Source organism: Cheilinus undulatus, linkage group 2, assembly GCF_018320785.1.
Source record: "Cheilinus undulatus linkage group 2, ASM1832078v1, whole genome shotgun sequence".
Taxonomy (NCBI): domain Eukaryota; kingdom Metazoa; phylum Chordata; class Actinopteri; order Labriformes; family Labridae; genus Cheilinus; species Cheilinus undulatus.
Window position 1 is genome coordinate 49,505,832 of NC_054866.1, and position 72,089 is coordinate 49,577,920.

At 37.9% G+C, this 72,089-nt stretch overlaps 3 protein-coding genes across 5 annotated transcripts in view; 2 read left to right on the forward strand and 1 right to left on the reverse strand.

Moving 5' to 3' along the window:
* The window catches only part of LOC121523993 (NLR family CARD domain-containing protein 3-like), a 26,845-nt gene extending 15,347 nt beyond the window's left edge, over window positions 1-11,498 (forward strand). The window contains exon 10 of the mRNA XM_041809137.1: window positions 10,264-11,498. Within this exon, the coding sequence (XP_041665071.1) occupies window positions 10,264-10,832 (569 nt within the window). The 3' untranslated portion in view covers window positions 10,833-11,498. The remainder of the gene's footprint in view (window positions 1-10,263) is intronic.
* Window positions 11,499-22,431: 10,933 nt separating this feature from the next.
* Window positions 22,432-38,461, forward strand: ercc2 (excision repair cross-complementation group 2). Its single transcript, XM_041796144.1, has 23 exons — window positions 22,432-22,566; window positions 22,945-23,044; window positions 25,357-25,434; window positions 25,544-25,606; window positions 25,743-25,856; window positions 26,050-26,166; window positions 26,735-26,851; window positions 27,423-27,546; window positions 27,715-27,811; window positions 29,881-30,014; window positions 30,151-30,319; window positions 30,490-30,608; window positions 31,454-31,523; window positions 32,330-32,399; window positions 33,021-33,122; window positions 33,264-33,327; window positions 33,442-33,563; window positions 33,743-33,835; window positions 33,996-34,068; window positions 34,313-34,383; window positions 36,740-36,883; window positions 37,069-37,212; window positions 37,612-38,461. The coding sequence occupies exons 1-23, from the start codon at window positions 22,562-22,564 to the stop codon at window positions 37,702-37,704; spliced, it is 2,283 nt and encodes a 760-aa protein (XP_041652078.1). The 5' UTR covers window positions 22,432-22,561; the 3' UTR covers window positions 37,705-38,461.
* A 2,375-nt stretch (window positions 38,462-40,836) lies between these two features.
* klc3 (kinesin light chain 3) lies at window positions 40,837-56,507 on the reverse strand. Of its 3 annotated transcripts, none has more exons than XM_041812690.1 (14): window positions 56,463-56,507; window positions 52,501-52,749; window positions 51,552-51,617; window positions 50,897-51,061; window positions 50,439-50,514; window positions 49,493-49,638; window positions 49,081-49,163; window positions 47,470-47,557; window positions 47,025-47,126; window positions 45,966-46,139; window positions 45,101-45,200; window positions 44,524-44,704; window positions 44,196-44,262; window positions 40,837-43,235 (listed from the first exon to the last, which is right to left on the reverse strand). In XM_041812690.1, the coding sequence occupies exons 2-14, from the start codon at window positions 52,708-52,710 to the stop codon at window positions 43,152-43,154; spliced, it is 1,542 nt and encodes a 513-aa protein (XP_041668624.1). In that variant the 5' UTR covers window positions 52,711-52,749; window positions 56,463-56,507; the 3' UTR covers window positions 40,837-43,151. The 3 variants fall into 3 exon arrangements, with proteins under 3 accessions (XP_041668624.1, XP_041668615.1, XP_041668634.1); XM_041812681.1 differs by lacking the exon at window positions 56,463-56,507 and adding an exon at window positions 56,269-56,456; XM_041812700.1 differs by lacking the exon at window positions 56,463-56,507 and adding an exon at window positions 56,140-56,212.
* Window positions 56,508-72,089: the final 15,582 nt, after the last annotated feature.

Consider the following 72,089-nt stretch of genomic DNA (forward strand, 5'->3'; position numbering starts at 1 on the left):
TGGTCACACACTGCTGTGGGAAGACATTCCATTCTTCAACCAGCATTTGTCGCAAGTCAGCCAACGTGGTTGTGTTGGTCACTCTGGCACCAACAGCACACCCAAGCTGATCCCACAAGTGTTCAATGGGGTTAAGGTCAGGACTTCTGGCAGCCCATTCCATCCTCTCCACTCCCAAACTCTGGAGGTAGTCTCTGATAAACCCCGCTCTGTGGGGGCGAGTGTTGTCATCTTGGAGGATAGAGTTCTTGCTGACAGGGTGAAAAAACAGTATTCTTGGGGTGTTGTCTTCTTGGGACACCCACTTCGCGGCCTGTCTCTGACATTCCCTGTTATATGGAACTTGGCCTTCAGTTTGGAGATGGTACTAGGGTTCACTCCAAACAATGCCGCAACATGGTTTTGCGGAACACCAGCATGAAGTTGCCCAACTGACGGGCCCTATCAAGATCAGTCAAGCGTGGCATGATGATTCTTGAAGCAGACATCTACTGACCACTGAAGCAGGGCCCATGCTCACAGATGCTGCCAACCTGGGGGTACCAGAAGCTCAAAACAAGAGTCAATAGCAACAGCAAAATAAGCTGTTTGGCATTGGCAGAGAAGATTTGGCACATTTTTCATGGGCACAACCCACATACTCAGCTCTGCTGCTCATCCCACAAATGCATGATCCTTACAAATGTGGCACCACATAAAAGGGTAATAAACAGGCTTTCCAACGGTATAAGGCTTATTACCAAGAAGCATTGTTACAACAAAGAAAAAATGTACCAAACACAAATTTACTTACTTTTTGTTTTAAGTTTATTCATATTTAAAGCAAATGTTGAAAAAAATATTCAATTAACCTAAGATCCCTCTTCTCTTTGTGGAGGGGGTGGGGGGTGGGGGGGTGGCACCCCAGCACCCCCTATTGACCAGCTGCCACTGTCATTAAATAATACCAGGAGTCCCTGATCTGACCACTTGGTTAATCCTCTGGTGTCTGAGAGAAGTGCTGTGTGGACTGTAGTGTCATTATATCAGGAGCTTCCAGCCAATAAACACATCAGTATTGTGAGTCAAATTAAACTGAAATGCTGCAGCTTCACCTCGCAGTTTGATTCATAATCTCTGTTATCTTCTCTGAAAGTCTTCTTCTTCTACTGCTGTTCAGTTGTCCACTTCTAAAGCTTTTAAGAAAGCCAAATCTGAGTTTTATCTTTCTGAAACCTCCAAAAATCCAAATGACCCCTGTGATGGGAAAGCATGTGTACCCTGGTTTCCTGGAAGGCAAACAACTTGTGTGTGTCATAAAATTATGTCAAGTCAGGAGTTCCCTCTTGGGGAGGTTTCGGGGCAATCAAGTGTGGCATAGCAAAATGGTCTTCTTGTTTATGATGGCACCATCTGTGTTTTGGACAGGAAATTGTAAATTACCTTTGACCTGAGGGGTTAAGCATGCACATTTATGTTTGTTCAGGCGGGGTTAAGCTAAGGACAGATTTTTTACTACCTTTTTTATAATCTGTGTGTAACTGTAGGCAAGCAAATGAGTGTTGTAAACTTGTGTATAAAAGAGCACTGGGCGGAAGGTTCGGGGCACATTCAGCCATTGACATCCTTGATGGTGTGGTTAGTGTGTCTACTTGCACAAGTGTGAATAAATCCAGAGAGTTTCTCTCATGCTGACTTGATTGGTCTTTTTCCTTCTTGTCTCTTAGATTTGCCATTACAACCCCAAGAAAATTTGGAATGTTGTGACCACTGGCACATTTTCTGGGAATTCCCAGGGATAAAATCATTTTGGTTAGAGTTTCATAAAGCATTAAAATCCATTATTGAAACAAACATACTTCTACAGTTTGCCACTTTGTTTTTAGGAAATGTAGATTTTCAAATCAGGAGTAGTGATAAATGCCTTTTGGCATATTGACCTCTGCCAGTAAAAAAGCTATTTATAGATGGTGGTTGCTTCCTGAACCCCCCACAGTACAGGAGTGGATAAATGATATTTATGCTATGGAAAGAATTACTTTTTGTTAACGTCTGCAAAAAGATGTTTTTGTTAAACTATGGACCAACTGGGTTAAATATGTCAAACCCATTCAGACAGATTTTGTGGAGGTGACTATCTAAGGAATTTGTGGTGCTATGCACTCTTAGCTAACTACAATGTTGTGGTTTTGTTTTACTTTTCCGGCTCTCAAGGCTATTTATGTTGTATTTTTAGTTGATCTTGTATGCACACTTTACCTCCCCCATGTTGCACTTAGTTCCTTATACTTAAATAAGAAAAAGAAAAAGGCTGAATTGCAGAGGAAACTCGGTAACTTTTTCATGTATATGTGTCCTGATGTCTGCCTTTCAGAACTGGAAAATAAAGGAAAAAAACACCTCTCCACTCTGTTTAACAGCGCTTGGTAATATACTTGAGAAAAACTGACATTTTCACAGGGGGGGCTAATAATTTTCTCCTCAACTGTGTGTGTGTCTACATACATATATTAGGGTTGTTCCGAAACCGATACCAGTATCAGAAATACGTCTGATCCTGCTTAAAATGCAGGTTTTGTATCAGCAAGTACACGTGTTTATGCACCGATCTGATACCATTACAGTTAACTTTATATTTTGTTTCCTTAAGCCATGCTAATGTTAACACTATAAACCGGAAATCAATTCTCTGTCGCTGCAGTAAACACTACACGCAAGAGCTGCCATTTTTATAGTGGCAAAGAAGTCACTGCAGCAGCAAAGAATAATTCCTTTGTATCTGCATAATATATAGCAAACTAAATGTTGGCAATTCGGACGTTTTTTTACCCTTGAAAGTCTGACGAGTAAAATGGCGACATGTACAGTATGTAAGGCTGTAATTTCGAGGGTAGGTACCACAGCGTCCAACTTCAACACGAGCAACATTATAAAGTATTTGAAGACCCATCACTCCAAGGAGTACGACGAGTTCGCTTCCAAAACTAGGCAGAAAAAAGTGAACAGCTGCAGCAGCAAAGTTTAGAGGCAGCATTCAGTTGACGCGAGAAATTTCCTAAAAACAGTACTAGACCAATTAGTATAACCGACAAAATTGTCGAGTTTATTGTTTTAGACAACCAGCCCCTCTCCGACGTTGAAAATGTTGGATTTCGCCGCTTAATGGAGCACATGGAGCCACGACATGTTATACCAAGATGCAAATTCATAACTGAAACTGCCCTTCCCAAACTGTTCGTCACTGTAAGTGAACATATTTCTTGTTTGCTCAAAGACATGGAGTCAATTAGTTTGACTACTGACATCCTTGCTGAGTGTAACAGCACACTGGGTGAACAAAGCCACATTTGCTCCCCAAAATGCAGTGCTGCATGCCCACAAATTGCAACATACTGGGACGTCGATTGCCTAGGCAATTGAGAGCATGTTGGAAAAATGGAACATTCTCAAGTCAAAAGTCCTTGTTGCTGGAAGTGATAATGCAAGCAACATAAAGAAAGCAATGGATGAGTTGGGTGTGTCCAGATTGGGATGCTTTGCTCACAGGCTTCAGCTGGTTGCACAAAAAGGGCTGCTGTCTCAGAGAAGTGTAAATGATGCCCAAGCAACTGGGAGGAAGATAGTGGGCCACTTCAGACACTCTCAGCTGGCTACAACATGCCTCTAGGACATCCAGAAAAAGCTGCAAATGCCCATCAAACATTTGCAACAAGATGTGCCAACGAGGTGGAACAGCTCATACTACATGATTGAGAGTTTACTGGAGCAGAAACACTCAATAGCAGCTTATGGAGCTGACCACAACCTGCCAGCCAGCCTGCCAGCCAACCAGTGGGCCTTACTGGAGCGAAGCATAACTGTTCTAGCACCATTTGAAGAACTGGCAAAGCAGATCGGTTCCTCTACCTCTATTGCAACTGAGGTTATCCCCTCAGTCACAGTGCTCAAATGACTACTTGCTCGTGAGACCCAGGAGGACACAGGCCTGAAAACTTTGAAAACCACTCTTCTAGAGGCTGTGAGTAGGAGATTCAAGGACATTGAAGATGAGCCCTTGTATGCTGTTTTGGATCCATGGTTCAAAGACAGGTATGTCGAATGCTAAACACTATTATTATTATTATTTGTTTTTTGTTTTTTGTTTTGTTTTTTTGTTTTGTTTTTTGTTTTGTTTTGTTTTGTTTGTTTTTTTTTTTTTGTTGTTGTTTTTTTTGCAAAATTTGACAGTCCAGAACAAAAATGTATAGGAGTACTAGAAAATTGCAGGTTGCATGAATGATTACTTCTTTTATTGTAGATTATTGAGGAGGTTGTTTATTTTACTAACTTTTTTTTTACATGTTTATTTCATTGTTTTAGATACTTCACCAGTGCAGAGAGCATCAAGCATGCAAAGGATGCTCTGACCCAAGGAGATGAAGAAAATGGAGAGGTCAATAAAGAGGACCACAGCTGAGTCAGAGGCAGCAGGTAGGGAGCCCCCTGAAAAAGAACTACGCAGTGAGGCACAGGCAAGCAGCAGCTTCAAGGGCCTGTTTGAAGAAATCCTGCAGGAACGCAATTAGGGACATGGGGCAAGCACCTCTAGTGTACAAGTTCGGATCCAAGCGTATCTGACAGAGCAAACTGTCCCACACTCAGACAACCCATTTCATTACTGGGGCATCATAAAGTCAGATTTCCCACCCTGGCTGCCACTACTGCAAAATTTCTCAGTGCTCATTCTACCAGTGTGGAGAGTGAAAGACTATTCAGTATATCCTCTGACATGTTGATTGGAGGAGGAACAGGCTTGGAGGAGAAGGAACAGAAATGCTCATCTTCTTGAGGAAGAACTTGCCATTGCTGTTGAAATCGTGAGCTTACAAAGTTGATGCTGTGATCAGTAGCTTACCATACCAGAACTTGATTTGATTGTTTCCCAATGTTTTTGTTTTTATGAATAAGATGTCACTACTTTGTTTTAAACCGTAAGTGTACCACTAGCTTTAAAAAAGATCATGACCTTTGCCAAGTAGCTGCTATTTTGTAGTGATTGTTCAGTTTTTAATGTTTAAAGAGGCTCAAAGGTTTTGCAAAAATTAGCTGGCACAGTTTATGGGTATTATTTTGTTTGTTTTCTACAGTTTTAAGGGAATTATTCCTTAGTTTGCTCATGTTCTTTTATTTAAAGTTATGATTGACTGTTAATATAATAAAAGAGTCTTCAATGACTAATTATTTTTTGTATGTGTTTTTTGGTAATGTACAAAGGGTTTAATCTGAGACAGGGCATACAATATTGGTAGCAATCATATCACATCCTTTCAGACTACACAGCTGTTTACATTTGATTGTAAATAATGCTGTCGTTAAATAAAAAATTGGAGCACTGTAGATTGTACAATGTGCAGATAACTCTATAAGGTTGCGTGCCTTGTATTCCAACAGATGGTGATATTTAAAGTGGAGATGTAGATTAATGTGAGTTATTGTAATATTTAGTAGTAAAACTCACAATATAGCTATAAAAAACAATTTAAAGTGTCACTGAGAGGTATTACATTACTATTCTATTTGTTAAGCCATGTTCTGAGTTCACTGTATGGCTAAAATAATGTGCCAGGTTTCCACAGCATAGTCAGTCTAGAAAATTTTTTACCGGTATTGGATTGTACTCAGTATTGGCCGATGCTCTGGTATTGGAATCGTATCAGGAAGGAAAAAATGGTATCGGAACATCCCTATATACAGTTGAAACCAAAAGTTTACATACACTATATAAAAAGGCACATAAACTTTTTTTTCTCACCATCTAACATTAAATCAGATTAAACTTTTCCTGTTTTTGGTCAATTAGGATTACCAAAATTATTTCTATTTGCGGAATGCCAGAATAATGAGAAAAAGATTTTTTTAGACAATTTTTATTACTTTCTTCAAAGTCAGAAGTTTACATACACTAAGATTACTATGCCTTTAAACAATTTGGGAAAGCCCAGATGATGATGTCATGTCTGTAGAGAACTTGCACAAGTCTGGTTCATCCTTGGGTGCAATTTCCAGATGCCTGAAGGTGCCACGTTCATCTGTTCAAACAATTATATGCAAGTATAAACACCATGGGAATGTCCAGCCATCATACCGCTCAGGAAGGAGACGGGTTCTGTGTCCCAGAGATGAACGTGCTTTGCTCCGAAAAGTGCATCTCAACCCAAGAACAAAAGCAAAAGTCCTTGTGAAGATGCTGGCTGAAGCTGGTAAGAGTGTGTCATTATCAACAGTCAAACGAGTCCTGTACCGACATGGGCTGAAAGGCCACTCTCCCAGGAAGAAGCCATTACTCCAAAAGAAACATCAAAAAGCCAGATTACAGTTTGCAAATGCACACAGGGACAAAGACCTTAATTTTTGGAGACATGTTCTGTGGTCTGACAAATCTAAAATTGAACTTTTTGGCCATAATGACCATCGTTACATTTGGAGAAAAAAAGGGGAAGCTTGCAAGCCTGAGAACACCATCCCAACTGTGAAACATGGGGGTGGCAGCATCATGTTGTGGGGTTGTTTTGCTGCAGGAGGGACTGGTGCACTTCACAAAATAGATGGCATCATGAGGAAAGAACATTATGTGGAAATACTGAAGCAACATCTCAAGACATCAGCCAGGAAGTTAAAGCTTGGGCGCAAATGGGTTTTCCAAATGGACAATGACCCTAAGCATACTGCCAAACTGGTTACAAAGTGGCTTAAGGATAACAAAGTCAATGTTTTGGAGTGGCCATCACAAAGCCCTGATCTCAATAGCATTGAAAATTTATGGGCAGAGCTGAAAAGGCATGTGCGAGCAAGGCGGCCTACAAACTTGGCTCAGTTACACCAGTTCTGCCAGGAGGAATGGGCCAAAATTCCTGCAAACTATTGTGAGAAGCTTGTGGAAGCATATCCAAAACGTTTGACCCAAGTCATACAGTTTAAAGGCAGTGATACCAAATACTAATGAAATGTATGTAAACTTCTGACTAACAAGAAAATAATAAAAATTGTCTAAAAAATGATCTCTCTCATTATTCTGGCATTTAGCAAATAGAAATAACTTTGGTAATCCTAATTGACCAGAAACAGGAAAAGTTTAATCTGATTTAATGTTAGACGGTGAGAAAAAAAAAGTGTATGTGCCTTTTTATATAGTGTATGTAAACTTCTGGTTTCAACTGTATATACAGTCATGGACGAAAATATTGGTACCCCTGGAATTTTTCCAGAAAATTCATCATTTCTCCCAGAAATTGTTGCAATCAACAAATGTTTTTGGTATACATGTTTTTATTTCCTTCATGTGGGTTGGAACAACACAAAAATCTGAAGAAAAAGAAAAAATTGACATAATTTTACACAAAACTCAAAAAATGGGCCGGACAAAATTATTGGCACCCTAATCTTAATATTTGGTTGCACAACCTCGGAAAAAAATAACTGAAACCAATCACTTCCTATAACCATCAACAAGCTTCTTTCACCTCTCAACTGGAATTTTGGACCACTCTTCTTTTGCAAACTGCTCCAGGTCTCTCAGATTTGAAGGGTGTCTTCTTGCAACAGCAGTTATGAGATCTCTCCATAGGTGTTCAATGGGATTTAGATCCGGACTCATTGCTGGCCACTTCAGAACTCTCCAGCAATTTGTCTCCAACCATTTCTTGGTGCTTTATGAGGTATGTTTGGGGTCATTGTCCTACTGGAACACCCATGACCTCTGATGCAGACCCAGCTTTCTAACACTAGGCCCTACATTGCGGCCCAAAATTTTTTGATAGTCTCAGATTTCATGATTCCTTGCACACAGTCAAGGCACCCAGTGCCAGAGGCAGCACAATAACCCCAAAACATCTTTGAACCTCCACCATGTTTGACTGTAGGTACTGTGTTCTTTTCTTTGTAGGCCTCATTCCATTTTCTGTAAACAGTAGAATGACCTGCTTTTCCATAAAGCTCTACCTTCGTCACATCTGTCCACAAAATGGACAGAGGGATTGAGGCTTACTCAGGTACATTTTTGTAAACTCCAGTCTGGCATTTTTATGTCTCTTTGTCAGCAGTGGGGTTCTCCTTGGTCTCCTGCCATAGCCCTTCATCTCATTCAGATTACGACGTATGGTCCGAGCTGACACCTTTGCAACCTGAGTCTGCAGGACAGCCTGAATTTGTGCGGAAGTTGACTGAGGATGTTTATCCACCATTCCAGCTATCCTGCGTTGCATTCATTTGTCAATTTTTCTCTTCCATCCACATGCAGGGAGATTAGCCACAGTTCCATGGGTTATAAACTTCTTGATTATATTAAGCACAGTAGACAAAAGAATTTCAAGATCTCTGGAGATGGTCTTGAAACCTTGAGATTGTTCATATTTTTCCACAATTTTGCTTCTTGAGTCCTCAGACAATTCTCGGCTCTTCTTTCTCTTCTCCATGCTTGGTGTGACACACAGACACACAGCACAAAGGTCGAGTCCACTTTTATACATTCTAACTGGCTTGAGGTATGATTTTTATATTGCCAGCACCTGTTACTGCCACAGGTGAGTTTAAATGAGCATCACATGCTTGAAATAAAATGATTTACCCACAGTTTAAAAAGGGTGCCAATCATTTTGTCCGGCCCATTTTTTGAGTTTTGTGTAAAATTGTGTCAATTTTGTCTTTTTTCTTCGGATTTTTTGTGTTATTCCAATGCACATGAAGGAAATAAACACATGTATACCAAAAACATTTGTAATTGCAACAATTTCTGGGAGAAATGGTGTATTTTCTGGAAAAATTCCAGGGGTGTCAATATTTTCATCCATGACTGTATTTGTATATATATATATACAGTGCTTAACAAATTTATTAGACCACCTGTCATATTTGTCTCAGAGACCATCCAGCATCATGAACTGCTTTAATGCGGACTCTTTCATTTTCAGTGAGCTCTCCACGTTTTACCATTTTGAACAGGAATGAGGAATTTCAAACTGAATTCACCCAAATTTGAGCTGGCTCACTGGGCTTCTCTGAGAAGTCAGAAATAAATCAAGCATAACATTCAACCACTAAACTCATTTTTCTGTTCAGGAATACAAGTAAATAACTATATTTTGACATATTAATCAAGAAATAATAATGTGCTTTACTATTTTTTCTTTTTTTTCTTGTAAATCAGTACATTTGAAAATTAATGGATAAAAATGATAATTATGTTTTAGCGGTAAAAATATAATTTTGGTTTATGAGCTTCTACATATTGGTGTATTAACCATTGCAGAAACATAAAAAAGATTTTGGTAATTACCAATGCTGTTAATTTACGGCAGCTGTGGCATAAACCTTACTTTGGTTAGGGTTAGGGTGGTCTGATGAATTTGTTAAGCACTGTAATATATATATGAATTTGATTTTTGAGACATGGTTATCCAGTAAAGTAGTCACTGTATGTTATTTTTAACCCAATCTTGGATTTTTGGAGCCAGAAGCTCCTCATTTTAGCTGTCTACAGTCTCTTCTACAAACTGGATGTTCCAAAGTGCAGTAAAATGTAAATAACTGCCATATATTAAAAGTTCTAAGTAATGTGGAAAAATGGGCAAAAGCACGTACTCACAGGACATTTTCTGGGCCTTTTATGGTTAAAATAAGATAAATAAGAAAGAGTCCAGAAACTCAGGTTTTAAAGGTTTAAAAAGGGTCGTGTATACATTAATTCACAGCGATGAATCAGGCTGTGATGAGCGGTGACGTAAACGTGTCACACTGGCATCTGCCTGCTGCTCACAATGAAGGAGAGAAGAGAAGGAGATGTGGGGTTAGGTGCAGCAGCTTAAATGTAGGTTAAAGAACTGCATGTAAATCAACTTAGAAGGTTGCGACTGTAAACTAGCTTTTCTTTTTTTGCTGTTGCATTGTGTGTTTTTTTAATTGTTTTGGTGTCTATTAAGAACTATGGAATGATGTTTATTATAATTATTATTATTATTATTATTACTGAAAATCATGCTTCTAACTATTTAAATCATCTCCATCATGAACTATTGATCTAAACGATACTGTCTTCCCCTATATCTCATCTGTAAATCCATGGATCTGTTTTAAAAACTGTATCTGTTGTCCAGCCTTAAACTGAATGATTAAATTTCAGTGCTGCCAAACAGGATTCAGTACTGAATAGTAAATGTAAGTTTGATTGACTCTCAGTAACTGTCAGTGAAGTTTGTTCTGAATGAACAGATGATAACCGTCAGCTGTGCTGTGTCTTGTTCTCTCCATCAGACGCCTGTGAGCTGAGAGTGGACACAAACACAGTGAGCAGAAACCTCAGACTGTCTGACAACAACAGGACGATGACATGGGTGAGGGAGTGTCAGTCATATCCTGATCATCCAGACAGATTTGATCACTGGCCTCAGCTGCTGTGTCGGACTGGTCAGACTGGTCTAACTGGTCTAACTTGTCGTGGTTACTGGGAGGTTGAGTGGAAAGGAGAAGTTTCTGTATCAGTGAGTTACAGAGGAATCAGAAGGAGCGGAGACTTTAATAAATGTGTGTTTGGATTTAATGAACAGTCCTGGAGTCTGATCTGCTCTGATGAAGGTTACTCTGTCCGTCACAATAAGAGAGTAACAAGAGTTTTCTCCTCCTCCTCCTTCTCCACCTCAGTCTCTGGCAGAGTAGCAGTGTATGTGGACTATGATGCTGGCTCTCTGTCCTTCTACAGATTCTCCTCTGACACACTGATCCACCTCCACACCTTCAACACTACATTCACTGAACCTCTCTATCCTGGGTTTAGGATCTGGTATCTTGGTTCCTCAGTGTCTCTATGTGGTGTGTCAATCTGAGAAACACCGCTGACTGGGAGGTTAATGGCAGGGCATGGGAACATGATGGCCTGAGACAACTTTGATTCGTTCACACCTAGAGGAGGAATCTTTCAGTATACCTGACTTGAATTTGTACGTTGATGTTGTAACAAAAGAAAGGATCCTGAAATGAAAAACTTTTCCACTGAACCGGGAGCGGCCAAAAGAAATTAAGCCTTTGAACTGAGAGCCTAACTAGCTCAAGCTAGCGGCAAGCTAACTGGCTCAGCAGACTTTTGCAGACTCTTTGAATTGACTCCAAGCACAGTAATATTGTTGAATCCTTTTAAGAAGTGCTCAGTCCTGCCAATTTGCCCTCTATAACATCAAGAGGATCAGACCCTACTTGACAGAACATGCAACACAGCTCCTGGTACAGGTTCTTGTAATAACACGCATTGACTACTGCAACTCATTACTGGCAGGCCTCCCTGCAAGCAGAGCTGAACCTCTGCAGATGATCCAGAACGCAGCAGCACGTCTGGTCTTCAACCAATCCAAGACAGCTCATGTAACTCTTCTTTTAATCTCTCTACACTGGCTTCCAGTTGCAGCTTGCATCAAATTCAAAACTCTGATCATTGCTTACAAAGCAGTGACTAAAACTGCTCCTGTTTACCTGGAATCCCTCATCCAGGTCTACACTTCTTCTTGCCCACTACGCTCAGCCAGCAAAAGGCGCCGGGTACTTCCAGCACATCAGGCTCCTAAGTCACTAGCTCGACTCTTCTCCTCTGTTGTCCCCAAATGGTGGAATGAATTGCTCAACTCCATTTGATCCGCAAAGTCCCGCTCTACTTTCAAGAGAAAGCTAAAGAGCCAGCTCTTTAGAGAACCCTGTGCACTTAGCTAGACTATTCTCCACTGTTGTCCCCAGTGGTTGAATGAGTCTCCCAACTGCAGTTGGCTTGCACTGTCCTGCTCTACTTCTGGGATTTTCATACCCAGCTCTTTTTGAGAGACCCAGCACTTGGTATTTGGTCATTATTTGTTGTGAAGACAATTTAATTGATGGAGATGATGAGAGGTCTCACACTGATTATTGGTTGTTTCATTGTTGTTTATTAAAAAAAAACCTTGTATACTTCATTTGTTTGTCTTTAAGGGCCGGCTCAGACTACATGAATTCAGCCAGATTTAAGCCCAACTGCAACGTTGCAGCTCATCATCGAAACTCAGGCCCGATTTAGAGTGTCAGGAATGACAAACGGTCTTGGAGTGTGACATAATTAACGATGCATCCAAGACGCCTCAAGACCCCAATTCAACAAGACTAGCATGTCAGAATTTTTCATACATCGTCGTCTAGTTTGACACCATGACCTGACGTTAACAATGTGAATCCTGACGTCTAACAACAGGAGAACATTTGCTCATTATTTTTGCATCATCATTTACTAGATTTACCACTTTATCCCCTTTGATTCCCTAAGACTAATGTGTACATTTTATTTTATTTTATTTACGTTATCACATGCATACCTTAAGTTCTAGCTGAAGGAGAGCCAGTCTATATTGTCCTCCTTTTGATTCATCCATAACTGTTATCCATAATCAAATCCATAGTTGTTTCTTATTTTACTTTTTTACGAACAAAAGACCGTTACAGTCACACAGACTGCTTCTGTTGTTGAGTGAATGACAGTCTTTGGCCCGCCCCCCGACAACCTGTGAACTTTCACTCAGTCACAGAGATGGTGGTGACGTCAGCATACGGTGAGCGGTCGGGATCACTGTTGCAGTGTGGCCAGTAGTAGTTGTAGTTTGGTCGCGTAGTCTGGCATGGCGCCATTGTGAATGACCAAAAAAATAGTGTAGTGTGAGCCGGCCTTAACACTGCATGGCAGCACCTGTGTCCAATTGGACTTGAAGCACGTTGTGACACTTCCTGACGTTGTTTCTTCTTGTCTCGATCTTTGCTTGTGTTGTTCTTGCTCTAGAATGCTGCCACTTTGGATGAGGTGCCTGCTAAATGACATTGTAACATTTTAATTGTGGTAAAATGTTTTGATAAAGACTCCAAAAGAATATGTGATGATAAAGTAGCTGTTGCTGAGATAAAAGGATGTATGTCTAAACTGAAAGAAAATAAGTCTCCTGGCAACAATGGGTTAACCAGTGAATTCCACAAAGAGTTTAAAGATGATAACTTGGATTTTCTTTCTCTTTGTAATCAGATCTAGAATTAAATGAACATTATTACTTACGTGCCTACTTTTCATAAAACCAGATTGACAATCACCAACAATCGTATTGAGGCATGGTTTAAGTCTCTGAGCAAAGACAAGCAAGAGCAATTTAACATCATTATTGATAAAGCCTCCAATTTTCAACAAGCAACATGTCCATATCCAGTTTGGGTATTAAGGTTAAAAGCCCTTGAGACATGGTAAACTGTCACCTAGCATGTTTGTATTTCTTTGATGTTTTGATGAATGATGTCATATTTTTGAATAAAGTATTTTTGATCTTTAAGGAGAAAATTTAATCATTTCTGTCCTAAGTTTCAACCACAGACTGTAGAAAATATTGGACCAAGCCTGAATGACCCATTACATTCATGATACAGTATATTTAGCTAAGCTAGCTGTTGTTTCCCACATTGAACATTTCTAACAACAAGCTAAGCTAGCTGTTATTTAACAATTTACGTTTCTTTAAGTTAAGCTAACTTAAGTAACAATCAATAATTATGAAAATAAGCTATGTAAGCTGTTAACACTTACAATGAACTAAACATTTTTAAAATAGAGCTTGGCTATCTGTGATAATTTACATTAAACCATTTATTAAATCAGCAAAGTTAGCTGTTGACACATAGATTTAATGTTTGGTCAAATTAATCAAGTTTGCTGTTATTACTCCTTTTAAACATTTCTAAAATGAGCTTTGTTAGTTGTCATTACATAAAAAAGTTCTTAAAATTAGCCAGGCTAGATGTTTTAACTCACATTGATTACTATCCAGTGACCATTTGTTCTATTTTGTGGGAAATAATTTTACATGGGCATCAGTTGAACAGAACAGCAACACCCCGTGATCGTGATGACCCATGGCTGACCAAAATTTACAATCATTTTAGTTTGAATAGGTTTCTTGTAAAAAAAAAAAAAATGACGTGATTTTAGACCCTTGCTGAGTAAAAAGACTGCTCTTTTAACTTTGTTATAGAAAAGCAAAGAATTCTGGCTTTTTCTTAGAATAAAAAAAACATCCTTTTTAATTCAGTGGCCCTAATTCTCTTCCATAGTTATGTACTGTACCAAACAGCACAGAGGAGAGTAAATCTGCTAAATGGTGAATAAATAGTTTATAGAACTACAAAATAGCAGCGTATAAATTGATTAAAATACTCTCCATATCACCCCGGGACCCTGGTAGTATTTATTTAAAGAGCAGTTGACTATATGGTTGGATCTATTTGCTCTTGGTTTTTGGTCTGAAATGAAAACAGAAATCAGATAGATTGTTGATTATTTTAACACTTAATTATAAGCCACAATAAAAAGTAATGACATTTCATCACATTGTTATTAAAGATAAGATAAACCTTTATTAATCCTCCACTGGGGTAAATTTGGTTATGACAACGGCTCAAAGTAGAGGGAACCATAACCAGCAAATATTTAACAAAAACAAAATGTTAACTAGGAATGTTTGTAACACTTGCACTCTTTAATAAAGAATGCAAGTGAATGGTACTGATTTAAATGAGGAAAAAAATATCCAGGTAACATTACACATATTAAACTAACATTATTATCAATAATGTAACATGTTGAGGAGCAAAGACTTTTGGATAGCTGGCTGTAACATCTGTGGGACAGTGTTCACATACATATTTGTACGAACAGACATAAAAGCATAATCACATCTATGTCAGCTCTTATATATACTTTACATGAGTTAAAATAGAAGAGAACTTGTAGAAAATTTCTAGTGTCAACAAATATGAAGAAAACATGAGATCATCAGGCAAGAAGTAAATCCACCTGCACAACACCATGCACAGTTTAGAAAAATATGCAACAGAAATATTTAAATAGAATCTTGTAAAACTGGATTACTAGTGCATGTGTTGTTCTTTGTGGGACATCAATGAAGGGAACCAACTGTATTTGCTTCAGTAAAACCCCTTTAAAGAAGCATTAACAGATGCATTTGTGGGAAAAGGAGACGCAAGTAAAAGACACTTTGGCAAAAAAAAAAAAAAAAAAAAAAAAAAAAAAAACTGATCATGCCATTTAAGAAGAAGCTGAAAACCTATTTTATTTTATGTTAACTCATTAAGATTTTCTATTTGCATTCGAACTTTCAAAACCTAAATGCTGGTTCATTAAATTTGATGAAGTATATTTGTAAGTAGGGCTGTGAAATGATCAACATTTTTAATTGGGATTAGCCTAATCTCAGAATCCCTGCAGTTAATTGCAATTAATCACATCATGTCTAGTCACATTAATTACACTTTAAATTCTAGGTGAAGGCAAACGTTTGATAACATAAGGTACAGATGACTTTTGACTTGTCCACTGAGCTGAGTTTTTAAAAGGGAAGTAAAAAAAATAAGGATCAGTGATCAACTTATTTTTCATAACTGTGGCTGTAGGGAGAAGTTGAAGCAGCTGAACCAAAGTGTGTTGAAAGAGACAAGAGATTACTCTGGATTAAAATAATAATGCACTACTTATGCATCAAATTAAATGCAAGAAATCTCAAAAGCCCTGGTTATAAGTTATTACAACAGTCCTATCTGACAATTTAAAACAACACTGCCCTCAGGAGGGACTAAAAACAGAATTGCCCATCCCTGGCTTGAATGATTTCGCATACCTTAAAGGGATGGTGTAACAGTCTTTGGCTGAAGGGGCTGCTCAGGCCCAAACAGTGTTATGCAGAGGGTAAGAGATGGCCAGAGACAAGTCCAGAGTCACAAAAGGCTTACTTGCAGAGATTGACACAATAGCACAAACAAGTGAACCAATTCAGGTAGTGGTTGATCCAAGACATAAAATTACAGAGATACAGTGGCTCTTTCTTGTTCAACAAAGGGTATCTTTAAAAAAAGAGCTTGCTCTGTAGGGATCTTTTTCATTATGTTGTCAGGCACTGATAATAATATTAACCTGTCAGTGACACAAATGGCCCTTTTCCACTACACAGTTACGGCTCGGCTCGGCTCTACTCTACTCAACTTGGTTTAGGTGCTTTTCCATTACAGCTGAGTCTTTCATAGTTCCTTTCAGCATGGGCGGGGTCGTCATATCACGGCGGCTACAGTCGCATCATCTCGCTCTTTTTTTCGATCCTCTCGTCAGCTCCAAAGTCACTCGTCTGCACCTCGACAATGGACCACAGCATGGTTTTCTACACAGCAGCCATTTAACTCGCGTGAAAGAACAAAAACAGTCTCAGTACAGATCAGTGGTCGCTGCTGTCAGTGTGTTTTTCAAATTAGCAGGTTTGACTCTCATGTCAGATGGCGCGCTCGCATCTCTTCCATGTACTAGGGGCTAGTGGAAAAGCAAAACAAACAAAAAAAAGAGTAGAGCTGTGCTGAGTTGAGTTGTGCTAGTGGAAAAGGGCAAAAAAAGCCCTTTAGTGGCTATACCTTGTCAGTGAGCAATCATAGGGCCCAAGTTGAAAAATGCCAAATTACCCTTTAAAAGGAGTTAGCTTTTGACATCCAATCAATGGGAATTTTCTAGATTTGGAAGAGGACAGCTGCTTGCATGTTTACTCTACTCTCTATATGTCAGTTACATCTTCTAATGTTTCATGCAGCTCTTTGTTTCAGACATCTGATATCACTGCACATCGACAAACTGCAGCATTGAAGGGCCTTCCCTTGTATCTCCGTGACAGTCAGGAGAAGCTCTTCAGGAACTGTCTAGTGAGTGGTTATAAATAGAAATTGTAAATATGTAATTAAACTGTATTTATAGTGCTATATTTAATATTGACTTCAACTTTTACCTCTCTGTCCTACTTGTTCCTTTCATCTTTCCAAATGTCCAGTGTTTTCAGTAGTTTCACTATCCTGGCTATGACTTGATGTAGCCTAATTGATGTCAGTTGATGTGTGTATGAGGGGTTCAATTTTTGGCTGTGGGGTATGGGATAGAAATATGTCAAACTCATAATTAATTCTATATGGAAAAAAATGTTTATTCAATAATTTTGAATTATTTTAGTGTAATAACTTATAGCCTATTCTGATTCACAGTATTTTAATGACTAATACCTTGTACTTCATGTCTTGGTCTTTTTCCTGTCTGTCAGTACAAGGACACTGACCCAGAAGAGGAGTAGACTAAGGGTTCATTGTGGGTATCCTCACTGTGTTGGAGGATGATAACAGCACAGCTCCTCAAAATGTCATGAGTGTTGCTATTGTTGTGGAAGAAGAGATTGTCCTTGAAGATCTCCCTGACCTGCCAACTGCTTTTACTTACCTCTTTGGACTGATCTATGCTTTAAACCTTAAGTACCCAAAAGATCTCAGGTACACATCTGAAACTGTTCAGAGGGTTTTCATGGACCTTGGTACAGACCTCTCTGCAAGGGTCAGATCCCTCAAAAACAAACGCCTTCAGTGAATCCACAAGTTAACTGATAATGTTGGATCTGGAATTGTTGACCTTTGAAAGTTCCCTTCTGTCCAGCCAACGCCATGTTAATTTACTCTTCCTGTTACTTACACTCAGCTCTGATGTACCTCGAACTCCCACTCTCTTGCTTTTATTTTGCACTTTATTGGGTTTTTCTTAAACATGTTACATGCTAAGATTCAGTGTTTGTAAATTGTCACATATTGAGCAGTGCTACAAAGGCATTTGCCAATTATTTTGAGACTGGAGGTAATCGCGCTCAGTGACCTTGTTAACAGATTTATTAGATTCATAGTTGTGTATCATACTTGTTCTGTATGGTCTTGTATACACAGACTCATGTTTCATCTTTTATCTTGGCGTAGATTATTCACTTCAAAGTTTACAAGTACACAATGTAGGATAAGTTGACTGCTAGGACTGGGACAATTGGGTCTCATTAGTTTGCATCTACCTGGCCCTGTTGGAAGGGATTTCATGCTGATACAGTTCAAATAAAACAAATGTTGTGAATGTATATGTTGCATCTAATTATTTATACATTTGATTAGAAGTTACTGGTTCTAAATGATAATGTTGAGTTACATTATTAACTATTGCAATGTGCAATTTTAGATTCCTCTTAAATTATTCTACTATACTAACTTAACCAAATTTAAGTGGATTCTCTGTGTAGGAATTCAGAGTTATTACAATGTAAAATTATAAGTTTTTACAACTTACAGTAGTTAGTAGAAGTAAGGATTAAAAGTAATCAGTATGTAAAATTATTAGTTTGTAAAACTTAAGGTTGAGGTTACAAAAATCAGAATTCAGAGTTGAGCAAACTCAAAAGCAGAACTTAAAATATTTATTTTAACCGCCCAACTTAAAATGTTATCAGAGTTTGTTGCCTTGAAATTTTGAGTTAACCCAACTTCTCTCTCTTTTTTTTTTTTTTCTTTTTCAGTGTGGAGAGAAGGAATTTGAGTTTGTCGTGGAAAGAGTTAAACGTGAACACGATTATTCAAAACCGGCCACTGACACCAATGCAGCAGATTTACCAGTCTCTGGGAGACTCACCTTCTGACAGTACAGTAAAGAAAATCACTAGAAAAGATACACCAGACAGTGTCACTAACGCCACCCTCATCGCTTCTGTCAACAAAACTGGAGAAAACCAAAACTTCAGAGCATCGAAAGATGTGTCAGCGAGAATACTGACGCCATCCGCACTCTTGTCAACAACGGTGGGAGACGTGAAGGAGCAGGTGAGAGGTTTCACCACCAACGTAAAGGTAATGGAGCAGAAGATAAGTTCCCTATCCAAAGAGAACGAGGAGCTGCGAGACCGAGTAAATGAATTAGACGCTTACAAGAGGAGGTGGAATTTGAAAATATCCGGTATTCTGGGTAACGAGAAAGAAAACGTGAAAATGTCTGTGGTGGAGCTTCTTTTCAGAGTGTTGCATTAAGGACAACCTCCAAACTCTGCTGACGTAGTGCACCGCCTGGGACCCAGGAATGGCAACAACTTGCAGCCTTGTGCAGTTGTGTAGTTCATCTCGCGTGTTTGGATGGATGCAAAAAAGGTCGGAGATTCTGAAGCAAAAGAAGATCAAAATCATAGAGGACTTCACACAACACGTAAGAGATGCAAGAACCAAGCTGTGGCCGCTTGTGGAGCAAGCCAGGAAGGAAGGAAAGTTGGCTGGCTTCAGTGGTCCATACGCTATCATGGATGGAAAGAGTCTCAGCTAAAGATGTCAGCTGATCACCAGAGGACTGAACAGCTGCCTCTCCCTACATGAGTTTTCTCACCGATATGTTTTCTCATCAGAGGTGGGGCTTCTTTCTGTGTTCAGAGGAAGGCTTTCCTAATTATTACTTCATTCTCGTCTTAAAGAAAAGTTTATCTCTTGTTAGAGATTGTATTTCTTTGAAGACATTTTTTGCAAGTTCACTGGTCAAATGAAAAGCGCAGTAAAAAAAAGAAAGGAACACTTTTGCCTATATAACTGGTACAGGCTTAAAGAGGATTCTCCAACACATACTTTACTGTGCATCACTAGGAGATATTGGTCTCCTCTTTTTCCTTTCTGTGAAAATTAATGATTGCTATTTCAGATACTTGATTTGTTAGTAAGCAAGTTTGCTTTTCTGCCTTCAACTTTCCTCAGTTTTAATTCCCTGTTTTGCACTTTTCCACCACATTTTCCAAAGGTTACAGACTACCATATTTCTACCTGCAAGGTAGTTCTGTCCCGAACTGAAGTGAACTGAGCTGAACATATTTTATGTTGAAAAGAGCGAAGGGTGCTTTAAAAAGATCAAGGTCAAAATGGCTAGAATTTGGTGAAAAAAAAAACAGCTTATTTTTTTCAGCCTGGAAAAGAAACGTGGGTCATCAAAAAATTTTCGTCATTAATAATTCATAACACTCTGACATCTGATGAGAAAACAGAATCTAAATTTATTTCCAATTTTTATTAAAACTTATGTAACTCTTCTTTTAACCATCACTCTTGCAGTTCTTTCTTTAATAACGTGTGCTCATTTATTCCCAAAATAAGTCAAGAAAATCTTGAACTTTTTGAAAATCGCTTTAAAATTGCTTTAATTCCTAAACCAATTTAAAATAATTTATACTTAGACAATTGGCATCCAATATCGTTGTTAAATTCAGATTACAAATTATTTGCTTCTCTCTATGCTAAACAGTTAAAACCATGTTTAAATGAAATAATTTCTCTATCTCAGTCTGGTTTTATGAAGGACAGACACATCAGTAATAATATTAGTCTGATTTTAGGTTTACTTGACTATTCTGAATTGATTAATGAAGAAACCATTATACTCTTCTTGGACTTTTACAAAGCCTTCGATACTGTGGAACGCCTATTTATAAGTGAAGCTTTATAACATTTTGGTTTTGGTGAACATTTTTAAAGGGTATTTCCTTCCCAAGATAGAAAAAGCAAAAAAAGTGATAAACTGTTGGTTACAGAGAGACCTTACAATACAAGGCCGTGTCTTACTCTCAGAGGCAGAGGGCATTTCAAGATTGGTTTATCCTGCTATCTCTCTCTATGTTGACTCAAAGACTTGTGATGCTGTTAACTCTTTGTTGTTTAAATTCATATGGAAAAATAAAACTGAATGTGTTAAAAGAAAAACATGAATTAGAAGCTGCACAGAAGGAGGCTTCAATGCCCTAGATTTTCAAATAACTAATCAGATTTTTAAGATCAACTGGATCAAGAAATGTTTGATGAATGACAACTTTCAATGGCATTACATCCCAAACTTATGTGATATGTGTGGTGGCCTAAAATTGTTGTTATCTTGCAACTCTAACTGTAACAAATTACCAGTCAAACTAATTTTCACAAGCAACCCCTTGAGGCTTGGATGCCGGCTTTTAAACATAATTTTTCTCCTCATACATGCATAATATGGAACAATCAACATGTATCCAGAAACAAATCATTGTACATGAAGGAATGAATTGATAAAGGTATTATCTTTGTTCTGGACATGCTCACTGATAGAGGCACCCTCTATTCATATGAAGACTTTATCCATAATAAGGGTGTAAATGTTTCACAAAGAGAATTTAACTGTGTTACAAGAAGTATTTCTCCAAAGCTACTACATTTAATCCAAAATGCTTTGTCTTATGGTCCTTTGAATGGAGTACTTCCTTAACTTTTAGTAGGTGAAGAAAATGATCATTTGTGTATTTATCACCATATTAGAAGAGTAATGACCTCAGAACAAAGCTTATCACCCAAGTCAACGCCTATATGGAAAATCTCTTTCCCAATTGTTTAAGCAGAACAAATGCAGTCAGACCCTGATAAATTTCTCATCCCCACTGAAGTGAAAGCAGTTTCCATGGCAGTTTCCATTAAGCAAATTCAAGGAAAATATTACTTCATTATGTTCCTTATGCAAAATTGAAGATGAATCCGTACCACACTTGTTCTACAAATGTTGTCATTCTGAAACATTTTGGGTTGAAATATCTATGATGATTTGTCATTGTTTCAATAGATTGATACCTATAACAGAAGAAATGGTTTTGTTTCTACACTGTCTCAGATTTTCAGTGCATAGATAATGCAGTTAAACTCTGTTGTATCCTTGGCCAATATAATATCCACAAGACCAGAGAGCTACAAACCATCCCTAACATTCATCTATTTCCCATTGAACTCATATCTTCTTGAATCTATGTGTAAAACCTCTCAAATTTTAAAAAGTAACTTCCTTTAAGTATTGTATAAATCCATTCTATTTTTTTTAATCTCTCACCCTCATATAACAATTTAAATGTGAAGTCATATTTTAGATAGTTTTTTTTGTATGTCAATATAATTGTCTTTATTCTTTTATTTTCCCCTCTCCCTTGTAAACTTTTTTGTTATACTTCTATTTACCTTAAATGACAGTTGTTGATTGTTTTGATGAACAGTAATGTCTTGTATGTTGAAATTGTTCAATAAAAGTTGTTAAAAAAAAACAACTTACAAATGGATGTTAACTGTAAACGTTATTTATTAGCAGCAACTGTTCTATCTCTTAACGTAAATTTACCTCATTATCTTGGTTCACAGAAGAAACCAACTATTACAATAATCAGTGACTTCAGCCAAACACACAGAGCTGTGAAACTGAATTTCTGCCTCCAGTTTAAGACTTTCATTTTAAATCACTGAAAAAACGTGTTTTGTTATATTGTCATGTGTTAACTGTTCTTTTTATGTATGTTTTTCAATGTTTTTTTTTTTTATGTACGTACATTTTGTGTCCTTATTAACAACTTCTATTATCACTGTTTATTTTTTCAACGTGTCCATTTATACTTTGAGATAAACTAAGTATAAACAATGACATTCAGGTTACATGTTCTTTGGACTGTGGGCGGCGGTAGTGAGAACAAGAGCTGTCATATCGACAAGAATTACACAAGCCGAAGAAGAATCGTCTTCTTCGTGCTTTTTGTGGTTGCTGTAGTGTGTTTGCTGCTTGTTACTCAACCCAAAAGTTCCAATGAATGGTTCAAAATAACTTAATTTACAAAGAGGAGGATCTGCAACTGCACGTCTCACAAAAATGAAGTGAGTGTTGTCGTTTAGACAGAAAATTAAACCGGGAACAAGCTCACATATTTTAAACTGTTGGTGCTAGCTTGATTGCTTCATATTCAACAATAGTTAGCTTACAGCCTGACAGTTCATGAGTTTATCGTTAACCGTTTAACGTTTAAATATAGCGTACGTTTATTTAAATGTGATTGCAAGGCCAGTACTTAGATTATCGGATCTCTATACCCATGTTCAGTGCTATTATTGTATTTTTATCCTGTTAAGCATTCAGTAGCTCTGCTGTTCCACAAAATAATGAAGATAGTTCCCTGTTTTCTATTGTGTCTTATTTCGGTTGTTATCTGTCTATTAAACTTCAATACAAATAAATTATTTTCTGCTTTTTAACAGGCTCAATATAGATGGCCTGTTGGTGTACTTTCCTTATGACTACATTTATCCTGAGCAGTACTCCTACATGCTGGAGCTGAAGAGGACACTGGATGCAAAGGTGGGTGGTGCTCATGTATCATTTTGTTCTGGAGACAGGTGGAGTTGTCACTTTACCAAAGTTTAAACCTTTGTAAGGCTTTAGGTACACTGTAAGATGCAGCAAGGCACAGAAAATGAGTTATAACCTACATGAGCACTTCACTGTCTGTTTACTTCAACTGTGATGCAAGCACTTTACTTTTATAAACAGTTTGTTTGGTTTGATTTCCTATATTTTTTTCTAACTCCACTATATATACTAGTGATGCACAATATTACCACAACAATATATTGGATATAATGATATTGTTATTGTCAGGTATTAGCTCTAACAGTTACACATTAGTACCAGCAAAAATGAACGTTTATGATGATATTTAAAGACTATATGTAGGCTGTACTTATCGGCTGTATATATGTCATATTGATCTAAATATTTGGAAAAAATGTACCACTTCACCATCAGGTATAAGTGGGCAGTGGTTCTCAACCTGGAGGCCAGGGGTCGCAAGACACTTAGAAGGATTTCCAGATGCCTTAAAAAACTAAGAATTAAAAAAAAAAAAAAAGAAATTCCACAGTATACCAATAACATGTTTTCATCATTTTTTTCCCACCAATTTTGCCCAGACCAATTTTTGTCCATTTTAAACCCTTTCCATCACCTTTTTTTTTGCCTGTTTTTGCCACTTCAAAGCCAATTCTTGCCACTTTCCACCTACTGCTGCTTCTGTTAATCTATTGTTGCCACTATAAACCAATTTTTACCACTTTATGCCGTTTTTTGCCTGTTTTTTTCTGACTCATTTAACCCATCTTTGCCAGTTTAAACCATTTTTTCTTCCCATTTCACCAAATTTTCCACCCAATTTTGCCACTTTAAACCCATTTCAGACACTTTTTAATTCCCTTTTACCAATATTTACGCCTGTTTATGCCACTTTCACCAATTTTTACAATTTTTTGCCTATTTTTTGCCACTTCAAACCCATTTCTGTTACTTTCAAAATCCTATTTCACCACCTTGTCCACCAATTTTTACATTTTTTTAACCTATTTTAATTCTGTTTTTAAGAAAAGAGGTTTACATTTTTAGGAAGAAAAGATGTTTTTTTTATTTGATAAGAGTTGTTATTATTCCGGTTAAATAAAAAATAAGGTTACCGCAGGTTAACTTCACAATAGACCATGATTTCACTGACTTCCATGGTCCCCCAGTTTGGCTGGGCCTCAGAAAGTTCTCCCATTCATCCCCCCTTATGGGCAGCCTCGTCTGCACAAGACTGTTGTCAACTGTGCATGGCTGTGTTCAACAGCCCTCAAGAACAGTGTGGGTGGGGATCATGGGCTGAAAAGGTCGAGAACTGCTACATAGGGTACCATACACTCAAGGAGGCCCACAGTGACCCCTGAACATTTTGAATAAAGCCCCAGATATAAAACAACTACTAGCTTGTCTCCTTTAGGGCCCCTCTCTCAACTGACTCTCTTTGCACAGGGGACACTTGGTGTTTTTTACAATTAAGAAACGGTGTTTAGTATTGATATGTCACATATTGGCAAAAACTCTATCGTGCATCCCTGATATACAGCCTAAATTAAAGTTATCACAATTATAGTTTTTTCTATTAGGGTCTGTGTCCTCAGCTGGCTTCTATAGCACTGGCAGTGCTCATTTTCAGTACAAAGCCAGTATAGTCCAGTGTTTTCAGCACTCAGGGTGTCTAGAGCGAGGAAAGAAACACCTTCAGTGTAAGCTGTGTTTGCCGCCCTGCTCTGAGCCCTTTTAATGAAAAACACTGCCATCGTCAAAGTCACTTCTGGCCACTCCAACAGGGCAAGACTTCTGATAATGGCATAAGAAACCAAATTGTCTTTTTTAGGGAAAAGTTTCCAGGTCTACAGCTGGTGATTATGTCAGGACAGGATTCCTTTACATTGTCTTTATGTTTTCTGTATGAAGCAAACAAAACTATTGAAAATGAATATATGGATCCTACTGAGGAAAGCAGGCGTCTTCTTGGGTAATCAAGCCATAATGAATGCTGGTGAAAAGTGCTCTTACATGTGGTTGTGAGCTCTGCCAGCACTAAAAATGCTGGTTGTGGATGCAGGCCCTTATTGTATATCCCTGTAGAAAAGCTACATGTTTTAACTGCATACTTGTGTCAGGGATAAGTATCAAAATCTGGTACCAACATGGAACCGCTACTAGCATGTCCGATACCTACCATACCACTGTTTAAAAAGTATCAGTTTAGCTCTAGTATCAGAAATGATCTAAACCTAATGTGTGTGTGCTTTGTTTTCACTTATTCAATTTGTATTCAGGGTCATGGAGTCCTGGAGATGCCGTCAGGAACAGGGAAAACCATCTCTCTGCTGTCTCTCATCGTAGCATATCAAAAGGTGAGTTAAGCTCCCTGTTGGATGGATTGTGGTCTGATTTGGTCCACTGCTGCTTTCCACCAGCCAATGCCACAAGAGCACCTTATCATGCTTGGTTCTTTCTCTTTAGGCTTTTCCCCTGGAGGTGACCAAGCTGATATACTGCTCAAGAACAGTTCCTGAAATTGAGAAGGTGAGTTACACATTTAGAGAAAGAGAACAGAGAATTTTAATCCCAGCAACAGCAATTTAGCCTGTCTAATTTTCTGCGCTGATTCAAGAATAATAAATGTCATGATATGTTTGAACTGCTATCTGGTTGCTGTCAGGTTGTGGAGGAGTTGAGGAAGCTGATGGAGTTTTACACAAAACAGACGGGAGAGAGCAACAACTTCCTAGCTCTGGCCCTCTCCTCCAGAAAAAATCTCTGCATCCACCCAGAGGTAAAAATGGCTGCTAAAGAAATAAGGATCTCACTGAAAACACAGCAAAACACTAACATGCAAACATACATTTTAAAGTTGATTTATCTAAACAACGTGCCATGTTTTCAGTCCTCATTGTCTGCTTTGTTCTGAGGACAAGAATGAATACCTTTTGCCTTGACTGTAACCAGGATCACCTGCTTGTGTTCAGGTGAGCTCTCTGCGCTTCGGTAAGGAGGTAGATGGGAAGTGCCACAGTCTGACAGCATCGTACATCCGTGCTCAGCGCCACAGCAACCCTGGCCAGCCGGTGTGTCGCTTCTATGAGGTGAGAAGTTGCATGAATACATTCAGCTTAAAACTAAGCAGAGGAAGATGAGGCAAAAAATGTCACCGTAGTTTACAATAGAGGTCTTACTATAGCAGCCTGTAGCACCATGGGAACAACCCCTGGTAACTTTAAACGGTCTGTTATGTGAGCACTTTTACCTTCTTGTTAGTATTTCTAACTAGGATAAACCAAACAATAGGAAGAACTCGTGTTACATGTTGTCTGACTAAAAACAGGACAGAGTATCTGGTTTCTGGTTGTTCTGTGAATGAACTCTTTTCTCAGGCACAGAGCTTCACTGTTTTAAGTACCATGAAGTTATTTACCATCTGTGATGACTAGTTTTAAAGTGTCTACATTTTAGTCAGGGAAATACTCTGACACCTGACTGACTGAGAAACAAAACATGCTTTTTTCTTCTATAGTTGATCCTCCCATTGGGGGGAAATTCTGTGATACTTCCTAATAAGACTAATAGTATTTTTTTATCTGCTTTCTGGGCAGCTTCCGTGTATGTTCACATAACTGCTCTTTCTGTGTCCATGAACTTCTCTTCTGTCTGCAGGAGTTTGATTCTGTGGGCAGACAGGTTCCTCTTCCTGCTGGTATCTACAACCTCGATGACCTGAAGGACTTTGGCAGGAGGAAAGGCTGGTGTCCGTACTACCTGGCTCGTTATGCAGTACGTTGCTTTACATTCCTCTACATTCGTGGGACATATCAGTGTAAAATATGCTTTCTGGTGATTTGGGGAAGAAGTGGATAGTGGAGTGACAACTGAAAAGGCAGATAAAATGCTCATGGGTTAAATATTGGGGATTATTTCTGTACTGTTCACTGTAATGTATGACTGTTGTAATTAATCTTATGGCATTGGTATGATGCACTCTAGCCACCACCCCAGTGAAAAACATTTGAACATTTTGTGTCTCATCTTTAAACATTTCATAAGATTTTTGCCTTTTTTGGCTTTTTTTCTCCAAATATCCATCTTCCTGAGGTAATTAGTAAATTGGTTTTGGCAACTAACCCCCTGCCATTATTGCCTTACTCACCTCTGAATTTAGAAGGACCAATAACTCTGCATCTGTATGACAGCTGAAGTCCTCTGTTGGCCCCCTTGGGAGGCCAACCTCCCACTTAGACAACTGCTGCTCTAAAACATACAGACTATATGGAGTTTCTCTCTAGTGTTTGGGGTAACATTTCTTTGTGTTTGTTGTGTTTTCCATCCTGTCTGCATTTCCTCTCAGATCCTGCATGCTAACATTGTGGTGTACAGCTACCACTACCTGCTGGACCCAAAGATAGCTGACCTGGTGTCCAAAGAGCTAGCCAAGAAGTCTGTGGTGGTTTTTGATGAGGCTCATAACATAGGTGAGGAGATAAACAGTAAAAGTGTCATAGTAACATTTGTGCAGCCTGATTATTTCTAGCAATCACAAAAAAATGGGATTGCTTTGTAATCATTATTTTTAAAATTATTATCCTATTTTCTCTCGGTCTTCTTGTGTTCATACCACTCCTCTGTTTCTTGCTTATCAGATAATGTTTGCATTGACTCCATGAGTGTGAACATCACCAGACGAACGCTCGACCGCTGCCAGAACAACGTAGAGACGCTGCAGAACACCATACACAAGTATGAAACTGTATTTACTTAACATGCCTTACAGTCAATGCATGCAAGAAAAGATGAATTAAACAAAAGTACATTTTATTTATTTTATTTAGGTCTCAAAAAATGATTGAGGTTTCCCTCATTGATAATCCTGTCAAGATGCAAAAAAATCACTATGAAAATAAACCAAGTTCTCAGATCATTTCACTATGGTGAAATAAATTGAGATCATCATCATAAATTGATCTAGGAAAATTACTTGCCTTAATTGCCTTTTAGCATTAGACACTCAGAAGGGCAAGTTTGGTAATGTCCAATGGTCCACTTTAGTATAGATAGTATATAAGATGTTGTACATCCAATAAGGAATTTATAGATAAAAAGTAGGGCTGTTAACATTAACGTGTTAACGCTTGTGATTAATCTTGAAACCTTAACGCGTTAAAAAAAATAATGCAATTTAATCATATGACTAAGTTTGACCACAACTTGCTCCCATAGTCTTGCAGTGCAGATGTTGTGCCTGGGGGTGAAGAGGTTAGAGGGTCAGACACAGCCAGCAGTAATGAGTGAGGAGACAGACCCAGGTCTGCTTAATGGTAATTTTCTTTTTAAAAAGCTGGTGAATGTTAGTTAAGATAGAACCAAAACTGTAGGTACATGCTACAGTGATGAACTGTCTTTACACTGAAGCACAACGAGTCCTAAGTTCCACCTTCAGGCAAAGCACATCTTTGCTAATGTTAGCAAAGATGCTAACAACAACCTGAGATCAAGCCACGGTCATACCACTCTCTTTAGCTGCTTCAGGACAGTTTTCTTCTTCAGCTGCTCAGATAAATGCTGAAAAGTGCTCCAAAACTTTGAGAAAGTCCTGTTTGTTAACAATATTAATCCAGTGTAGAAATCTATGGTGGAATCAGCAAAATTGAAGATAATTAGCAAACTTTACAAGCTGAAGATGGAAAATATGATGCGTTCAGGTAACCTCAGTAAATTAGACGACTGTATTCTATATGTTATAATGTGTTCAAATGTGACATAAAAATGGGAAAATTTAGTTTTTTTAAATAAAAAACTTTGTCTTTTTGTCTGCCCTATTTTGTCTCTCCACCAAACTATAAAAACCTTTAAAAAAACCAAAAACCTAAAAATATACTTAAACTATTAAAAAATGTATTGACTTGATTTTTTTTTTTTTAAATCAATAACGCCACTAATAAAAAGATTCATGTGTTTATCCCGTCCAACTAACTTTGTCATGCAGTGATGAGTATTATAAGGATCCTCAGTCATGAATCTAAAAGCAAAGATGCCGTAGATGATGTTTTTATTTATTTTGTTTTATTTCTTTATTATAGGGGACAGTGCACATTAATGAACATGGACATGTAAATGTGCACTGAAAGAAAGATAGCCTCAACTTAATGTTCTCTGCAGTTGGAGAAATTAGTTTTGTTTCTACTAAATCCAAGTATTGTACCAAAGTTTCTGATGAACCAATAAGCTAACCAAAATGGTGCTTGAGTGGAATACAAATTTTATGAAAAATCAGATAAACTATGTGGCAGCTTCTCGGAAACTTGAACAGCCCAGCAGTCTTTAATTGTTTTTAAATAGAGTCTGTATTTGTGTTTGTACTTTGGTCACAGTGTTTCCTATTAAAATGAACAGTTTGACGTTAAATACATTTGAATTATTTAGTTTTTGTGTGTCTTTAATGTTGTATTTCTTCCCTGGTCCTTTCAGGCTATGATGAAGAGCTGTCATAAGTTCTTGGAAATTTGAGGGTGTTTCTTTCCCTGTAAATATATGCCATCAGAGTTTTGGCAAAAGCTCCTGTACATTTTTCATCTTCACAGCTAGCTGAATGAAAGACACAGTTGGTCATAGATAAAGAAGAAATGATGAAAGTAAATTTGTTTCCTTTTTTTCCATTAGACCAAAAGGAAGCATAAATCCACTTCTCTTTTTTAACATAAACGTTTATTGTGAATAAACAAGGAACAACTATTAACAAAAATGTGTTGCATCTGTTCTTGTCACATGGAGTTCACCGACTTCTTATTTTCATTCTTTTTGTCTGACAGGATAAAAGAGACAGACGCTGCTAAGTTAAAGGAGGAATACAGGCGATTGGTGGAGGGACTGAAGGAAGCCAATGTTGCCAGGGAAACAGACGTTTACCTCGCAAATCCTGTTTTACCAGACGAGATTCTAAAAGGTACGACCATCAGAGGGACATATCTAAAACTATTCTATTTTTGGTTTTGGTCTTTCTTCACCTTAATCTTTCTGAACTTAGAATAAATATTGTAAATATAAATCAAACACTGAACACTCTGCTGTCCCTCTCTCAGAGGCTGTCCCTGGCACGATTCGCACAGCAGAGCACTTTGTCGGGTTCTTGAAACGTTTCCTGGAGTATCTGAAGTCCCGCCTGAGGGTCCAACATGTCATACAGGAGAGCACCCCGCAGTTCCTCAAAGATATTTTTGACAAAGTCTGCATCGATCGCAAACCACTCAGGTCGGTTTCAAAACTGGCAACCATTGAAACTTAAATCACTTAAAACTTTCCGAAAAAACAAAATCTTAAGATAGTCTTCTTCTCTGTCACTCATTTATCTTCCATCTTCATTTTCTCTTCCTCATTAGGGGCAGCTTGTTCTCCCTCACTGACCCTCTCTGTCTCTCCAGGTTCTGTGCGGAGCGTTTACAGTCATTACTGCGAACGCTGGAGATTGCAGACATCGCAGACTTCTCCGCTGTTACTCTCATCTCCAACTTTGCTACTCTGGTCAGCACCTACAGCCAAGGTAAGCAAACTGACTGTTCATTTTTACCACAAAAAATGTGACATCCCATCATCCAACACTGCACACCAGCCCTTTCCTTGTGCTGTGTTTACTGCTGAAACTTGAATCCAAGCAACTATATTTTTCCACAGTTCTGATGTTTTTAGTTCTGTTGGGCTGTGCAGCTAAATGATTTACTATTTTGATGTTTCTGCAGTCATTTCTTCAGCTTTATTAAATGATTAGTGCCCATCATGGGTTGATTGTTTTAAACTGTAAAAAAAGCATCAGCCTGACACATGCATTAAAAAAACTGGACCCAAATACTTCTAAATATTTCTAGCATGGCTGTGGTGGGATTGGTCTTGTCCAGTGGTAGAAAACTTTGGACCTAGGTAATTGATGTTCATATTCCTAAATGCCCTGATGTGTACAAACTTGGAAATATAACGCATAGCATTACACACTGCATTGTTGCTTTAGCTTTTTTGTCTGTGAAGAAAACAATACTAATGAGCTGGAAAACTCTTACACCAGACTGCTGTCACCTAGAGTACTGACTTATGGACTTTTTAGATTTGCTATCATTGGTGAATGCAGCCTCAGTTTTCACTGACTATTGTGAACTAGATGTTTCATAGACTAGTACTAGAGAAAAATTACATAACTGAATGATAAACTGGCAGATCCCCAAGGAGGATAATAATGATGACCTCATTTCTTATCTTGAAAATAAAATAAAAAATAATGAAAAACAAAGCATGGGTAGTTAGTCATTTCAAATCGTTATACTTTAAAATCTGCTGTTGTATTTTATTTGATCTGTTTCTAATTTATCATTCACCTTATCTCTCTGTGTGCTGCAGGTTTCACCATAATCATTGAGCCCTTTGAAGACAGAACTCCAACCATTGCCAACCCTGTGCTTCACTTCAGGTCAGTTAACAGACATAGATGGGGAGGAGTATCACAAAATATTTATTTTTTATTACATTTAATTTGTTTTTAATAATTTATGTAAAGAAACACACTGTGATAAGTAAAAATGCATACAGAGTTTTGCTTAATGTCTGCAGTCTTGCAACTAAATTTATGAACTTTTTTTTTTTTTTTTTTTTTACACAAAATAAACAAACATTATCACACACAAAGACCTCTACCTCCAACCCTATCAACGTTACCAGTAGTGCTAAAACTGTCAGCAGCTAGCTTCCTAAGGAGCAGTGTTGAAAGATATCTCACCTGGGACGTAGTTACTGTTACAACATTTTAAACAGTGAAATCCTTTATTAGCCCTGATCTGCTGAGCAGAATAAATTCTACATTTCAGTTTATGTTGGGCAAAGCCTGTGTGATTAGGTAGGGCACCTGTGGCTCAGTAGGTAGAGTCGGTCATCTCTTTACTGGAACGTAGGGGTTCCATGTGTCCTTGTGTCTTTAGGCTAGACACCTAACTCCTGTTTGTGCTCACTAAGACTCAGTGGCGTGTAAATGTGTATGAATGAATTTAGTTAGTACTCATAGCCACTGTACATGGCTGTCTTTGCCATCAGTGTGTGAATGTAGAGTAGGTGGGTGTGAATGAACAAGTGTGACCTGCAGTGTAAAATGTTTTTAAGTGGGCAGATGGCTAAAAAACCCCAAGTCCATTTTACCATTTACCATGTCAGTGTAAACATGAAACCCTGAGCCTCAGGTAAACATGTGATGGATCTGTTGTTGTCCTCTCCATCCTCTTTCAGCTGTATGGATCCATCCATAGCAATCAAACCGGTTTTTCAGAGGTTCCAGTCAGTTATCATCACCTCAGGGGTAAGCTAGTCGCCACTTTGTCCTTTTGTCTGTTTAGCTTACAGCCTGTCATGTCCTTCTTGAAATCCATACCATTGTTGCCTCTTAGTTTTTACAAAAAGAGAAGTAAGATGTTTACTACTTCTATACCCCTATGTTCCTACAGAGATTTTTTGACTCGGTAGGGTTGGATATCATTCAGGTTTTCCTGATACTGTTGCCAAAACAATACTTTTAAGAAAAAAAAATTGTGTTAAAAGTTGGTGGTTGAATAAAAGCATTCTCACAGTCATAAATGGTTCTGAGAAAAATGCTAATTAAACATATAGTGAAAGGAAACAGGTATAATGTCTCCATGTTAGAGGCGCAAACATTAAGTATTTTGTGCCTTTCCTTTTGGGCCAATAGGTGTCAGACTTGTTGTTATCAGTGTTTTCAGTAAACATTCCTACTCATTAGTGACCTGTCTGGCCTTTACAAGAAAGCAGGATAAGGCTTTGCATCTGAAAACTCTACTGCACATGTGCAGGACAAACCAGACATGTCATGTTAGTAATGTTGTTTCGTTTGTATGATCTCGTCCATATCGAAGTGAAGCCGTTTGTGTTGCCCAGACTAACTCTTCTATTTGACCTCTCTTAGACTCTCTCTCCACTCGACATCTATCCCAGAATCCTTGACTTCCGCCCAGTGACAATGGCGTCCTTCACCATGACGCTGGCTCGGACTTGCCTCTGTCCATTGGTGTGTCTCTAAACTCAAAGACTGAAAGTAACAGCTTGCATCACAGAGACATGATATCTGTGATCAGGCATAAACACTATTAATCGTTACTGAACTCTTGAAGTGTGTTCATGCTTTAACTCTTTATTTTTTCTTGTGTAGATTGTTGGCAGAGGAAACGATCAGGTGGCACTAAGCTCAAAGTTTGAAACCAGAGAAGACTTTGGTTAGTAGATTTGGCAAAAAAGAAATCTTACATTAATTCTAGCCATTTTAGCATTTTTCTTCATATTAATCATTGTTCAAGTACAGTTTTATTGTGTTTTTCTTTGTTTTCCAGCTGTGATTCGCAACTATGGCAACCTGCTTCTAGAGATGTCTGCGATCGTACCTGATGGCATTGTCGCATTTTTCACCAGCTACGTCTACATGGAAAACATTGTGGCTTCTTGGTATGAACAGGTCAGTATGTGAACAGATAAAGTACAAACACCTGAGATACACAGTTAGTTTTTTTAACCTGCACCCTCATTTTTTGTGTGAGTGAAAAGAAGAACAGTTGTGAAATGTTTACTCATGTTTTTAGGGCAAGATAGGGCACATGTATCATGTTTATCCTGAGGATACATGTTTGTTTTCAGGGAATCTTGGAGAATATCCAAAGGAATAAGCTAATCTTTATTGAGACTCCAGATGCTGCAGAGACGAGCATGGCCCTGGAGAAATATCAAGAGGTCAGAGAGACTCCTAACATCTTGCTTTTTTATACAGTCATCATCTAAAATAAGTTAAAAGTATACAAACAACCTGCTGGTAATATGATATCTTACCATTTCCATCCAGAGTGTCCCATCTCTCCATTCATTGACATTTCTCTGTGTCTCTGTTTTTCAGGCCTGTGAGAACGGCAGAGGAGCCATCCTCCTGTCTGTGGCCAGAGGAAAGGTGTCTGAAGGAATAGATTTTGGTAAGTCATCAGGATATTACAGAGATTTATAAAGATGAAACCTCCTGTGAAGGAATAGATTTTGGTAAGTCACTGGGATATTGCAGAGTTTTATAAAGATGAAACCTTCTGTGAAGGCATAGATTTTGGTAAGTCATCGAGATATTATGGAGATTTATGATTTATTTATGGCTTTATTTATGGCTTTATGAGTGGAAGTTAAAGTCAGATGTCAGCATTGTGAATCTTTTTGTCTCCTGTCCAGTACATCACTTTGGCCGAGCTGTCATCATGTTTGGAGTGCCTTATGTTTACACCCAGAGTCGCATCCTTAAGGTCAGAACTATCCCTGTGTCAGCTCTAAAAATGGCTCCCTCTTACAGTATAATGCACCATATTTACCTTCTGACATTTCATTTCTGTTATTGTAGTATAGGTGAAAATTTCCACTCTACATTGAGCCCTCATGCATCAACAAATTGAGACTGTGCTTGTTTTAAACCTGTATCAGTGTGCCAGAAAGTGTTCTTTCTACCATCACAGATCAAGGCTGTAAGCATTGCTGACACTTAGTCCTTTCAATATCAAGTCTTTTAAAACACTGGCTCCCAAACTGGGGTCCAGGACCCCCAAGGAGGGACACCAAAGATCTCAATGCTTTGTCTGCTCTAAGCTGTTTACACACATATTAACTAAAACAATGATAAAACACTTATAAAGTAGTTTAAGCGAGGGCTGGGCAATTAATCACAAATTAGATTAAATCGCAATATGGCCTGCTGCGATTTTCAAAGTTGCAATATTTCTTTGATTTGAAATGTGTAAAAAAAAATACCAGTTAAATAAATCAATTTTTTTTGCAGCGGCAGAGATTTTAAGCACATTATGCAAACATTCAAGTGTCAGTTTTTTAGAATGGTTTACAAAAATCCTCCTTTTTGTGTTTGTTTTCTTAATTAAAATGAGTGACAGAAAAATGATAATGCCCTTAAACAAAGCAAATGACATCACATTTGCAATATGAGCAAAAATAGCTCATTCTATCTAAAACTGATGAAGCCTAGCATTACTTCACTAAAGTCGTACCCAAGCTGCGATCAGCAAATCGTTCAGCCCTAGTTTAAGCAAAGATCTTCTGGGTAGAATAACATGAGTAGACCTGTTTCCTGTGTGTTTTATCAATCAAACAATTCAAACTGATGTTGATATGACAGAAATTTACCTTTTGGGGTGTGGCTCAGCTTTAAAACAAAACAATCTCTGTAACGATCAGTCGTATGAAAAATGTCATAATTAAAAGTAAGATTTCTTACTAATTTGCTCAAATACTGTTCTAGTGTTTAGGAACTGAAATGTTTTTGAGCATTCAGTCAGTGTACAGGACTTTTCCTGTATTATCTTTTTGCTTATTAAAACAAGAAACTATTGGGTGCCTAGCACTTCTATATTTGTTGCATTGATATTAAAACAGATGTTTGTATAATTTACATTTAGGAAGAAGTAAATGGAGTTTAAAAATCTGGTATCATGGCAATGATCTTACAGGTATGTCAGATGTCTGCAAGAAAATTATGTCCTGCTGTATTCAGCTACGTTTTGTGGTATACAACCTGGCACGCTTTTTTTCTCTATTTTGACCCACAGATCTCTGTACAGCAGGAAAAAATGTCAAAAAGCATTGAATTTCTGCAGTCATATTTTTACATTTTCAGCAAACTGTTTCAAAATTGTTGTTTAAATTTTAGACCATGGAACCGTCAGACCTTTATGTAAGAGAGTGTAGATGCAATCAGTGTTCATTTTGTCGACTAAAACTATGACTAAAAGTATTCGTCGACAGCCTTTTTAATCTTTTTTTTTTGTTTGTTTTTTTTAAGATTTATTTTTGGGCTTTTTCGTGCCTTTATTAGAGATAGGAGGACAGTGGATAGAATCAGAAACAGGGAAGAGAGCGGGGAAAGTCATGCAGGAAATGGTGCCACAGGCCGGATTCGAACCCAGGCCGCCTGCGGACGTGGTGCGCGCCCCAACCACTCGACTACCGGCGCGCCCGACAGCCTTTTTTTCCATGACAAAAACTAGAATAAGAGTAATGAAAAACAGGTCTGTGATGACTAAAACGGACTAAAAGAAAGTTCAGTTTTTATCAAGATGACTAAAACTGGACTAAAATGTAATGTAGTGTCATTGGATATTCAGAATCCATGATTTTTCTCCACTGTGGGTAAATCTGTCAAAAAAACAATGCAGCTGTAGCTATTCTGCCTCTCAGCTATAGAAAGCAGGGATCCCAGGTTTGGCAGAGTGCAGAGACTACACTACCATGGTTTGATACCAGATTTAGGCAAGAGAATAAATGCTTGGACTAAAAGTAAAGACTAAAATGTGAGGACTTTTATGGACTAAAACTGGACTAAAACTAAAAAGGGTAGAAATGACTAAATTGTGACTAAAACTAAAAGAAATTTCATCGAAAGACTAAGCCTGAGACTAAAATTAAAAATTGCTGTCAAAATTAACACTGGATTCAATGTAATGGCTAATTAATGCTTCACTGTGTTTATTCACTTTCTAAATCGGCTACATTATTTGCTACCGTTATTGAAACCATTTTTAATTTGGCTTACAGAAGCTTCCTTTAGTTTATCTAAAGGTATTTAAAGCCCTGTAATGATGTATGTGTTTGTTTCAGGCTCGTCTGGAGTACCTCCGGGATCAGTTTCAGATCAGAGAAAATGACTTTCTGACATTTGATGCCATGCGTCACGCTGCTCAGTGTGTGGGCAGAGCCATCAGAGGAAAAACCGACTATGGACTCATGATTTTTGCTGACAAGGTCTGTGATATAGCTACAGTCTAAACTTAAATATTTTCTTAGTATTTACTGATAGACACACCCTTCTGGAAGATACCATCACAACCACAGTGTTCTTATCTCAGCTTCAAAACTTTCCCAAACACACAAGTTTGTGGTTTTAGTTGTTATCAGTGAGGATTTAATGATGCTGTCTCTCTCCACAGCGCTACGCCCGAGCAGACAAACGTGGAAAGCTGCCTCGCTGGATTCAGGAGCACATTAATGACGGCAGTCTCAATCTCACTGTGGATGAGACTGTGCAGCTCTCAAAGCACTTCCTGCGACAGATGGCACAGCCTTTCAGACAGGTATAGTCCACATTAGTGTTAAAACTATACTTTAAATGTCCTTTTTAATCTTCATTATGTTATTAGTTTTAGCAAAATAATCACTGCAGTTGACTTTCTCTCAGTTTTTGTAATCTGTCTCCTAAAAATCTCTCTTCTCTTTACCAGGTCAGCCATTGCACCTTGTATGCATACTTTTGTTGTCTTTACTTTCTGTTTCCTCTTGCTTTTATAATTTTTAAAATCTTATTCTTTATAAGGTACTTCTCAAAAGAAGTACAGCTGTTTAATAGCCTCTAACTATTTTCCCTTCCTCTATAAGAATTAGTTTTGCCCCAAGCAAAGTTCTTATGTGTTATTCAAACAATAAAACCCAGTTCTTATTCCAGCTCTGACCCTTTATCCCCTTTCTGTCTTCAGGAGGACCAGTTGGGTCTGTCTCTCTTGACTCTGGAGCAGCTGGAGTCCGAGGAGATGCTGCAGAAAATCACTCAGATTGCTCATCAGACCTGAAAGTGTCATACAAGACTACACAATATCACCACCAAAGCAATGTCTAGGATGTGGTTGGCAGCCATTTAAAAGAGTCAGTACTGTGTAGTACAGGTGACACAGCAGGTCCAGGATTTTTAAACTGCCAGATATGCATAGGTTTGTGTGAAAGAAAGTTTTGGGCATTTGAGAGCTGCTGGTCTGTGTTTAGTGTTTAGTTTTTCAGGTCATTTCATTTCAACTGTGTTTTATTTCATTTGCCCATACTTGGTATCCATTGCGTGACACGAGTGTGCAGGGTATTCAAGTTTTGTTGGAAAAGAGAAAAAAAATTGTATTTTCAGTGTTTGCACTAAGTATTAAGAATTACTTCCAGATTGTTAATATGGATGGATCCCAAAAAGATCCTGACAAAGAAAACCTTCCTTAAATGGATGTCATTTAATATCACATTTAAAGTACTGCCACATTGTGAAAGACAGTATTTTTAATTCCTCTTCAAACACAAAGTTATTCACATGATAAGGTGTTTTCCATAAGTAACATGTTTTTGTTTGACACAGGTGGACCAGATGTGTAAAACAAAGATGTCAGCAGTCATGAGCAGGTCATCACTTATGTTATTCCATGTGTGGGTGTAACAGCAGTCCATATTGTGTCTGTCATACAGGCAATAATGTTAGTTTCTTTTGCTACTGCTGTAGAAAGATGCATTTTATACTAAACATGTCTATTTGTGTAGCATTTATCAAAGTGTGAAAATAAACATTTGTATTAAGCTTTTGACTTGTTTTTGTTATTTTGGAGGAAAAACTCTTAAATTAGGTCTTTTTATATTGAAGGTATGAAGAGCCCCTTTCACAAAAATGCAATACTCTCAAGACTTCCTGAATTTGTCAGGATGAGCTTCACATGTGAAGCCCCAGCCCCCTTGTGTTAATTTCCTCGACTAAAACTATGACTAAAAATGTTCGATAGCCTTTTTTCCATGACAAATACTAGACTAACAAAAATAGATCTGTGATGACTAAAACTAGACTAAAAGACTAAAATGTAATTTAGTTTCCGCGTGACATTCAAAATCCGTGCTATTTCTCCACTGTGGGCAACCATGTCAAAAAACAATGCATCTATAGCTATTCTTCCTCTCAGCTGTAGAAAGCAGGGACCCCAGGTTTAAAAAGGATAGAAATGACTAAAATTTGACAAACATTTTACTCATTGTTTTAGTCGACGAAATCAACGTTAGAACGAAGCATTAAGTAGTCAAAAAATAACAGTAAATGAGCAGAGTTAATGAAGTTTATTTCATAGGACTGGTGAAAGACTACAACCTTCTCATTATTAGACTTGAATAATCTCCATGCACAAAATGAAACTGCTTCTTCCTGTTTGCCAGTATGTTCTTCTTTGCTGCTTCTCTGGTGTTTGGTAAACACTGTGATTGTGCAGACCTAAACGTAGCACTGATATAAAGCCAAAAATTCATAGCATCCTACAGCAGACTGTTTCTTCATCTGCCACTTCAGCGTCATTCAAACACCCCCCAACCCTCCTATTTGATAGTGATAGTTGCTATGAGGTTCATGTGTGAACAACCAACTCAGGAGAATCAGCTGTTCAAACCACATTTAAAAAGTTACCGTCAAGCCCTGAAAAACATCAGCATTACACAATATTTCCATGCAAATAATATACACACAATACGAATATACATGTCTTTACATAATTTATTTCAAATCAATTTTGCAAATATAAAATACAGTAATTCAGATTTAGCAAAATAAACAAAGCAACAGAGGAAATACAGTTCCAATTCCTACATATTATTGATTCCAATATGTACCTAACATTCGTACAAACTGTAGTTTCTACAGAAACTATCATAGTGCGACTTTAGCCCTTCAAGGAAACAACTGTAACATCTTCTACCACAGTAATGTAAAAAATAATGTAGTTTTTTCTGCATTGGTTAAAATGGGAATAAAAGATTTTTTTAACCGTGGAAGTGAACCATAATAAAGTTTTTATGGACTGTAGGTCAAATAGACACATCTAACAGACCTATGTTTAGTTCACGCAGTGCTGGAGTCACAACGAAACTGAAGAAACAAGTTCAAGTAATTTTTGCTACAGCAAAGTAAAAAGAACATAAAGAAATCTTCATGTCAATGGAAGATATGTAACTTTTCCTAATAGCGACTCAAAGTAAGTGGAGGATTTTTAGGCATTTCTGTGAATAAGCATTATGGTAAAGTTACAACATAGACTCACTTGTTGGTCTTTGTGTGTTTTAAGCTACTTTTACCTCTGATGGGAAGGTAACAGCAAAATGCAGAATGGCTCAGACCGTTTGTGTTTGTACATCCTATTAGAGTCAAAAATCCATCAGTCTAACTGCTGAATTACAGGCACAACTTTAACTGTTTTATTCTTGTTTGTATTAGAGATGCACTGATCTAAATACTGTCAGATATAGATAAGATACTGGTTAAAGTTAAATTTAATGGTATGCTAACATACAGAAGGTGTACTTAAGCGTGCGTTAGAAGCAAGTTTAAGATTTTCTTAAAATTCTGGTGCAATATGTAGGGATGTAACAATACTTTGCAGTACAGTTAGAAATTGATGCAACAATAGATGATTTAGATTGATATGAAAAAAAAAATTATAACGATACGCTTAGCCAGCAGACAGAGCTGTTTTTTTAATTTATATAAATTTTCAAAAATAACTTTTTGAAAGACACTGCAAATCCATCTTTCAAAGCTCCAATCTGAACCGTTTGGGCTTGGTTAGAAAGTAATAGGACCAATCAGCGACGAGCTGCAGTATTTTCTGGTGTGGCAGAGTTGTGACATATGTAGGCATCAACAAGAGGCCGGTGCAATTATGGTGGAAGAGATTAGCGTGGATGCTGCTAAAGCGCCAGTTTTATCAGAACTTGATCACATTTCTTCATTAAAAGAAGAACAAAGAACAGCCGTGAGTTGTTTTCTTTTGAAGAGTCGTGTACTGACATGTCTACAGTCGCCATGGTTTGCGTTACGCAGTTCTCTATGGAGAAGTGGCTACATCACATGTTTTGTTGCTCTGATTGGCCCGTAAAGATGTGACAGATAGAACATTCATCCAATCACCCTCTGAGTTTTCTTCAAAGGCTCTGCCCTTTCCCAAGCACTGTCTATGGGAGGTTTCCAAGATGGATGTGTGAAACACATCCATCTGGCGTGTCAGGTTAGATTGTCTTTAGTCTCATGTCTTTATAGAAATTTCAATTGTGTAAAACATGATCTCCTGGACCCAAAATCATGATACAAATCATATCATGACTTGACTGCATCGTTACATCCCTAGCACTTAGTGATATTTAGTAAATATATATTAATAAATTAGTTATTATTGATAGTTTTCAGATTTAGTGAAGCAATGTTTTAGCCTAACTTGATGTTGCCTTTCATGTTAATGATGATCCCAGCGTTTTTAACACAACAACTCAGACAATTATCAATCTCTGGGCTCAGATCAGTCAAGATATTTTATCAGACTAATAAAAATCTGATCAGTCTGTTGGTGCACTTGAGTTACTGTGTTTTTGTGTCTGCATCACTTATAGCAGTTACCTTTTATTTGGATTCTGTTTAAGTTTGTTTACTGTTAAACTTGAACAGACACGTTTGCCTAAATTTATGCCACTACAACAGTCACCCTGTTTGAATAAGTTGTGTTGTTTATAAGTTCTGTAAGTTCTGTTTTTTTAAACATTCATGGGTTCCTTTTTTTAACAATGGAATCAGCAGTCAGAAACTTTCACATCCTAAACAGACAGTTTTGACTCAGTGTTACAGCTGTCAACTTTTATAATCCAAGGTCAGTTAATCACACATTAACTCAGACACACAACAAAACCTCTGAAAGCTTGAATGAAAATTATAGCAGAAACTTAATTGTTGAATATTGAAATGTGTAATAATGACATTATTATTATTATTCATGGTACAGGTTTAAAGTTTGATGAGAAAACATGAAACTATGTGCAAATATTCTTTAGGAGTACCATCTTTGACATCTGCTATGTATGCATTCATTTTCTTGTTAAAATGCTCCAGATTAATGACATAAGTTTAATAAAGGTTGGTCTATTTTGGAACTGCAGGTCCAGACTCTGCTGCTAAACAGCTCAAATTTACAAAAAATATTTCATAGCTTTAACAGTTTCAACATTTAAGAAGATTGACCTGCAATTTTAAAAGGCAAAACACTTTTTCCACATTTAAATATATTCAACAGTATAAACTAAAAATGTTACAATTAAACACAAAGTAACATTTTATCAAAACATGGTCATATCTTTGATCAGAGTGCAAATAACATAGTGTCATTTTACTGTAAAAAAAGGTTATAACAATTGAAAATACCATCCATAACGCAAATAAATGCGCCTCTTTACCTTTCTAAAAATATATGTTCATATATTATTAATTACTCCAGTTTTATTTTCCGTGTTGTCCAAACAAACGTACCTAAAAAGTCGATATACTAGCACAGAAAAAATAATGTTTTTATAGGTTATACTTCTGTAAAACTTTTATAACATGGTCTTGTCTTTGCAAAAGGAGTTTTCATACAGTGTAAATGCTGGTGATATTTAAGGAAGTGTAAACAAGTTTATATCTTTGTTAAAACACAGTTTCACGGAAGTGAAACTGAACACCAGAACTTTCAGAATCTGAATTTTGACCTACAACCAGAAAGGAATGACTCTGAATTTCAAGTAAAAAAGGAAGAAATGATGACAGTGCAAAATAAAAAAAACTTGGAAATGTTGGAGAGAAATGAATATATAGGGGTTTCCATCTAAATATATTGCAAAATTTCAACACATTTTTGAAAATTTGGCAACAGACTGCAAGTTTATGGGTGTCCACCCAATAATATTATGTAAGTAAGTAACATTATGTTGCATTATAGTCCAAAGCCAGTATTCAGAAGCTAGTGAAGTGATGAACAAAGCAATGAAGGACATTAGCTGTGAAATGGAGAATTTTGAACAACTTCTAAACTTGTGTGCTCTTGGGAGAGTTTGTAAGAATTTACTTTAACTTATTAATCCAGAGACGTCACTCTTTATTTCATACTTGTCTTTCTACTGCAGAAAGTTGCACTGCTTTCTCCAAAAAACTTGAGGTTGAAGGTGTTTTTTTTCTGGTCAATGTTTTTGTGCAAATCAAAATTGAGCATAGAAACTAGTGGATGGAAACCCCTTTGATAAAAACAGAATAGAATAAGGAATATTTAAAAAGTTAGAGTTTGATAAAATGTTCATCTGACTGGTAGTGCATCTCAGTTTTTTATGAGAGAAGATTCAAAACAAGGAATCTGCTTCTGTGTAGTATCTCTGAATGCACTCTGTAACCATGCCTCCAGTGATTTTGTAAGTTGACTGTGCATTAGTGTGCCTGTTTGTGTTAGCTGTTTCCACCAAGTGAACCTCTTCTCATCAGGCTCTGTGTGCTGGAGCTCAGACCTCGAACATCCGTCAGATGGCTCGACTGAGGAACAAAACAAAAACACACAAATTTTTGATGTTACAGAATTCAGTGACTGAGTGTTCAGAAAGTCAGAGTTATTTAAATCATCTACTGAGGAGAAATATAAGTCAGTATTAGCAATTGAACTGATAATCCATGCTGTATGGATGTGTACTTTAAATGTGGCGTTGAGCTGAGTATGTCGCACACCCTAAATTCATATTGTGTGTACACAAGAAATCCCTGGATGTATATTAGACTGGTCAGAATTTTAAATCTGAAACGGGAGCACACTGGTCACACTTAACTACCCCACAGTGCACTGCCACTTTTAGACTTCTAATAAACAGCAGAGCTCATCAGCCATTCAAAAAGCAGCATCAAACAAAACTAGCTGTACTGTAGTACATCCAACAAGTTAAATAACACTCAAATAACTACACTGTTGTACTGAGAATAAACATGTTTGTTGTTGTTGAATTCCATCTATGGATCGATGGCCGAACAAGCTTGTTGATTCCTTAGCCAACAAAGGTCTGACCAAAAATCTACCAACAATTAAGTCATGTCACGCTGAAATGATGTGTTTCTAAAAATGTTGGAACAGCATATTAACTATGAACTTAATATACAGTATGCATCAAAACATGTGGTGGTAGCATGTAGTATGCTTTTTTAATTTTTAAAAATGTTGGAGGGCTTATGATTGGTTGAAAATAATTTTCAAAGCAAAAATATTTAGTTTTTATAATATGGGAAATTATTTTCACACTTTGGGTTACTCATGTGATATCTACATATTAGATCTGTAACAGCTGAGTGAATTTAAATGTATATTCTGTCCAGAAACACCACAGCAACCAAAAATGTAGCAACAAATAAATCAGTGAATTTTAACCTTTAAAAGCTTGGTAGGATAACTATGCTGGTATACTTATATTATTACTGTTAACCTGATTACACCACCAGGAGTCACCTCACCTGGACTCCATCCTGCCGTTCTCTGGCTTCAACATTCAACACATTCAAAGAGTTTGCCCTCTTCATCCTGGAAAAAATTTTAGAATAGAAACAAAATATCACATAAAAGAGTGACAAGCTCTGATTTTTGCAGAAAAAGGCTGAAGAGGAAAACTAACTGCTACAAACACAGCAGTGTATGAGTTCCTCACTCTGTTTTTATTCTGAAGTCTAATTCAAACATCAGAAGAGCTCAGTTCTTTAAAAACAGAAGATATTTAAATCTACATTTGTGAACTTTCAAACAAGTGAACCTTGTTTTAACACGAGTAAAACTAAAAAATATTACCCAGCATTCCTAGGGGTCATTTCCTCCATGCCAACTCCTTTAAGCTTGCGCACCAGTTTCTCACTGCTTCTACGTATCGATTCTCTGAGTTTGGTGAAGGAGCCGCTTCGCTTTAGGTTACTGAGTCCGTCCTGTCCTGAGCTGCCATCCTCAGCACCAGACCAACTGGGGCGGCCTTCACCTTGAAAACACAGACAGTAAAAAATCAGCAGATTAGTGTTATTTTAAGAGTAAAAAGCACGCTTTTTGAATCAGGAAATGTCTACCTGGCTTGCTTGAATATCACACCTAATGTTAACCAGCTGTGTACAGAACAAATTTGGTTAAATCTGGGAGGGTTACATGTATCACACTAGATTTCTATGACCTGAACATGCATTATGTCCATGATAAATAAACATATTAACTAAATTTCACAGATGAAGAGTAAACTGCTTGTCTAGTAGTTTTTACTTTATTATTTAAGGGAGACAAAAAGTTTACTTTACCCAGCAGTTAATTAATGCTTATTTTAACTCCTTCTTGTTCACTTCTCTCTTAAAGTTGTAATATTTTTAATACAGTTGGCCATAATTACCTTCTACAGATCCAAACTCTTTTTCATGTGCTCTGGTCAGGATCTCTTTGTAAAGAGATTCAGCTTGTCTGTATTTCCCCTGTTTTAGGTAACATGATGCCTGAAAAAGAGGAGAAACAGAAAGAGGATTCATGAAATACGGGAGAAACAATGAAGACATGACTTTGTATTACACACTGAAGAGTGAAGCAGGGCCTCTTACCATTTGTAAGGAATGTACTGTCATAATGTATTTTTCAGTGGATGTTCTGTCACCCTGGTTCACTTCCTGATCAAGGCCTTTCTGTGCAGAGTTTGCATGTTCTCTACGGGTACTCCAGCCTCCTCCCACCACCGAAAACATGCTTGTTAGGTTAATTGATGAATTGATAAATTGGCCGTAGGTGTGAGTGTGAGCGTGCCTGGTTGTCTGTCTCTATATGTCAGCCTTGCGATTGACTGGTGACCAGTCCAGGGTGTGTCCCCCCCTCTCACCTAATGACAGCTTGGATAGGCCCCAGCCCCCCCTCGATCCCCGACGGGATAAGTGGTATAGAAAATGGATGGATGGATAAATGTTTTGTCAAAGAGGTCACTGCTTGACTAGAAATAAATACTTAACTGAACAAATATGTCTCATACATTAAAGTCTCCTCAATGTGTGTGTTGTATGTGTGTTACAATCCATTTGTGTATAATGAGATACATGATGGGGAATTTAAGGATGAGGAAAAAGTAACAGTGGCATTTGACAAAGGATGAGAGTACCAATGGGAAGCTGTGGCCAATCACAGCTAATCTAATGACGTACTTTTCCCCTTGTGATATCTGTTGTTTTTCTTCACTTTGAGCATTCTGTGTCACATTTCACAGAGGTGAGACTCACCAGGTTGTTCTTGGTCTTGGCCACATTCGCATCATCTGGTCCCAGTTTGCTCTGGTAGATGTGAAGAGCACGTTCATAGTACTGCTCCACCTCCTGGTACTTCCCCTGGTTCTGACACAGCAGAGCCAGGTTGTTCAGCTGCTTAGCCACATCTGGATGATCCGTGCCAAGAACCTGAGGGGCATTAAGATGCAAAATTCAATGAAAACAGAACACTGCACTCTCCTTCTGTATCTGTAAGCTTTAGCATTAAAATACATTTAAAGTTTAAGTAACCTGGCACACCAGATGGATTTGTTTCACACATACATCTGGGAAAGGGCAGAGGCTTTGAAAACAAACTCAGAGGGTGATTGGATGAACGTTCTGTCTGTCACATCTTTACGGGTCAATCAGAGCAACAAAACACGTGACGTTAAGGCTGCTACCGAGGAAAAAACTCCATAAGGATTGCATAATGCAAACCATAGTGACTGTAGACATGTCAGTACACGACTTTTGTCGTTTTTGAAAAGAAAACAACTCACTGCTGTTCTTTGTTCGTCTTAACGAAAAAATGTCAGGTTCTGATAAAACTGCTGTTATAGCAGCATCCACGATAATAACTCTTCCGCCATAACTGCACTGGCCTCTTGTTGCTGCTTGCTTATGTCAGGACTCCGCTGCGCCAGAAAGTACTGTCCCTTGACGCTGATTGGTCGTGTCACTTTCTAACCAGGCCTCAACGGTTCAGATGGGAGCTTTACAAGATGGATTCACCAGTGATCAACACAGAAACGGGCGGATCCATCTGCTATGCAAGGTTGAAGTTTAAGAGGAAAAGGACCAATGCAGTGAAGTAGCTGAGATTAGGGACTCTACATACTGTATATACTTCATTTTAGAGACATATTTCATTAGCTTAATTGCATTACAAGAGCAAGGAAAACTCTTCAACTGGAAAATTTGAAGAAAATGGAAAGTAAAATTTTCTATAAGTATAACGGCTGAGGATATTCTGCAGCAGTAAGAATAAGACAACCTTCAAAAGTATGGGAATAAAAGTGTTAGTTTCCTCACTTTCTCTCTGATCTGCAGAGCTCTTTTACACAGCGGCTCTGCTTCTTTATATTTTCCTCGTTTGCCATAAAGCACAGCCAGGTTGTTCAGTGTTGCTGCCACCTGTAAAACACACAAAAACAAAAACAGTACATTAAAGGCTATCTTAAAATCTTAACAACACAGCTCTTCACTTAGAGTGGATTAACAGGTAGCACTTCTAGCATCAAAGTAAACTAAAGTTTGAAATGTACCTCTTGCAAAACAAAACCCTTAAAAGGCTTTGACATTAGAAACACCAACAGAAAGATTTTTGCTGTAATTTAATAATACAGCATAAAAAGGGTAAGGGCAAATCAAGCAAACAGAATTGAAACTATTTTTGGAATTCAATTTATGGTAATCAGAAGACTGTAGATGTCTTATTTTCAGTTATAATAATATCTAATAAAAAATGGTGACTTACCGCTGGATGGTCCATACCAAGGGTTTTCTCCCTGATTGCTAACGCGTCATTCAATAGATTGGCTGCTTCTTTGTATTTGTTCTGGTCTCTGAGGAGGAAAAAAAAAGTTGCACATGTAAACATTAAAGTCTCTCCACAATCTCAAACTTCAGTTACCCAAGTTCTGAGCAACACTGTTGCATGGGAAAAAATACATTTTAAATAGTGCTATCAAATGATTAAATTTTTTATCAGATTAATCACAGGGTTGCTGTGGATTAATTTCAATTAATCATGATTAAATAACATTCATTTTTTATCTATATTAATCGCGTTTCATTTTGCAAGCTTGGCGACGCGTTAGCCAAAGTGCTAGCAGAATCCCTGACGAACGAATGCTTCGCGTTAATGTGGTATTTTAAGCTGGAAGTGCTTTGGTGAAAAGAAAACTCCTTCCTGCAGAATGTGCATAATACCTTATGTCAGTCAACTGTTCCGTCTGGGTTTTTTTGTACTCAAATTTCCCATCGAGAGGGCCAACATGCTGTTTAGCATCTTCCATATCAAGTTGGTTGGTCACTACTGGATCAACGGCCCATTTGTGCATGTGCGACGGCAAGCTCGATGGTAACCCTACTTGGACAAGCTGCACGAAATGCATTGCCAGAGACGTTTCAGACTGATTTTAAGTCAACCTGCGCTGTAGATGGGTTAATTGCATTAAAATTTTTAATCAGATTAATCATGGTGATGCATTAATCTGCATTAACACATCAATTTTGACAGCCCTAATTTTAAATAATAATAATAATCATGGTTATTTTTAGCATTTTTTCTCTTCCTATATCACATACATGTTGTACAGTGAACATACAAAGTCACAAATTAATTTGATCTGTATTAGAAGCTGAAAACTACTTGGATGTTTTATCAAAGTTTTGGTTCTAAACCTTTATTCTATTTGTACTTAAGAAAAGCTACACCCCGTCCACAAAAAAAAAGAAATGATAGATTGCTGACAAAGATAAACATTAGAATATGCAACACCCTATGTAATACAATGGAATACTGCGACAATGATAGTGTCTATGTCTCTCTGCTGTTATTTTTGTTTTGTACAAAACCTTTGTTTGCAAAGTAAATCAAAAACATTTTTTTTCTCCATGACTGATACTAGTTAAAGAGGAGCTTACTGGTAATTTGAGTGTTTTTGACTGCATCATAATACTGTGAAAGCATGACTACTTAACCCAGACTTACATCAAAAGGTGAAATATACAGACTTTTGAAGTTTGCTATTGTTCATATGGTAATAAAAATAAAAATGGATCATTAAGCCCTTAAACCAGCCATCAGTTTAAACATGAACTTTTTCGTTAGCGTCATTACCACTGATAAATGTCTCTTTTCTGGTGTAAGTCTTAAATGTTTTATTTTCACGTCCCAACAGAATAGAAATACATACATTAATTCTCACTAAAAGACCTGTTAATAAACTATCGAGTAAGTGTGTTATCGTGACTCTAGTTAATATGAGAAAATTTTATTCTGACAACCTCAAAGCATACAAAGCTCATTCTTACCCCCACCCTCCAAAGGAGAGTTAAAGGACATTATAGAGTGACTACTAACCTGTACACCAGCGCCAGTATATTTAACATGGTTGCTACGTCTGGGTGGGTGTGTCCTGAAGACTTCTCCAGATCTTCCAAAGCCTGTTAAAACAACATAATCCCATTAGGAGTTTTTTTTACACATTTCTTCACAAGATTAAGAGGCTTTTGACAAAATAATGATGCTGCCTCTGCAGTTAGTGCCAAAAACTTCCCTGCCCAAAGCTTTCAAGGCAACAGCTTTTTATCCATATTTGTCAGACATGAATCCATTCAGAGTTTAGGATGTTGTCATACAGGCTGTCCATAGTGAGATTTTACACTGTTTGAGTATGTAAATGTGTCATATATTGCATGCATGTATACCCTTGCAGAGTTATATGTTACTGTAGCTGTTCAATTTAACAGCTGAAGAGGAACACCAGGCTCACCTGTTTGCACAGCGGTACAGCGACCTCGTACCGTCCCTGGGAGGCGTACTGGATGACCAGGTTGTGGAGTGTTCGCAGACGGGCGGGAATCTCGTAGCCCCCCTGCTGGGCTGCGGCTGCCGCACTGCTGTGATGAGGCTGTGATACTGAAAAAAGGCAAACCCAAAATCATAAGCTCTGGTTTTTCAGTGCTTCAAGATGCTCAAATAAGACCAAGATCATTACCTAAATGATTAATTTCATCAAGTGCCAGGCACATTTAATCAATACAATTCAAAACCGTTTCTTCCTAAAACACTTTTAAGCTTGATTAAGTTTAATTTCATTGTAACTACAACATATTTGCTGTGTACCTACAATTCTAACAACAAACAGTGCTGTTATAAAGGATAAGTTCATAAAATACAAATAAAAGGTTCTCTGCCTGCTTTTAACAAACACTAGAGAAAAAAAGATCTTAAAATAATATTAAAACATGAAGACATGCCTCATCCCAACTGACTCCCTCTTTCATTATCACTTCATGTGATTTAAGAGCTGAAAATTTTACATCTCAGCTTGAAATGTCTTTGCTTGGTGTCAGGAGCTGTTAACCTCCAATACCAGGAGCAGCAACAACAAAAAAAGTCGTGGAGACTTGTTCAGCCATTTAGAAACAGAAAAAATCCTGTTTTTCAGTTCAGACCTTCTTCATAAGTAGTAATTGTACTAATACCGTAAGAATCATAACTTCTGTTGAGCTCTCTTTGACTGTCTAGACAGGAGAAACCACAGAAATTAAAGGCCCAGTTCAACATAAATCCTCCTTTTATGATAACACTAACAGATCAATAATGGACTAATCTTTGAAGCAAACTGCAAAGTGTCACACTTATGCTGTAAACACTGTAATGAGGAGAAATTTAAGTTTTCAATAGCAGATTAAGAAACTTCAGTAGTGTCTTACTCTGTGACTGATCCTCATCCTCTGTGGGAAAAAGGTCATCCAGAGACTCTTTGTTAGTAGAAGTGTCTTTATCGTCCTGAAATGAGAAACAATCAAGATCAGAAAAGTTATAAATGCAGATTAATTGCCTTGTTACATGTTTAATATTTAGCAATGTGTTCAATTTTCTTTGGATGCTCACTAAAGCAGCTACATAAACAGATATTGCCCTCATAACAAACCCGTTTGTTTTATTGAATTTCCCTTCGGGGATAAATAAAGTTCTTGTATTGTACTGTATTGTTATCGTTTTACTTCAGAGCCAGTTTCAAAGCTGGCTGAAGTACAGGTAGATCTATGCAAACCAGTCACATTTATTTCTATGACTCCTTGTTTGCTGGTTAACTACTGATAGTGAGCTCTTCCTGAACAAACACACACATACATTTGTGTTTGTGTAAAGTTTTTTGTTTCCTCACCAGCTGAGGCTCCTCCAGGTCGTATTTGCGTATGGAGGACATGAACTGCAGGTGTTTGTTCTGCTCCTCTAGGGTCACCACCTCCTGCTCCCTGTCCTGAAGCCGCTGCTGAGCACCAGCAAGCTCATCCCTCAACCACTGGTTCTCCTGACATAGGCGACGAACCTGAGGAGGAAAGAGAGAGAGCGAGAGAGTGAAAAGGAAGGAAAAAAGTAGATAGGAAGGTAAAGAGAAGGCAAAGAAAGAAGAAAGAAAGAAAACCTGAAAAGATGGTGGAGAAAGATTATTGAGAAGAAAAAGAGAGGGAGAAGAGGAAGGATGTGGGAGACAAATATAAATGGAAAGGAAACAAGAAGTAAAACAAGCAAGCCAGGAGGAGGACAGCAGAGATCAATGGATGGGGAGGAGAGGAATGAAAAGAGACAGAGGACAGAAGACAGTCAAATTGAGAGAACATAAGAACAAGGCTGAAGAGGACAAAAAAATTAAACATGCCTGAGTTGTGAGCAGGTTATGTTGGAAACAGAACCAAACTAAGCACGTTGAATAGTGGAGTCATACAGGGAGTTACCGTGTCATACTTTTGGGTTTATAAATCTGTAACACATCCTGTTGATACTTGGCAGAAAATACTTCTCTTTACATGGAAACTAACCTGAGCACGCAGCTTCTGTTTCTCTGCCTCCAGAGATCCCAGGTGAGCCGATAACGCCATCATGACCTAGAGGGACAGGAGGCTCATTACATATACACTCAATACATACAGTGTATGAATGATAGAAATAAAAACTGTCATTGCCCAAATTAACTAACTTCTGAAGGAAAAATTTATCTTTAGAGAAGATCATATTCACAGAACAGTTTGAAAAATGAACAACTTAACTCTGTTCAAGAAGTTGTACAAAAATTTCATTTTCAATAGGTATTTACTAGATGAGACACTGTGTTGAACTGTTTTATATATATATTTTTGACCTATACTATTACTAATGTATTCCCAGTTGTTGAAAAGTAATAAAGGGGAAGGATAAAAAAGTGGAACCTTTACCCTACTCCTTTTAAAATATGCTGTTTTCTTTGTGTTTAATATGTTAGTTGACAATATTGTTGTTTAATCAGTTTTCAATAAATACTTATATCATCTTTTTTGGATTTGTAAATCAAATTGTTGCATGTGACATTTGTATGGCACTGTATTTATTTTTTTGTTTAAGAGCATTATTTTCTTTCTTTTTGTATGACCACTTTGCACTTTGTTTTACATATAGAAAATAAATTTCTATCTATCTATTACTTTACCATCTATTGCCCTTTATGAGAGTGTTTTTGTGATAAAGGTCATATTCTAGAATAAACTGATATGTCATGTTGAACTAAAAAGAAACTAAGTTTGTGGAATATAAAGAAAAAATGAGAAGCTAACAGAAGATCCACTACTCCAAGGAGCTGTTAGCATCTTCAGACTCAGAGATAATTTACTGGAGGTTCATTATGTTACCAAAACAATCAAAAGAGATTCTTTATCCTAGTAGTTATTCCAAAAGAGGGTAAACGTGAGGTAAGATATAATAGTTTTTGTCTCTTTTTCATGCTTCTGTTCTCACCTGAGCCTCGCTCAGCCCCAGCTCTATCCTCTCCAGTGATTGGCGAATGATGCCGGTCTTCTCCTGCTCCACGCTGCTGCTGTCCAAGGCTGTTCGGTTCTCTACTGGTTCCTGCAGGCTCTCAAGCAGGCTGCGGTTCTCTCCTCTAAGCGCCTCCAGACCTGCAATCACCTGCTGCGTACTGCACAGAATCTCCTCCGCCGACAACATGGCTGCTAATCTGAGGTTCCTCCTCTCACAACAACTGACCTGGAAACAGGAAAAAGAGAAAACACGAATGACAATACAATAATAAGTCTATTTATATTGTACTTTTAAAAACAGGTTGACAGAGAAAGTGCTTTGACATATAAGCAAACACAACACAGAACAAAAAAAGAACCCAAACATAAGAGCCAAAACAACAACAATAAAAAAACGTAAGAAACATAATTCGACCTAACCATCACAAGAATCATTGTAAGAATATCACGAGGACCCAACAACATGACTGGGACCAGGGGATCAGGGATGAATGATAAAGTAGTCTCTAGTAGTACTTCTGTGGTGATTGAAAAAGGACAGTTTGAATTGTAGTAGCACTTCAATGATTAAAAAAAGTGAAACAGTCATGCAGAAATACAGTTTTTTATGTGGGAGAGCCAGTTGTAGTAGCTGATGTACAAGAATAAGATGTGGTAAAGTTATAACAGTGCAATCTGTGGCATTAAAAATACCAATTGCAGGTTCAGTTTTTAGAAGTAGAAGTAGCTGTAAAAATCACTGCCAGTTAGTGTTGTAGTACACGACAACAGTCTTGGTCTTGAGACCGATCTCAAGACCACATTTTGAATGTCTTGCTCTTGTCTAGGACTCAAGAGCATTTTTACTTGTTCTTTTCTCGGTCTCGGGATTTTTCATCAAGACTGGTCTGCTATTCTTCCACTTCATTAATGTGATAATAAGGAGAAGCACTTGCTAAAACAACAAACAGCTAAACCTGCAATAACTTTGACATCAGTCCATATTAAATCTAGTCAGAAATACCTCTGAACATTTACTTTAGGCCTCATTTACCTGACTAATCTAGATAAACATCTCATTTTCAGATTTTTAAAATACCTCCAGACTTGTTAGTTGCTTTTAAATACATACAAGGATTTATTTTTTACAAGAAGTTAGTTGACCACATTTGTTAAGATTTTTTTTGCATGTTGAGCTTTGAAAGAGTTGCAGCAATCTTGTTTTTATCTGTCAAATTTATGAAAAGAAATATAAAACTAGAATGGCCGTCTGAGGTGGCAGACCCAAGCCTAAGCAGCGCCACCGAGGAACTCACACTCCCATTGATTGTGTTCAAAATTTCGAAGTCCGAGAAAAACCGAACAGGTGTGCGGATCATCACCAAAATCTAATTGATTCTTCCCTGTCACTATCCCAATATTCCCTGAAAGTTTGGGGAAGATCTGACTTTCCGTTCTCGAGTTATCTTGTACACATACAAACAAACAAAGATACAGAACCCTTTACATAACCCCCTGCCAATTTCATCGCCGTGGGGAATTAAAGAGAGAATGCTCTTTAACTGTTCAACCTTGTCATGGTTTTTTAAAATTGATTTTTATGGTCTTAGTCTTGACTTGGTCTTGGTGCACTCTGGTCTTGGGCAATTCTTGTCTCGGATTGTGTTGTCTTGAGTACAACACTACTGCCAGTGTTTCTCATATTTATCAAAAAAGTACAATTTTTTAAAGCATTGAACAATGCAGCTGTATTAATGTCAGCACTATGGCTGTAGAGTTAGGACTGTGAATGGTGGCAATAACATGGAGAGCATATTCTTAACTGTCTGGGAACACAAACTGGTTTTCATGGTTCCTCTTTCTCTGCTATTCTGAGCAGAAGGTCTGACAGTGAAGTTGGCATAAAGAGTTGAATACTGTGGAAGCAGGTAATTGTGTGCAAGACTGAAAGTCAAAGACAAATTTCCTCAAGGTGACAGTAAAGTGTGTTTTGTGTCGTATCCTAACTTGCATGCAGACATTTTAAGTGTAAAGCAGTTTAACATCACGTGTTCATTCACAAAATCAATGTTCATGTCAGAAAATAAATAAAAAGGCTAAAAATAACATTAATTATCTGTAAATCCAGGGGCATGGAGGAAGTTTTGGTTGAAGACCATACCAGCAATAATAAATAAAAGGGATGCATAATATTATGGCGTATCTTCAATTATAAATATTTCCGCCAATAAGTAATGCTAAAATGTATTTAGCTCTGAGGCTGAGGTTTTAACTACAGCTAAGTTTAACTTTTTTACCCTTTATTAGGATATGTTTTTATGGGATTTTAATCACTTTGTCAGGACTGTCCCAGTGAACCACCCAGCTCTTATACCTATCAACCAAAATATTTTTAATAATCAATTTCATTTGCATGGTTTAAGCTGAATAAAAATGGTCACATTTAGGGCTGGGCAATAAATCACAAATCAGATTAAATCGCAATATGGCCTATTGCAATTTACAAATCGCAGAAGTTGCAATATTACTTTAACTTAGAATGTGTCAAAATATCAGTTTAATAAATCCTTTTTTTTTTGCCCCAGAGATTTTTTGCACAGAATGGTTTACAAAAATACTCTTTTTGTGTTTTGTCGTTTTTCCTTATCCAAACAAAAGAAATTAAAACAAAAATCTCCTTCAATAAAGCAACTGATGACAAATTTGCAATATAAGCAAAAATAACTGCAATAAGATATTTTTTAATTGTTCTGCCCTAGTTCATTCTATCTAAACTATCTATCATCTATCTTCCTTCTCCAGCAAGTAAAACTGTATTTTGTAATAAAATGTTATAATGTATGATGAGAGTGTTCCTGACAGAATAAAAGTTATAATATAGAATGATTTATTGCTTGAATTTGTATAAAAATGCATAAGATTAGGAACCAAATAATAATTTCATATTAAATCGCAATCGCAATATTGGAAAAAAATCTCAATTAGATAATTTTTGCAAATCGTTCAGCCCCAGTCACATTTTTAATTGGTGCTTTATAGAGCTCACTGTCCATCACTGTTGTTACAGTGCTGTTAGTAGCTCAAAAAGGCAAATAAGGATTAATTTACTGCTAAAAATACATTTTACAAAAATATATATAATCCAGAGAAATGACAAAGTACCTTCAGTTTTCCCACTGCTAAATGTCTATGTGTGAAAAAATTTATCTATCATTAAGAGTTGAAACAATAGTTGTCCGTCATGTTTTATCTGTCAGTCTTTGTTTATATATCGCCAACTCATAACAAATGTTTTCATAAAGCCTATCGACTTAGCTGAGCTTGGAAATATCTGCAGACAGGGTATCCAAAAAAAATCCAACTCCGTGCATCCCTGAACATTATGTCGGATTTCCCCTCTTTTTCAGCAACACAGGCGACTGAAAGCATTAAAATAACGAGAACAGCCCACTGTAATCTAACAGTTATTACTCAACATGCTCTTTGTTTACTGTGAATGGTGCAACAGGCCTCGGGACCAGCTTTCCACTTCGTTAAGTTTAATTATTATCGTATTTTTATGCTAATTTAAAGCCAAACACAAACCTGAAAAGGCGACTGCGTCACATAAACGTATAATCACGTTAATTTCGCTTACGATAAATAATATGAAGGACTGAAATCATCACAACACAAACGTCTTTGTTGACAATAAAGCTCCATAACTCGATGTAAACACGGACACGCAGCTACAATTCAGTTCAACACAAAGTTATTTATAGCCTACCTGCTAAGTCCAGGCTCCGGCGGCGTGGTTTGGTCTTATTATCCACTCTGAGCTGGTGTTATTATTTTAATATTCAGTGCTGAATGTCTCATTTACTAAAGGGACATCGCTACACACGGTATCTTTGGGTTTATCAGTTGTTATCAAACAGTAACAGGTGGGACAGTGACAAGTAGAAACTGTAAATTATTCACCTGCTGCCTCCTCGGCTCTCAGCTCCTCCTGTCATCACAGATTCATTAGCTTCAAGCTCACTGCCGCTGCATTACTCATCCGGTTCTCTCCTTCAAAATAAAGTTCTTAGCTGTGGCTTGAACCAGTGTATGTGCTGACAGCCTCACAATGCTGCATTTCTCATTTGTTATTTCATTTGTAAAGGAAATAAAAACGATACATAAAATATCATGTGTTTTTAAGTCTGTAAAGCACTTTGAATCGGAATTTGTTTCTCAGTAGAGCTGTCTTGCCTTGGCTTACCAGGTCACAATTTAAAATATATCATTGTTATACAGTAGTTATCACGATTCAGTAATCAAAGCAATTATACAAAAGGGTGACAGTACACATGCCACAGAATAACAAATAAAGATCTGCAACCAACCATGAGAATATTGTAAAAGAAGTTTAATATCATATAAGTATATAATTATCAAGTTCAAATACATTTTAATTATCAAAATTATTAGGAATTCTAAGATCTTATTATGGTTAACAATCTTATCTGATGCATAAAAAAATACAAAATATATACTCAACTGCTGGACAGAGGATGGCAAAACTAGTAAAATACTTGGGGCAGAAATTTTATATTTTTAGGATGCTAAATGCATTTTAAATTGTCTTCTTACAGGAAGACAGTGCGCACTAATTTGCATTAGAAACTTTAATTATCTATTCTTTAACCCTGCAACATAAATCCTACTTTGTATGCAAGGTTCAGGCTTGAAAGTGTAACATATTGTACAGCAGTCACAAGTGCAACGGCTAAATTTACCGTGCAAAAGATATTTGATTCGTTTAAAAAAAAAAAAAAAAGTGAGAGAGAGACAATTTTTTATTTTTTAAAGTCTGCTATCAACCAGTTTCTTTTTAGAAACCCCAACCCAATCTTAATTTGAAGGCAAAATCCCCCAACTTCCTGGATTTGCCCTGTCTTGTCCGTGTGATTTGATGCAGCTGAGGGGCTTACCTGATCCCATATTTCCCACCATGCACTGCGTGGACGGGCTGTCCTGCCCGGGACAAGGCCGCCTATCTGTCAAGGGGATGAATTACCTCCCGGGAGCCAAAACTGATAAGAAGGGAGACACAACATTGCTGTTTGTGACGATTTATTAATGGCATTTTATACATTGTCTCAACTGTGTTTAACCTATGTAAATCAACTTATACTTTCCTACTGATAACCTTTCATTGTTGTCACATAGTTTGAACAAAAGAGCGGATATTAAATTAATCTAAAGAGGTATTTATTGGGGATATATTAATTGGTTTTTTGAATGTGGGAGCCTACCTATAAGTTTGAATAACTGTGCCATTTTAACGTGTTATCAAATAATTATACCCTAAATACAGGAATATGATGCACTGAAAGTAAAAATCTAATAGATCTAATAAATATGGCTTAAGCAGTGTTTTTTTCTCCTGTTGCGTTAGTGTCAAAGGTTAAATGAGCCCTGCATACAAGGACATATTCACTCCATAAGTTTAACTTTAGTGTCTTCTAGATGTTGTACAAAGAAAAATGTTTTCTGCTTCCTGGGAACATTTAAAAACAATTCAGTCTAGGTGATGATGTTGCATTGTTCTTCCACGGAGGTCTTTTTATGCAGTTTTACTGAGGAGGACAAAAATGAGGAATTCACTGAAATATGAATGACTAAGTACAAAGATGTGGGAAAAGAGACCCTTGTCATTTTTCTGAATTTATTGTACAACATATACTTTAAAAAAATACAATGTGGCTCAATATTGTGGGTTCCTTTAAAATCAGTTTACAGTCAGATTAGGGTGAGCCATGTGTGACTGAGAGGCTGCAGTCTTAAACAACCATTAGGCTTATTAATGTCGCAGCCTGTGCAGGCGTGGGATTCAGAAACAATCAACTTAAGTCACACTAAGATGTCATTACAGGTGCTTACAACGAGGTGACTGTAAACAAAGAGGATCTAATGAAAAAATTCTGCATTGTCTGTGTTTGTGTGTGGTAAGAGAGTGGCAGTTTAAGGTAGTGATAGAAGGGTTTTGTTTCTAAAATTCAACTTTTTAAGCGATTACAAAACATTTTATGAATATAAAAAATAAACTGATAAAATGATTTTTTTTTCTTGTAATCATTTCTGGGGAGGTTTTGTAGACTTTTTTGATTTTAATGTTGTCATTCCACAACTTCCCAACAATCCCCTGTCAGTCAGTAGACTAACAGGACTTGCAGGTACAACATCAAGCCAGCAAGCAATCAAGTCTTTAATTTGCATGGTGCCTGTCAGTAAACCAGAAACAGAATATATTCAATTCTAACCTAACGCTAACCAGTTGAGAAGCTACTGCATGCAATTAAAGATGCATAATATCATTCTAGAAACCAGGGGGTGCTGTAGATTCAATATGTAACTTTTGAGACTTGTGTAAATTATCTGGGTACTTCCTTCTCCACTTATTTGGTTGGCGGGCCTTCAAATGCTGAGCAAGACCAGGAGCAAATACCTTCTGTAGATGGCACTGTCTTCTTTACGCATGAAGAGACATGAACCCTGCTAGTGAGAACATAGTAAGACTAAATTTGAATTCTTTTACACTGAAAAGCTGTTTAGGCAGGCTCCCAGGATGCACATGCTTTATTCAAGGTCAGTTCCACTCAAAAAGGGAAAGCATTAATACAGTTTAATTTAAGAAGGAGACAGCCAGAAGCCTAACAACCAGAAAGAAATGTGTGAGTGTTGTTCTGCATGTGCCCATCTGTGACAGTTATATGAGTGGGTTTGACGGACGGCTCAGCTGTCAGGAGGCAGAGGAGCACTAACAACTGACTGTGGTGGCTGTGCAGGCAGGGTAAGGCCATATAAAGTCATCGGTCCCAGGGGGAAACTCCTCCAGGCCTCTGTGGTCAGACCCTCCTGCTTCTAAACACACACACACACACACACCCACACACACACACACACACACAGGTCTGGTTTGGGATCAGGGTCACGGGGTCAAGTGATCAGGTTCTGTAAAGGGTTGAAAAAGTCCCTCCCTGTCCAGAGCAACATATCGATAAAGGCTCTGCAGTTAGAGGACAGACTTATGAAGGAACAAGTAGTGTACGCCCTATACATAAAAGCTGATACTTATCTATAGGTAGATTTACCATTAGGCAAAAGTAGGCAAATGCCTTGAGGCATGTAGACAAAGATTTGTATTAAATGTGAGGTGTACATGAAAAATATTTCAGTTTAAGAGTAGTATTTTGAATTCTTTGCTATTCACAAAGCATTCTGGGATTGCTTGCAGTGTTAACCAGTAAGGCCACTTTAAATATATTTTCTCTCTCATTATGTAAAATTCCTTTAGGAAACTAAAACAGTGGTTTACTGATTAGTAGTTAAAGAGTGTAGTTTTATGGCACAGAGTCCTCAGCAGAGATAAGCATTGCGTTTGGTCTCTACTCAACCTGGAAATGTCTAGTGGGGCCCTAGTGATGGAGCAACAGCAACAGCTGTTCACACTTCCCTTCTTTCACGTTTCAAATGTTCCATGGAAATAATCGTGTCTGTCACAGCAGCTCTGTCATGACAGCCAGCAGAACAATGGTTTAAGGGTTCAATTACAACCATAAAAGTAAAAATTTCACCAGTTTTGATATGGACATTTCAGGGCAAAAAATCGTGAACATTTTTAGACAAGCTTTACACATTCAATTTGCTGTGAAATCTGGCTCCTCATTATGCATACAATCCAGGGCTTTTGCAGACATTCTCAAATGGACCAGTGTTAATTTTGGCTTTTATTTTTAATTTGAGTCTTATTTTTAGTCTTTAAATGAAATGCATTTTAGGTTTAATCACATTTTAGTCATTTCTACCCTTTTTAGTTTTAGTCTAGTTTTAGTCGATGAAAACGCAAAACATTTTAGTCTAGTTTTAGTCCATAAAAAGTCCTCACATTTTAGTCTTTACTTTTAGTCCAAGTATCTATTCTCTTGTCTGAATCTGCTTTCTACAGCTGAGAGGTAGAATAGCTACAGCTGAATTGTTTTTTGACGGATTTACCCACAGTGGAGAAATATCATGCATTTTGAATGTCAAACGAAAACTACATTACATTTTAGTCTATTTTTAGTCATCTTGATGAAAACTAAACTTACTTTTTGTCAGTTTTAGTCATCACAGATATATTTTTGTTAGTCTTGGTCTAGTTTTTGTCATGGAAAAAAAGGCTGCCGACGAACATTTTTGGTCGGGGTTTTAGACGGCAAAATTAACACTGAAGTGGACACCAGCAAAGAGAAGAGATGCTTCACTGTGTCGACAGGGTAAACTAAACACAACACAACCCTAAAGTTCCTCATAGAGGCTTTAAACAGAAACCAAGATGTTAATTTTTTTTATGACTCAGTATTGTAAAGTATATAAGGCAATTCTTGGTCTGCTTCCCTCCTATGTGTTTTTATCATGCAGAGAAGTACCGGACAGTATTCTTTGCGGTCTCAGGACCTCTTTTTGCTCTCCGTCCCAAACGCTCAGACAGAAACTGGGAAAAGGGCTTTTAGGTACTCTGCACCCTCAGCCTGGAATCAGTTGCAGAATGACTTAAAGCTCAAGAAACTGGTGTCCTTAAATGTTTTTAAATCTAAAATGAAAGACATGGAAGTAGATTCTATAGGATGTCGATGTTTCAGCTCAGCTGTTTGAACGGTTGATTCCCGGATATGACTCATAGATGGTTTTAATCCAAAAAGTTGTGCTTTGTAAATTGTACTTTGTCTCTCTTTTTATTTCCGTCTGTAACTTTGTGTTTATGCTGCTGCCTGTCTTGGCCAGGTCTTCCTTGAAAATAGATTTTTAATCTCAATGGGACCAACCTGGTTAAATAAAGGTTAAATAAAAAAAAAAAATCAGTAAAATGAACGACTCTAACTTTCTCAAATTTACTGGCATGTATCATAAGTAAAATATCATGCAAATTTTGGTCTCACATTATGTATGAAGAAAGATATTTTTCTATTCATTGCTTATGCTAAATTTTAGAGGCTTATAGTATTTGAACAATATATTAATTTGTACATCGTACAAACACAGTGTAACATGTTCTCTGATTCTGAGCACAGTTGCTTTATCTTGTAGGAATCACACTGTCAAGTACACACTTAAACTTTGACCAATCTGTAGACACTTTCAAACAAAACTTACTTGAATGAGCAGGGACAATAAGAGACTGCCAAAATAAAAATAAAATAGAAAACTCTTAATTGTTTATCTGTTGCAACAACAGTTTTTGTTATTTATGGTGCTTATAGCTGGCATCCATTAAATTATATAAATATGAAAAATAGCACTGAACTGGACCCTTTATGACACAGCAGGAAAAAAATCTGTGTTTTTAAATATTCCTTTGAGTAATTTCAAAAGTTTTCTTATCCCAAAAACAGCTGTGGCAAAAGTCATGTGTTTAAATCTGTCTGAACTGAACTGGGACAACAGAACTGCTAAGTGAAAAGCTTTGCTTGCTAAGTCACTTCAGCCCTCCAAATCTTTTTATAAATCTCACTGACCTTTCTAATAACTGTTAAATGTCTTTACACCATTTAACACTGGACCCCACTTAATGCAACCCATGATTAAAAGCTTCTCTGTCTTTGTGTTCTGCAGAAAACTCTGAGTTGTCATTTTTAAAAGGTGTGCAGTAGAAGATGTGGGGTTTTACAGTTATTTTAATCACATACATAGAAATCTTTTGACATTAATGCCTTTTGTGTTTGTTTTGTCTCTCACAGACAATTACACCCCCAGCTTTTGCTGCAGACTCCCTCTCTGAGAATACATTAGCAACGCTGACTATTATTATAACGTTAGGACTAAAAATAAAAACATCCTGATTGAGCACATCAAGATCATCTGATCCATGACCCCCCCACACTAAAGATGCTATTCATAACAGAGAGAAAAAAAGTAAAAAACTGTATTTTTTAACTACATTTCTTATGTTTTTTGTTTGTTTTTGAGCAGCTAATCTCAGAAAAGGTGATTTATTGTGAAATAAGACAGGAAGTGGGACTCCACTGGTCATTCTGCACCATAGCTCACGCTGTGCAGATGGCAGGAAAGCATGAGCGTATGCTCTGTGGTTAGATGTGTATATATATATATAGGTTTGCATAGACATTCACATAGACAGGCATTATAAAAAGAAAACAGGTGTGCATGGAGAACATAACTGCATGGTCATGTGCACGTAGACACAGATCAAACAATGCAACATTCACACTAGATAGCTGCAGAGTTCATATGTACAGCTGTCTTTACAAAGAGCCTACTGATGTAATATTGGAATGAATGACTTTCAAAATAAATGGGGACGTGGTAGACGTGTTAAGGAACATGGGTTTTCAACTAAGTCATGTATTTAACTCAGGAAAGACTTTATTTTTGGTTGACCAACTAACTTGACAAGTTTCGAAGAGGCTGAAAATAGCCATGTCTTTGATGATTAGACTCGTGATGTCTTCATGTTTTAAAGGGACAGTGAGGCTGACAGCAGGACAGGAAGCCACCCCTAGTGAAGTCTGATGTGACCTTCAAATTAAACTCATAACATTGTGAAGACATGTACAGGAGGAGTAACCTTATGAAAATGCTGTAGGCAGCAGTAACCTGGGCACCAAAAGATTGCTTGTTCTTGTACTAATTTTCCATATAAAAATGCGGACATTTCATAATTTATTTCTGTTTCAGCATCAAATGGAGGATCAAGAGACAAGACGGCAAAGGTGCTAACAAGATCAACCTGTGCCATTGCTCCTTTTCGTCCTTCCCATGGCTTACTATACTCTTGTAAGGTCTGGATGCTGACCGATGGCCAGAGACGCCGGCCTTTGTCACAACTTCCCTTGGGCACATTTTTAGGTATTGCTGTCAAGGCCATGTGTCTAATGCTAATGTGCTCAGGAGAGCAAGGATAGGAAGGGTCAGCTGCTGGAAACAGGAGCGGCAGCTGTGATTCTACAGGCACCCGGTCTTTCCCTGGTTTGATCCAGTTCATCATGTACTAGGTGCCGAGAACCCAGTGGGTTGGACCAGGTCCCGGGGTCAGCCACCTGCATCCCAGAAGTGCCAAATGGGAGAAGGGGCATGGGCCTGATGCAGGTCTGGACGCTGGCAATTAAGAGCCCAGAGCAGTACAGGGTGAAGCAGAATAATGCTCCTATTCCTGACCTGACATGGCTAAAGCTAAATTCCTTGGGCTCTGCCATTTCTGAAAACATCAGGCATGCCATAACTTATGACTTTGCCGGTGTCTGAAAAATTCGGCATACTATTTTGTGAATAAGCTGCACAGTGGCACAGATGTTAGTGCTGTTGCCTCACAGTGTGAAGGTCGCTGATTTGAATCCCAGTTGGACAAGGGCTTCCTGTGTGGAGTTTGCATGCTCTTCCTTGCACCTGTGTGTTCCCTGCAGGTACCCTAGATTCCTCCCACAGACCAAAAATATGGTCGATGGGTTAACAGATAACTCTAAACTGCCTGTAGATACTGTATGCATTTGAGTTCCTGATTGTTTGTCTCTATGTGTCAGCCTTGTGACTGGCGACTAGTCCAGGGTCTACCCCAGGTTTTGCCCATTGACAGCTGGGATAGGCTCCAGCTCCCCAGGGTAAGCAGGATAGATAATGCATGGATGGATGGATGTGTGAATACCATGAGAGGGGAGCGTTCATATGATCTCTTAGGGTAAACATGGTAAACACAACTCCATTTGAAGGCACCATAAACACTGGTGGTGGCAACAGAAGTATGCAGGATAAAAAGCAGACATGAGGAGCTTAGATTGGATATGACTGGTGTGGAGGAGAGTCAAATGATCACACACAAGTGGCTAAAGGAAAGAGAGAGAACAGATTTAAAGTTTGACAGCAGGAGGATGATTGGTTGATAGAGGTTATGACTAAATCTGGCTGGTTTAGTACTAAAGACGAAGGCTCAACCTAACTGTGCCTCAACATTCATCTGTTTTTAATCAAATTTGATCATAAATGATGACTTTTGACCTCACTTAAAGCCGGTTCATCATTGATTCTAAGTTCACAATAGAGACACTATTTAATTGGACATTTGAACTGAATTTGGAGTTATTTCATTTCTGCAGAGATTTCCATCACAGTGACATGGCATGCATAAAAAGACAAAAGAATGCAATGCATAACAATAATATGAACAACAACGTTTTTGTTTCCGTTCATTTACATGTAAAAGTAATGCAAACAGGAGATATAAGTCTATTTATAAAGCAGTATTTAAAAAAATCATATTTTACATATTACGAATGTGAGTAATTCCCAGATATGATGTCATAGCTCTCTGACTGTACTAGAATAATACCCATTTTCTGCTTTTGTTGCCACCATCTTGTTTTCATTTGGTGATAAAACAAATATTATGCCAAAGAAGAGGAGGATGAGCAAATGAATGGATGGACGGAGGGAGGGACAGACAGACTGACAGCTGAGTCAATGCAATTCAATCGGGAGCTCTGGTATTGGAGATGGGAGGACCTGGTGAAGCGACACTAAAGATAGAAACCTCCAGTTCACCCCCTGCCCCATGTCCCCGTCCCCTTCTCACGAGTTACACTGGTAGCTCATGTTTCAGGGAGAACTCGCCACTGTCACCTTTACAAAATATATCATTAATGAGTTACATAACCACATCATTTCATTCAAAAAAAGTGCTGCTAAGTTGAGGTGGCATTTCAGCAACCATAGGCCTAATAAACTTAAAACAAAAAGGAAGGCAATTTGTGTTTGGTACATTATTTCTTTGTTATAACAATGCTTCTCGGTAATAAATCTTATACCATTGGAAGCCTGTTTATTACCCTTTTAAAAGTGCCACATTTGTAAGGAACATGCATTTGTGGGATGAGCAGCAGAGCTGAGTATGTGGGTTGCACCCATGAAAAATGTGCCAAATCTTCTCTGCCAATGCCATACAGCTGATTCTGCCATTGACTGTTGTTGGGTGTTTGGTGGATTGGATGATTATAGTTTGAAGAAACAAGACATATTGGCAATATAACAATTTATTCATTTAACAAACAGGAGCCTCAGTAGCGTGTGGAAGAACCGTACACAGCCACAACAGCCTGGCTCCTCCTCCTCATGCTGGTCACCAGCCTGGTCACACACTGCTGTGGGATGGCATCCAATTCTTCAACCAGCATTTGTCGAAAGCGAGCCAACGTGGTTGTGTTGGTCACTCTGGTATGAACAACACGCCCAAGCTGATCCCACAAGTGTTAAGGGGGTTAAGGTCAGGACTGCTGGCAGGCCATTCCATCCTCTCCACTCCCAAATTCTGGAGGTAGTCTCTGATAAACCCTGCTCTGTGGGGGCGAGCATTGTCATAGAGTTCGGTCCCGTACTGTGGAGGTATGGGATTGCCACTAGTTGCAGAATCTCATCTCCATATCTCTCTGCATTGAGCTTTCCTCCAATGATGACAAGCCTCATTTTTCCAGTAAGGGAGATGCCACCCCACACGCATTCTCCGCGTCTTCTCCACACTTTGAACCTATGATCCAACTGCCGTAGGCAGAATCTGGACTAATCGCTGAACATAGCGTTCCTCCACATGTTCAGGTGGAGGAACGTGCCTGATTGGCACCTGATTGGCAGCACCTGGGGGTACCAGAAGCTCAAAACAAAAGTCAATAGCAACAGCAAAATAAGCTGTTTGGCATTGGCAGAGAAGTTTTGGCAAATTTTTCATGGGCTCAGCCCACATACTCAGCTCTGCTGCTCATCCCACAAATGCATGTTCCTTACACATGTGGCACCATTTAAAAGGGAAATAAACAGGCTTTCTAACAGTATAAGATTTATTGCCAATAAGCATTACTACAACAAAGAAATAATGTACCAAACACAAATTTCCTTACTCTTAAGTTTATTAAGTATTATACTAAACTAGTTACCACAGTGACAACCTTATCATCTGTTGTTAGGCCTTAAACCCCTAACACAATAAAGATTAAGTATTTCAGTATGTGCATCAGTTTGTTTTAACCTTGTCATTATTAGCAAAATAGTAAATGCATTTAGTCTTTTTGCACAAACTGACCTTCACCAAGTCTTTGTTCCTGTCACTAAAATGTAACAAAAAAAAAATTGGAAACTGCGTTATACCTCCATTAAGTTTCACATTAATCATGCTTTAACTTTTAAAGACAGTGAAAAGAGTTTGAAACCAGGGGGAGAGAGTGGGGAACAACATATGTTTGGAGCTAAATGTTGGGCAGAACCCACGTCGACTGCTTGGGAACCACAGCTTCAGCGCTGACCTCAACCACTAGGTCACCAGTGCCCCATTTTCTTTTCCTGTATTCTGTTTAGAGTGACTTAAATGACCAAATTTCCTCCTGGGAACTATATCTGGTTCTGTGATTCTCATTAAAACTTGTATTTAGCACCAACAGTTAAGGATCAAGTAACATCACTTCAGAAAATTTTAAAGATTTCATTCCTCTGAAAGAACAAAAGGCATTTAATATGCAGCAGTGCTCCCCTTCCCCCACATTTACAGATCTGCAGTGTCGCTGATCCTGCTCCAGTATAAATAATGGGCAAGAAGAATGAAGAATCAACAGGAATCTACAAATGTATACGAGTTGCACTTCTCATTATGATAACCATGTAAGGAAATCATAATTCACAACATAAATACATGTTTCTTACCTGCAGGAAAGCAATGCATGTATGACACATAAAGTCTATGAATATAAGAAGACCAGCAGTTTAGGCAACAAAGGCCTGCAGGAGCAGGTCTGAACATTACAGCTGTACATTCAGTCATCCACAGTCGGCAGTATTAAATATTTTGTAGATGACAAGTTGCAATTACAAAGAGCAAACAGTCAAACCACCCTGTGAGTGTTGTTCTCAGCCAAACATAAACCTCATATCCCATTGGTCAAACACCTTCACTCCTTCTTATTTAGCCTCTCTCCTTCCACTGCAGCATTTTTCGCCGTGTGACGGTCTTAACATACACACATTGACAGGGTCATCTTACAAATGCCTTGGTCTATTTGTGGGCACCTCAGAGTGTTAACAGGAGTTTTTCCTGCTCTGGATCAGGACTTGTATGTCAGAAACACATCCCACTGTCCAGGTCACGACTGAGGAATCTTAAGAAGCAGCTTTGTTTCAGCCAAAGTTTAAAACCGTCGTGTGTATTAGAGCATACTTAGTCAAGAAAATACATTAAAAAATAGAGAAGAGATTGCACTTTGAGCTGAAGGTCAAACGTTACACATTCTGGATTTACATCTTATGGTTTTTACTCTTCTTCTCTGTCAGTAAAAGAGGACAAAACATGGTGCTCAAAGTTGTATAGAAACATAGAAATGTTTGTTAGTCTCCAGGATTGCCAGTTGTTCCTGGCAACACCCATGTGTGAATGTGTCAATGCTTGTAACCCTCTACTGCTCCCCTAGGCCTCTACCTTGAATAAGAATATGCTATCAGGAAGAAGGCCAGCTCAAACAAGCTTCGTACAGATACTCCCCAACAGCTCCAGCCTGGTGACTCTAAGTGATGTCTATGAGTATCCCCATGATAGAATGAGAAACTGAGCCACAGTATAGCACAGACAGGCAACATGGAAACTGCAAAACACTCTCCTGAACTCTAGCAAAAGGTCACGCTCACAAATACAGTCTTTATGGATATCATTGTTGTTGGAGTTTGGACATCAATCTGGAATGCATCAACCTGTGGTGGTTTTACCATCAGGCAAAAAAGGCATGTTAAAATATTAAGATGTGGTGAGTTTCAGTTAAGATACTTTTCTGACAGCTAATGAGCAACTTTTGGGAATTTATAGGTCAGATTTTGGTGTGTCCTGTAGTTCCCTGGCATTGTTACCTAACAAAAGCCAAGAGGACCTGGATGCAGCTGAGGACCTCTACTTCATACTGGAAGTCAGAAAATCACTGCCATATCTAGTCTTCTAATACCGGAAGTAACTTAAACTGAACGTCTTCCTCTTTGTTTTCTTTGTGTGTCGCCACCATAGTAATAGAGGCAGGTCCACCACATAAGGAAATACAAGTAGACGAAATATGAGTTTTTGGATTAACAAGCACAGCGATAACATCACATTTATTTTAATGAATCGATTTATGATCCAAATTCACCATATTGCCATATTGCCAAAGGCAAGTTCGCTATGTCATTCAATGCAGTAGACAAGGACCGGCATGTTTTTGGAATAAAAAGCTCAAAAGACAAGATTACATGGATTTTAATAAATCATTTATAATAAATTATGTAGATTAAAATAACGATTGATACTGAAACATAAAAGCAGAATCCGCTTTCTTGTATTTTCTCAGTTAAATGAAAAGATGTACTCCATGATTTAAAATAAAATTATTTTATGTAGAATACAGTTTCATAAATGTATAGATAATTTTTATTTTAAATCTGTATATTTACATATACATGTTAATCTGATCATTTGAGCTTTTTACCGAAAACGTGCACAATCCTCGTCTACTGTATTGAATGACGTAGCGGACTTGCCTCTGGCAACGTGGCGGCATCGTCGATGCCAATCTCCCGTCGCATATTATGTCTGTGCTCAGTGATACTTGAATTTGGATCATACATCCATTTAGTAAAATTAATCTTATGTAATAGCTGTGCTTGTTAGTCTGACTTGTATTTCCTTATGTGGCAGACTTTACTCTATTAATATGGAGGCAATGCACGAAGAAAACAACATGGAAGATGTTCAGTTCAAGTGACTACCGGTATTAGAATATGAGATATGGCGGCACTCGTCTCACTTCCGGAGGTCTTGCGAAGGTCCTCGGCTGCATCCAGGTCGCTCTCAATAAAAGGACCAAGGATGAATAAAAATAACATCAAAATAGATTTAATTATTCAAAAAGTATAAAGTACAGTGGTGGGTCAAGAAGAAAGGCAGAAAAATGGATATTGAACCAATAGTGAGCATGCAAACAATATTTCCTAGCTCCACCTAGCATACAGACATGTTAGAAATAAAGATGTGAAGGGTTTCAGTTTTGATGCTCTTCTGACAGCTAATGAGCAACTTTGGGGAATTTATATGTCAGTTTTTGGTGTGTCCTGTAGTTCTCCAACATTGTTACCTAAAAAAATCTTTCAAAACACTTTTTTCATTCATAATTATTGCTTTTAGCTAAATTGGGGGAGGGCCTCTCATTAGTCTTTGTCTGGGATCTCCAAATGACTCAAAAACCTCTCCCTGCATCGATATCTACTGGCAGCCTCCAGTGCTTAAAAAAGAAGCCAATGTGGAAGTGCAAACAACTGCTGCTCCTTGAGTAACTGTTCAATGGATTTGAGCTTCCTAGTCTTCTGACTAGCAATAGAATTCATTTTAGGTTGAATTTGTGGCCCCAAGAGACATCTATATCAGTGTTAAGTTTGTCGACTAAAACTATGAATAAAAGTGTTCTTCAGCACCCTTTCTTTTTCCCATGACAAAAACTCAACTAAGACTAACAAAAATACATTGTGATGACTAAAACTGACAAAAAGTAAGTTTAGTTTTCATCAAGATGACTAAAACTAGACTAAAATGTAATGTAGTTTTCAGCAAACATTCAAAATCCGCAATATTTCTCCACTGTGGGTAAATCTGTCAAAAAAATAATGCATCTATAGCTATTCTGCCTCTCAGCTGTAGAGAGCAGGGACCCCAGGTTTAGCAGAGTCCATAGAACACACTACCATGATTTGGTACCTGATTTGGGCAAGAGAATAAATGCTTGGACTAAAAGTAAAAACTAAAATGTGAGGACTTGTTATGGACTAAAACTAGACTGAAATGTTTTTGAGTTTTTGTGACTAAAAATAGTTGATTCTTTCATGGGAACTGTGACATCATCAGTGGGCGTATCACATTCTGGGTTGTGAAGACGAGCAGAAAATGTAGAGAAAGTGGTCTGCAGGGGAGAATAAATGTTTGGTTGTAATCTGGGCATCGACAGAATTCCAGGTGAAGCTGGAGAGTAGAACAAGTTAAATGCTGAACTTGTAGAAGAGATAGCGAAGGCTGGGTTCACCTGGACACCAGACCAAACAATTAACTCAAGAAGCTAAAGAAGTAATACCGGGACAGCAAGAAAGACTTGGGCAAAAGTGGAGCTGGACGTGATGATACATGTCCTGCATGTCCTCCTACTCTGGTTCTGCTTAAACTGGTGTGAACGCAGGGTGGTTTGCCAGAAAGCACCAAGGTTCTGAGACTCTACAATGGAACCAGAGCCAGAACCAGAACCAGAGCTGTGTCTTTCTGAAAGCATGAGTGTCTACTTGGGGCTGGCTGCAGAAGTACCAGATTTCACAAATGCACCACGCTAAAGTGACAGCATGTTTACAGCCAGGTTCAAAGAACAATTTAGATATATGTCTTTCTGGAATAGAACAGTTCAGATCTTTAAGGATACAAATTATGCATAATTAGGCATGGCCAATATGACTGCAAACAAGTGCAATGGAGCTGTTTGTCAGGACGCTCACAGCTTTCCTCAGCTTTACTTCTTTGTTCTCTAGGCTGACTGAATGTTGGTTTTCAACATGGCGACTGCTGCTGATCAGCTTGAAAAAATGACTTAAGAACCAACTTGGTGACTTCACTGAGGTTTAATCCAGTACTTTACACAGTCTATGATCAATATGCATGCACACAATTGGCTAACGTCCAGATACAGTGTACAACTCTGACATATGTGACAGTACAAATCCTTGATCCTGCTTGATATCATGGTTTAAAACTATTTTATATCATCTGTAACCACATGTCCTCCCACAGACAAAAAAAAAAAAAACAAAACTTCATTTAACTTCCACTGAGGGTGTCAAAGTGTTCAACCATTTTATTTACTGCACGCCCCGCTCATGAGATTCAGATATAATCATTAAAAATGATTCACACAGAGTTCCTAGTTACATAACTGTCCTTGGTGCTTGCTTCCTGGGGCAGCTGCAGGGTCCTGGGGCCGTGGGGGTGCTGGTGGTGATGTGGGTACATGTGTGTGGGAAGGGAGTACTGGCAGATTGAATGACAGTCTAAACTGGGATACTGGATCTGAGCCACAGTGGTATACAAGTGAAAGAACTAAATGGTCTGAGTGGCCAGAAGACACAGAGTACAACTGAGTTTTATATGGGATTGAGTTCTCAGTTTAGGTACGGGGGAAACTTATTGCTTTTACTCCATATTTGAAAGACAAATATTACATGTCTGACTCCAACACATTTCTTCAAATGTTTCTCAGTAAATCTGCTGTGAAGTTGGCAGATGATTTTTTTTTCTTTACTCTGATTTGAAAGACACTTAACAGTGTTTGTGTGGTTCCATGAGTGTGTGTCTCAGGGTTGTTCCCATAGCTGGGAATATCACTCAATTCAGGCAGGTCATGTTGTGGTGGTAATGATGGCTGCAGCACAGGATGACAATTATCTACTTGAACACCCATGGCCATATCTTAAGCCAGTGTTTGAAGTTAATGTGGTTAGAATAATCTCCATTCTTGGGATGCCATTAATAGATAGAAAAGTGTTACT

Bases quoted from the DNA above. Each gene is read 5' to 3' on its own strand.
- ercc2 (XM_041796144.1), top strand. The intron at 33,564-33,742 runs GTCAGTATGTGA...GTTTGTTTTCAG, and splicing joins TGGCTTCTTGGTATGAACAG to GGAATCTTGGAGAATATCCA. The intron at 37,213-37,611 runs GTATAGTCCACA...TTCTGTCTTCAG, and splicing joins TGGCACAGCCTTTCAGACAG to GAGGACCAGTTGGGTCTGTC.
- klc3 (XM_041812690.1), bottom strand. From the start codon at position 52,710: ATGTTGTCGGCGGAGGAGATTCTGTGCAGTACGCAGCAGGTGATTGCA. The intron at 45,201-45,965 runs GTGAGTCTCACC...CCTCTTTTTCAG, and splicing joins CCAAGACCAAGAACAACCTG to GCATCATGTTACCTAAAACA. The intron at 44,263-44,523 runs GTAATATTTTTT...AATTTTTTCCAG, and splicing joins ATGACCCCTAGGAATGCTGG to GATGAAGAGGGCAAACTCTT.